The 72,089-nt window shown below is 39.3% G+C and overlaps 1 protein-coding gene and 1 pseudogene across 2 annotated transcripts; both read left to right on the plus strand.

Moving 5' to 3' along the window:
- Positions 1 to 871: 871 nt before the first annotated feature.
- On the plus strand, positions 872 to 13,581 carry LOC308691345 (myosin heavy chain, fast skeletal muscle-like; the record flags this gene model as incomplete). The annotated part of the gene is made up of 41 exons (XM_081366422.1): positions 872 to 946; positions 1,077 to 1,116; positions 2,096 to 2,310; positions 2,405 to 2,548; positions 2,632 to 2,788; positions 2,895 to 2,922; positions 3,094 to 3,196; positions 3,357 to 3,449; positions 3,571 to 3,634; positions 3,728 to 3,826; positions 3,907 to 4,010; positions 4,093 to 4,231; positions 4,456 to 4,574; positions 4,671 to 4,820; positions 4,901 to 5,071; positions 5,164 to 5,464; positions 5,563 to 5,627; positions 5,726 to 5,813; positions 5,905 to 6,022; positions 6,114 to 6,237; positions 6,343 to 6,479; positions 6,568 to 6,823; positions 6,914 to 7,156; positions 7,263 to 7,439; positions 7,528 to 7,673; positions 7,762 to 7,852; positions 7,937 to 8,326; positions 9,388 to 9,514; positions 9,742 to 9,860; positions 9,953 to 10,149; positions 10,230 to 10,413; positions 10,519 to 10,684; positions 11,153 to 11,277; positions 11,393 to 11,701; positions 11,832 to 12,035; positions 12,118 to 12,243; positions 12,339 to 12,509; positions 12,594 to 12,698; positions 12,818 to 12,913; positions 13,120 to 13,251; positions 13,468 to 13,581. The coding sequence occupies 41 exons, from the start codon at positions 872 to 874 to the stop codon at positions 13,480 to 13,482; spliced, it is 5,913 nt and encodes a 1,970-aa protein (XP_081222548.1). The 3' UTR covers positions 13,483 to 13,581.
- A 19,121-nt stretch (positions 13,582 to 32,702) lies between these two features.
- LOC308691348 (myosin heavy chain, fast skeletal muscle-like) lies at positions 32,703 to 45,757 on the plus strand (annotated as a pseudogene). The gene is made up of 40 exons (XR_014032242.1): positions 32,703 to 32,739; positions 33,284 to 33,502; positions 33,605 to 33,748; positions 33,833 to 33,989; positions 34,093 to 34,120; positions 34,909 to 35,023; positions 35,178 to 35,270; positions 35,384 to 35,447; positions 35,542 to 35,640; positions 35,722 to 35,825; positions 35,915 to 36,053; positions 36,205 to 36,323; positions 36,420 to 36,569; positions 36,654 to 36,824; positions 36,916 to 37,216; positions 37,316 to 37,380; positions 37,471 to 37,558; positions 37,649 to 37,766; positions 37,861 to 37,984; positions 38,089 to 38,225; positions 38,331 to 38,586; positions 39,570 to 39,812; positions 39,918 to 40,094; positions 40,186 to 40,331; positions 40,417 to 40,507; positions 40,591 to 40,980; positions 41,056 to 41,182; positions 41,385 to 41,503; positions 41,717 to 41,913; positions 42,000 to 42,183; positions 42,277 to 42,442; positions 42,526 to 42,650; positions 42,755 to 43,063; positions 43,184 to 43,387; positions 44,460 to 44,585; positions 44,674 to 44,844; positions 44,956 to 45,060; positions 45,150 to 45,245; positions 45,362 to 45,493; positions 45,635 to 45,757. The product of XR_014032242.1 is annotated as a myosin heavy chain, fast skeletal muscle-like (transcript).
- Positions 45,758 to 72,089: the final 26,332 nt, after the last annotated feature.

Consider the following 72,089-nt stretch of genomic DNA (forward strand, 5'->3'; position numbering starts at 1 on the left):
AATTCTGTTCTGTACACACACAGTTTAGTAATTTAAGGTAGTGACAACTGCATTTACAAAATTTTTACAAAAACTGAACATCTAGTGACGTACAACAAGAGATATAAGAGACAACAGACAAGATATTCTATTTACAGGTAATTAGCATTGTTTGCTGGCTTTGACCACTCAAGGGTGAACGTGGTTTTGAATCATTTTAGTCTCCATGTGGCTGAGGCTTAAACTGTAGCTGTTGAAGACCAATAAATGTCTACAATCTTTGGATATTTGCAGAAATTATAACAAAGGGATTTTTGCAGGATGGGAATGTGCCATTTTTATCACAGTACTGGCTTTCTTCTACAAAGAAAAACTGACACTTGTTGTGTGTTTTCACTGTATTAGACATATTTTACAGTGTTTTTCTATATTTTTGAACAATATGTCTTGTCAGGTCTGTAACATATTTTATTGTTTAGCCCAATTGCTGCCATATTAGCCTTCTTCAAGAACTTCCATGGGTGAAAGGGTGAAATGTTTTCTGATTCAAAAAATGGGCAGGGGGAGGGGAGGGGGACGGGTGGCTGAATGTGCCCTCGTCACAAAAAAGGATTTATTTACTCCAGTGTGTGTCATATGTCAAAGTAAGATATTAATAGACTAAAAATAAATAATTATAATACACATGCACTTTGAGATGGAAGCTGTGACCTATATATTTTGAAGCAATAAAGGTTTGACTTATAACTGATTTCATTAGGTAGGATGTCTGCTAGTCTGTCCATACATTTCTTGTGTCAAGAAAGCTCATGGGTCAAAAAAACGGGTCAAGAAAGCGCATCATATATCAAAATATATGAGGCTGCCCATGTATAGATTCTGCTTAGTGTGCATGATCAACTTCTATAAAAGCCAAGAGGGTAGACCAGAAGAGATGCAGAGAAGACCTCAGAAGTTCCATCAAGTGGTAAGAGCCTGTGCTGACTGTGACTGAAAGGAATTTAACATCATCACTTATGCGTCTGTACTCAAAGTAATTGTGTTTTTATTTATATTAATACATTGTAATAAATTGATTATTTTTTTTTAAATCCAAGGGTAGTGAACATTTCATCTGGTCTCAAGGACAAAAGGCAAGTGAGTTTATGATTCAGTGTGTGGATTAGGGTAGAGGAAAACAGTTGTTATAGTCTGTATTATAGACGAAAACTGGTGAAGCATGCTGTTTTTAAAAACCTGTAATTTATTTACAAAGAAATGTGTTTAAAATGTATTAGTAAGATGAATTTAAGGAAGGGGTCCCATTGACCCTTTATTTTTTGTCTCAAATATACCACCTATTGTATTCGCTTTTATTGTGTTGTATTGTATTCTGTTTTTCTTCTTCCACTTTTGAGTCTATGAGAGCCCATAGAACCCCTTGTGGGAAAGTTATACAAATTTGGCCCAAATGCAGAGGACATTTGACACATTTATGTGCAGACTCAGTCTGAGGAAACAGAACAGAAGCAGGAAAGGGCCAATTGATGATGCTATAATAGAGCAAAACATGATATTGGTTCAAACTACAGAACTGATGGTCTGATTAAATTCAAACTTGGGATGCAGTGTTGCTATCATAATCCATCATGAGATTTGCATAAATATAAATCATTAGAAAAGTTAATATAATGAAACCAAATCTGTGACTGAAATTTCTTAATATTTGTCAGGAAATATTTGTCTGTTTCATACATACTCGTAGCAGGAGGATGCACTCAGGCAGAGAGACCACAAGTGAGACTCATAGTCGGCAGTGAAAATCTCTGTATTGTCCTGAAACTTCATATATGCCACAAGTCATATTGTACTGTATGTGCCATCCCCTGACACCAGCATTTCAATTTCATCACCAGAAAGACATATTTAATCGATATATTTGCCATTAATGGGCCCCTTACCTGCTTCTTGCTTTCTATCTAAATGTAGTATTGTTTTATGTGTCTGTATTCATGTGTAAGCCTACATTTAGGAATATGCCTCTTTCCTAACACAATTCATGTTTTTGATATTTTTTGTGTCTTGCCTTTGTTGAATATTTATGAAATTTGTAATGGATAAGTCTCTCTTTAGTAAGCCGCCACCATGAGTACAGACGCGGAGATGGCCGCTTATGGCAAAGCTGCCATTTACCTTCGTAAGCCTGAGAGGGAGAGAATGGAGGCTCAGGCCAAACCGTTTGATGCCAAGGCTGCCTGCTATGTGGCTGATGTCAAAGAGTTGTACCTCAAGGGAACAATCAAGAGCAAAGAGGGTGGCAAAGTCACAGTTGTTTTGCTTGACACTAAGGAGGTAAATTTGAATTTCCATTTCATGTAGATGCTCATTAAATTACTTATTACATTGTTTTCTTTTATATCTAATATCTAATTTATCAAATTTATAGGAGAGAGTTGCTAAGGAAGAAGATGTCTACCCAATGAATCCTCCCAAGTATGACAAGATTGAGGACATGGCCATGATGACCCATCTCAATGAAGCCTCTGTGCTGTATAACCTCAAAGAGCGTTATGCTGCATGGATGATCTACGTAAGTTCTGAAATGACATATAAAGCATTTAACTTAATTTTTTCTGTGTTGTTGCAATCTGACCACGTCTCTGCTCATTTCAGACTTACTCTGGACTCTTCTGCGCAACTGTGAACCCTTACAAGTGGCTCCCAGTGTATGATGCAGAAGTGGTGTCTGCCTACAGAGGCAAAAAGCGTATGGAGGCCCCACCCCACATCTTCTCTGTCTCTGACAACGCATATCAGTTCATGCAGTGTGGTAAGACATTATGGAATTGAATGCTATAGAATTCATTAAGATGCAGTAGATGTTGCTGTTAATATAATAAATATTTATCGGATATTTTACAAATTTCAATCAACAGATAGAGAAAACCAGTCTGTCCTAATTACGTAAGTATTTTAATTTAATTTCAGACCATGACAAAAATGAAAAGTATAACATAGATGGAAAATTTATGGAGATATTTACAAAATAGAATTTAAGACTGAACAAAGATTGAATATACTTTGAAAAGTCTACATGTCTTTCAATCTTCTGTCTTCTAATCTCTTATAAACCAGTGGAGAATCTGGTGCTGGAAAGACTGTGAACACAAAACGTGTCATCCAGTACTTTGCCACAGTTGCAGTGTCAGGTGTCAAGAAAGAGGCCAGTAAAATAAAGGTACGAGATATAAAACTAGTCATATTATTTTAAAAGATGATGATTTACACTCATCTCACAAACTATACAATATGTGAATTTGTGAAATGCCTATAAATTGTGTTTAGTCATGAAATAGAAAAACAATTGAAAATAAATGAAAACCCTTCAAACATTACAGGGCTCTCTTGAGGACCAGATCATTGCTGCCAACCCTCTGCTTGAGTCTTATGGTAATGCCAAGACTGTGAGAAATGACAACTCCTCTCGTTTTGTAAGTTAACCACTGTTTATTTACAGTACAGATGGTCAGTTGTGTTCAATTTTACTGTACAGAGTTTTCTATAAAGAGATTATAATACTTATTATGTATTATGCTATTATGATTTAAACAGGGTAAATTCATCAGAATTCATTTCGGCACCACTGGAAAACTGGCTAGTGCTGACATTGAGACATGTAGGTGGACATGATTTCATTGATCCATCCTGAACAGTTGTCTTTGTCTGTCACTCTTCAGATGACTGTGACTCAAGTACATTCTCTCAACAGATCTGCTGGAGAAGTCTAGAGTGTCATTCCAGCTTCCAGATGAGAGAGGCTACCACATCTTCTTCCAGATGATGACCAACCATAAGCCTGAGATTGTTGGTAGGTGCACATATTTCATTCATTCAGTGTTTCAGATAATATTGTAAGATGCTCTTTCATTAATGCTGTGTATTTTACAGAAATGTCGCTCATCACCACCAACCCCTATGACTTCCCCATGTGCAGTCAGGGTCAGATCACAGTGGCCAGCATTGATGATAAAGTTGAGCTGGATGCTACTGATGTGAGTCATTGCTATTTGAATATTGACATATTCTATTTAAATATGGCAAATCATATATTTTATTATTCTCTGTAATTTACAGGACGCTATTGACATTCTTGGTTTCACAAGTGAGGAGAAAATGGGCATCTACAAGTTCACTGGAGCTGTGCTGCATCATGGCAACATGAAGTTCAAGCAGAAGCAGCGTGAGGAGCAGGCTGAGCCTGATGGCACAGAGGGTGAGACTTGTGTTATCCTGGGCTTTGAAATAGTAACCATTGCACTGACTTTGCTGATAACAGAAACTGTGTATACAATGTTTAGTGTAAATATAAACTAGAAGTTGCATGCATATAAATAAATCTAAAAATAAAAGGGAAAGTACCTAGTGCCTGATTTATTATAATTTTACACAAACGACTCTATAGAGCAAAGATAATTTATTTTAAAATGTATTTAACAGAGGCTGACAAAATCGCCTACCTTCTGGGTTTGAACTCTGCTGAAATGCTGAAGGGTTTGTGCTACCCCAGAGTCAAGGTCGGAAATGAGTATGTGACCAAAGGCCAGACCGTGCAACAGGTATAGTAACATTTCCAGCATGCCATGTGTTTAACCTAAAATTCTGGCTAATTACTGCAGAAGCAGAATAAAATATCCACTCTATTCTACTTACAGGTGTACAACTCTGTTAGCGCCTTGGCCAAATCTATCTATGAGAGGATGTTCTTGTGGATGGTCATTCGTATCAACCAGATGTTGGACACAAAACAACAAAGAAATTTCTACATTGGCGTGCTGGATATTGCTGGCTTTGAGATCTTTGATGTAAGAATGATTCTTTTATCTCTTTTTATGTCAAAATATTCAGAAGGTAGTAAATGTTTCTGTCATTTTTTGCCCTCCAGTACAACAGCATGGAGCAGCTGTGCATCAACTTCACCAATGAGAAACTGCAACAGTTTTTCAACCACACCATGTTTGTGCTGGAGCAAGAGGAGTACAAGAAGGAGGGCATTGTTTGGGAGTTCATTGACTTCGGCATGGACTTGGCTTCTTGCATTGAGCTCATTGAGAAGGTTATCAATGGTTTATGAATTTATTAATTTCCATTGATCCTATTCTCCAAATCTCAAATTTTTGATAATAAACAACATTCTTTTATAAACAGCCCATGGGTATCTTCTCCATCCTTGAAGAGGAGTGCATGTTCCCCAAGGCTTCAGATGCTTCCTTCAAGAACAAGCTATATGATCAGCATCTTGGCAAGAACAAAGCTTTCGAGAAACCAAAGCCTGCCAAAGGCAAGGCTGAAGCCCACTTCTCCCTGGTTCACTACGCTGGAACTGTGGACTACAATGTCACTGGCTGGCTGGACAAGAACAAGGATCCACTGAATGATTCTGTTCTGCTGCTGTACCAGAAGTCTTCTGTCAAACTGCTGGCTACTCTCTACCCACCTGTTGTTGAGGGTAAAGAAAAATCTATTTAACAAAACTTTGATTCAGTTTTTAACTAACTTTCTTGTTTTTGCATTTATACATGTTCCTTTGCATTTTTATCTCAATAGATACTACTAAAAAGGGAGGCAAGAAGAAGGGTGGCTCCATGCAGACTGTGTCCTCCCAGTTCAGGGTATGTATAGAGATGACATCACAGCAATATTGCTTTATTTTAGAAAAAAAGAAAATAAAGAAATACAAAGCATGCCAAACTTTTTCTATTCTCCACAGGAGAACTTGGGCAAACTCATGACCAACTTGAGGGCCACCCACCCTCACTTTGTGCGTTGCCTGATTCCCAATGAGTCCAAGACTCCAGGTAAAGTATATATATATAAAAAAAAAAACGTACAGATATTTTGGTTCTAAATATATATGATGAAGTTCATGGTGTAAACTGTTCGTTTTAGGTCTCATGGAGAACTTCTTGGTTATCCACCAGCTGAGGTGTAACGGTGTTCTGGAGGGCATCAGAATCTGCACAAAGGGCTTCCCCAGCAGAATCCAATATGGTGACTTTAAGCAGAGGTAAATGGGACCACATGTAAACAACATTTCCTAGGAGGCTCCTAATTAAAAGATATGAAGTAATGATCATATTTTGATATATTTTCCACAGATACAAGGTGCTGAATGCCGCTGTTATCCCAGATGGACAGTTTATGGATAACAAGAAGGCCAGTGAGAAACTCCTTGGATCCATCGACATTAATCATGACGACTACAGATTTGGACATACAAAGGTTCATTATTTAGCTTTACAAATTTCAAAGATTCAGTGATCATGGTCATTTAGCTTATACAGTTTAAACCAATATATTTTGATTTACTGTTTTACATAAATTCAGGTGTTCTTCAAAGCTGGTCTTTTGGGTGTTCTTGAGGAGATGCGTGATGAGAAACTGGCTGCTTTGGTCACAATGACTCAGGCTCTCTGCCGTGGCTACGTGATGAGGAGGGAGTATGTGAAAATGACGGAGAGGAGGTGATTATTGTCATGAGTAAATATGACATCAATGATAACTGTGCAAACTTAATAATGATTATGCCATTTAATGATGAATTATTCACAGGGAGTCGATTTACACCATCCAATACAACATCCGTTCATTCATGAATGTCAAACACTGGCCATGGATGAAGGTTTATTACAAGATTAAGCCTCTGCTTCAGAGTGCAGAGACTGAGAAGGAGCTGGCAAACATGAAAGAGGACTATACAAAATGCAAAGAGGCTTTGGTTAAGGCTGAAGCCAAAAAGAAGGAGCTTGAAGAGAAGATGGTAGCACTGTTGCAAGAGAAAAATGATCTGCAGCTGCAAGTAGCATCTGTGAGTATATTTTATAATTAACTGAATTTTGGCTATATTAAAAATGAGCAAGGTTGTTTCCAATGAAATAGCAATCTATTTTACTAACAGGAATCTGAGGGTCTCTCAGATGCTGAGGAGAGGTGTGAGGGTCTGATTAAAAGCAAAATCCAGCTTGAAGCTAAACTCAAGGAGACAACTGAGAGACTGGAGGATGAGGAAGAAATCAATGCTGAACTGACAGCCAAGAAGAGGAAACTGGAGGATGAGTGCTCTGAGCTGAAGAAAGACATTGATGACCTGGAGCTCACCTTGGCTAAAGTGGAGAAGGAGAAACATGCCACTGAGAATAAGGTTAGAGATTGAGTTGGTTTAAGATTAGATTTAATCTCTATTTTATATATTGATATAGAATATGAATTGTAATATTTAAGTTTACTTGGAACAAAAAATCCTACAGGTCAAGAACTTGACTGAGGAAATGGCAGCTCAGGATGAGAGCATTGCTAAGGTTACGAAGGAGAAGAAAGCCCTCCAAGAGTCACATCAGCAGACACTGGATGATCTTCAGGCTGAGGAGGACAAAGTCAACACCCTGACCAAATCCAAGACAAAGCTTGAGCAGCAAGTTGATGATGTGAGTTGATTATGTAAATGAATTATATTAATTCATCAAATCAGCTGTTTTCTGCTGTGAACATATTTTATATATCATTGTCCTGTAGCTTGAGGGTTCCCTTGAACAAGAGAAGAAGCTCCGCATGGACCTGGAGAGAACCAAGAGAAAGCTTGAAGGAGACCTGAAATTATCCCAAGAGTCCGTCATGGACCTGGAGAATGACAAGCAACAATCTGATGAGAAAATAAAAAAGTAATTAAAGCAGGAAATCTTTGAAAACATTGAACATTTTTATTGTTGTGTTATGTTTTTTTTTTTACATCTACTTATTGTTGAACAGGAAAGACTTTGAAACAGGTCAGCTGCTCAGCAAGATTGAAGATGAACAATCTCTAGGTGCTCAACTCCAAAAGAAAATCAAGGAGCTTCAGGTATTTTGAGATTTTTTTCAAACATTACATCATTACGATCAAATACAGATAACCAAAAATCGAATTAACTACTTACCACCATAGGCCCGCATTGAGGAACTTGAGGAAGAGATCGAGGCTGAGCGCGCTGCTCGTGCCAAGGTTGAGAAGCAGAGAGCTGATCTCTCCAGGGAACTTGAGGAGATCAGTGAGAGGCTTGAGGAGGCTGGAGGAGCCACTTCTGCTCAGATCGAGATGAATAAGAAGCGTGAAGCTGAATTCCAGAAGCTGCGTCGTGATCTTGAAGAGTCCACCCTCCAGCATGAAGCTACTGCTGCTGCCCTCCGCAAGAAGCAGGCAGACAGTGTGGCCGAGCTGGGAGAGCAAATCGACAACCTGCAGCGTGTTAAACAGAAGCTTGAGAAAGAGAAGAGCGAATTCAAAATGGAGATTGATGATCTTTCCAGCAACATGGAGGCTGTTGCCAAAGCAAAGGTTGGGAAATATTCTAAAGAATATATGTGACCCATGCTAGCAAAATGTGTCGGAATACGCATGTGCTAATTATGAGCTACAGGCAAATGTAAATTTTGGTCGAATTTCATTTTCATTCACAAAAATTGGTTCATTAAGCCCTCTTCTAGCGATCACAATGCTCCAAATTGTAATTAAACATCTAAAATGATCTTTATTTTTACGTTTTCTGAGAGGTGTACCTTCCTAAATCTTTTCTTTGTTCTAATAATTGCTAATAATTTAAAAAATTGCCATTTTTCTTTACTCGCTTCTCAACAACTGGTGCTTCCCCTCAGCACAAGTTTTAATATTCATAGCGAATTCTCGATGGCTTAAGTCTGAACCAATGAAATATGATTTTTAAACTCATGCTGATGTAAACAAAATGATCTTACTTGCACTGACTGACAGATAAACACAAAGCACAAAGACGCCTCTCAGACAGCACGCAATCCCAATATACACATGTCCACAGAATTGCAGTATTTCAAAAGATCTGTCTTGGCGAATATTCACGCAAACCTTATCTGTTATGCCTTAAGTGAACTTTTGGTTAACTGTTGGGGAAAAACATCTGCTATGTAACATTATATTAGATACGTACACTACGGTAGGTCTCAATATACAGGCTGCTGTCTCATTAATGTTAATCAAACAATTGTGGTATTGTGGAATTTTTTTTTATATATATTTTTCCTATAGATATTTGGTTTTGATTTGGTGTGTGCCAAATCTGGTGGTATTACCAGGGATTTTAAGGTATGGTTGCAAGGTGATTTTGTTTTGGATCCTTCAGAAAACTTTAACTAGATTTTTCTCAAAATATACTTCGCTGACTCTATTGACTTCAAATAGGTGTAGCGCAGTCCTTTTTTGTCTGATTCCAGCAAATCATACATCATCATACATGAAGGTTTTTTGATAAGAATAAAAGTAAATAACAATAACTCATTTTTGAAAATGTGCTCATTTGCCAGCACGGGTCACATACAACAAGTCTCGAAGGTCTTTCAAATATCTAATGACTTTTGTATTTGCAGGGCAATCTTGAGAAGATGTGCCGCACACTTGAGGACCAACTTAGTGAAATTAAGTCCAAGAATGACGAGAACATTCGTCAGTTAAATGATCTCAGTACTCAAACTGCAAGATTTCAAACTGAAAATGGTAACTCATGAACAAATTAATATTATATCAAAAGTAATTAATGTCAATAATTAACAATAATTAACAATAATTATCAATAATACTTAATCAAAAATAATAGTGTATTAAGATTGTTCAGCTGTAAATTGCTGACTGTAACACTGATACAATCTTACATCTATTTGTTTTTAAATAAACTGAGAGAGACATAAAAAAAAGTCTGACACAGTGAATCTAAATCTATACAGGTGAGTTTGGCCGTCAGCTGGAGGAGAAGGAGGCTCTGGTTTCTCAGCTCACCAGAGGCAAACAAGCTTCCACTCAGCAAATTGAGGAGCTTAAGAGGCATATTGAAGAGGAGGTTAAGGTAATACAGCATAATCAATTCATGCACATACTTGTAAATTACTTTACTGTAGAGACAATAATACAATAATATTATGCGACTTTGTCCCTTAGGCTAAGAATGCACTGGCCCATGCTGTGCAATCAGCCCGTCATGACTGTGACCTGCTCCGTGAGCAGTTTGAGGAAGAGCAGGAGGCAAAGGCTGAGCTGCAGCGGGGAATGTCAAAGGCCAACAGTGAGGTTGCACAGTGGAGAACCAAATATGAAACTGATGCCATCCAGCGCACTGAGGAGCTTGAAGAGTCCAAGTATGTATATTACTGTATAATATTCCTAACTCTCACAGCTATTTTATAGATTAGAATTAAAAATGTGTATTACTTAACAGGAAGAAGCTGGCTCAGCGTCTGCAAGAGGCAGAGGAACAAGTTGAGGCCGTAAACTCCAAATGTGCATCTCTGGAGAAGACCAAACAGAGACTCCAGGGTGAGGTGGAGGACCTCATGATCGATGTGGAGAGAGCCAATGGTTTGGCTGCCAACCTTGACAAGAAGCAGAAGAACTTCGACAAGGTAAACAGTTTTAGTCATATTATATTCTCTTTGTAAAGTATTGCTGGAATGGGCTTTGTTCAACATTTTTTAAACAAACTCTATCCTAAAATATCTCCACCAAAGGTCCTGGCAGAATGGAAGCAGAAATATGAGGAAGGTCAGGCCGAGCTGGAAGGTGCCCAGAAAGAGGCTCGTTCACTCAGCACTGAACTGTTCAAGATGAAGAACTCCTATGAGGAGAGTCTGGATCAGCTGGAGACCCTCAAGAGAGAGAACAAGAATCTGCAGCGTAAGAATATAACCGTTAAATTAGAAAAAAAAAACTTAAAGGGATTGTTCACCCAAAATGAAAATTCTTTTACTAATTACTGACCCTAATGTCGTTCCAAACTCGTGAGACTTTTGTTCATCTTCGGAACACAAATTAAGATCTTTTTTATGAAATCTGAGAGCTCAATTCACATGTATTAGTTTTATGATCTCTTTATAACCTTTTTGAAGTGTCAAAGAATCAGTTATGTAGCTGTCTATGGAGGGACAGAAAACTTTCAAATTTCATCAAAAAGATCTTCATTTGCGTTCCAAAGATGAACGAAAGTCTTATGGTTTTGTAATTATAATTAATTAATGATAACATTTTCATTTTTGGGTGAACTATCCCTTTAAATGTTCTAATTCTCAGTGAACATTAAAAAGTAAGCACATATGATTAATGCGTGTGCATTATGATAAATATTATATGTTTTACTCTCTATAGAGGAAATTTCAGATCTGACAGAGCAGTTAGGTGAGACTGGTAAGAGCATCCATGAGCTGGAAAAGGCCAAGAAGACAGTGGAGACTGAGAAGTCAGAGATTCAGACCGCCCTGGAAGAGGCTGAAGTGAGTATCTGGAGATCAATATGGAATTCTTGCTAGAACCATCATACAGTGTTGTATTCATCAACACTGTGTGTATTTTCATTCTTATATTTAAATGTTGTTTTATTTTTCATAGGGTACACTGGAGCATGAGGAGTCCAAGATTCTTCGTGTCCAGCTTGAGCTAAACCAGATCAAGGGAGAGATTGACAGGAAGCTTGCAGAGAAGGATGAGGAGATGGAGCAGATCAAGAGGAACAGCCAGAGAGTCATTGAATCCATGCAGGGCACTCTGGACTCTGAAGTCAGGAGCAGGAATGATGCCCTGAGAATCAAGAAGAAGATGGAGGGAGACCTTAATGAGATGGAGATTCAGCTGAGCCACTCCAATCGCCAGGCTGCTGAAGCCCAGAAACAGCTCAGGAACGTTCAGGGACAACTCAAGGTATGCATTGGAATTCTTCTTTTTGACTTTGGGATGCATTCATATTTTTTAAAAATAATCTAACATATGGTAAGTACAGCCAAGCAGAAATCACATCGAAAGCTCATTCTACAGCTATTGTTATGTTCAGGATGCCCAACTGCACCTTGATGATGCCCAGAGAGGACAGGAAGACATGAAGGAGCAGGTGGCCATGGTGGAGCGCAGAAACACTCTGATGCAGTCTGAGATTGAGGAGCTGAGAGCTGCTCTGGAGCAGACAGAGAGAGGCCGCAAAGTGGCTGAACAAGAGCTGGTGGATATCAGTGAGCGTGTTGGGCTGCTCCACTCTCAGGTAAGGGCATATTGTTTCCCTGAAATGAAGGAAATTGAGAGCATCATTCAAAATGTTCAAACTGTTGCTTTCCATTTTGTAGAACACAAGTCTCCTGAACACCAAGAAGAAGCTTGAGGCTGACCTTGTTCAGGTCCAGAGTGAAGTTGATGACACTGTACAGGAAGCCAGAAATGCAGAGGAGAAGGCCAAGAAGGCCATCACTGATGTGAGAAACAGTAGCTGCCAAATGTTTCATAAGACGCTTACATACATTTTACGTAATAAATGTGTATCTAATGATTTTCTGTATTAATACAAAAGGCTGCAATGATGGCAGAAGAGCTGAAGAAGGAGCAGGACACCAGTTCTCACCTTGAGAGGATGAAGAAGAATCTGGAGGTCACAGTGAAGGACCTGCAGCACCGTCTGGATGAGGCTGAGAATCTGGCCATGAAAGGAGGAAAGAAACAACTCCAGAAGTTGGAGTCCAGAGTAAGCCTCTTTATAGTTATGATATGGGCAAGGTAAAGTATGTTATATTATGATTTGTTTGAATAAAAATAATATGTTCTTTAGGTCCGTGAGCTTGAGGCTGAAGTTGAAGCTGAGCAGAGACGTGGAGCTGATGCTGTTAAAGGTGTCCGCAAATATGAGAGGAGAGTGAAAGAGCTCACTTATCAGGTATGACCATATTCCTCACAAGTTTGTTCGGACAAAAGAGTCTGTATAATAGTGTACTGACAATGCCTATTTTTAGTAAAGGATCAATGCTTAATTTTGTAAATGTGTATTTTCTGAAGACTGACGAGGACAAGAAGAACATCACCAGACTCCAGGATTTGGTTGACAAACTGCAGCTGAAGGTCAAAGTCTACAAGAGGCAGTCTGAAGAGGCGGTATGTAAAATCTAATAGAACATTTTGACACTGTAATTATTTATATTGGAATGCTAATTTGATGAAACGTGATACATGAACCATATATATATATATATATATATATATATATATATATATATATATATATATATATATATATATATATATATATATATATATATATATATATATATATATATATATATATATAAAATAACTTTTAGGAGGAGCAAGGCAATGTTCACCTGTCCAAGTTGAGGAAGGTGCAGCATGAGCTTGAGGAGGCTGAGGAGCGTGCTGACATTTCTGAGTCTCAGGTCAACAAACTCAGAGTAAAGAGCCGTGATTCTGGAAAGGTTAGACTAAGTAGATGAGTTTTTTTGCATTATTTATTCAACTTGTTTATCCAAATATATGAACTACCTCTTAGAAGTAGTAGTGGAACTAATAATTGCATTTTGCTGATGTTACATATCCTGTATGACATTTGCACATCCGTGTTCTCTTCATTATGTAAAGTGAAGAACATTTTTGTTAATAAGACTAATGTTTAACTCTTCCTTCTTTCCCAGGTCAAAGAAGAATGAATCTTTAACACTTGAAAGGAGCATTTACTGAAGTCATATAATATGAATGTTTAATGTAAAAGTACCTTTCTTAATAAACCTGTTTATTTCAGCAAATAATTAGCCTTTGTGTGATTTTTCAACAAGATACAATAGTACAACACTAATATCTGATCTGTATGATTACATTAAACCTTATTATTCGCATCACAAGAGTGCTGAGTATCAAGAGTGTCTTGAATCCAAATTTGAACTTTTAAAAGTTCCATAAAAGTTAAAAAGGTTTCATAAAATGTAATTCTTATGTTTAAGCATTCGCTCAAACATTTCTGCTATAAAGTTTTCACCCTGGACTGATGTTATTGACTATTGTAATATTCTGTGAACTAGCCTTCCAGTTAGCACAGTTAAGCCTCTACAGATGATCCAGAGATCTAAAAAGTATATAATACCTGGAAAAAGCTATCTGTAACCTATCACATTTATCATTTATCATTTTCATTATATTATATTATATTATATTATATTATATTATATTATATTATATTATATTATATTATATTATATTATATCGTCGCTGCCCGATGAAAATCACGTATGTCCAAAACGGTTACTTTTCAGGAAGTGAAAAAAACACCGTAATTTAAAAGCATATGAGCATAGCGTTGTCATACTTGGTATGGCATCTTTAAATGTAGCCATATTCTTGCCAGTGTAATGATAAAATCCACATTTGACCAAAATCGAGTTTAAATGGACATACGTGCATATTTTACAGTAACGTTGGTCGATACGCGTTCTTCCGATCATTAATTAGAATGGCCAAGTCGCGTTTCATATTGACAGATGAATACGCTCAGTTTATCAAATAGCCTATCGCAGGGGCGGAGTGGCAATCGGGAGAGTCGGGACTTTTCCCGGTGGGCCGGTAGTGTTTTGAGGCCGCGGAGGGCCGGTCTGATAATAGTTATACATTGCGAGTTATTTTAGCAACACCCGTCTGGCGGCCTGATGTGCGGCCGCTTCTCGCTGGTCAAACTGTGCAGCCTCTCTGCTCAACACAGTATATAAAAGTGCTCAACCCGTTCGGCAGGTCCAACCATGTCTATAGGATTTTCAAAAACATAGGGGGATCAGTGAGCGGCCCCTCCCAAAATCGGGTCGGCCTTTGATGTAAAAAGCCGCCGAACACCTCTTTTTCCTCGTCACGTCTTGGAAGTCTAACGTCCGTAAGAGTGAGTTAAATGATGGAAAGGCAAAAAAGAAAACTGAAAGGTGGCGCTGAGCATGGGCGGCTCTAGGGAGGGGCTAGCAGGTGCTTCAGCACCCCCAAGAAAGACCAAAGCACCCCCAAAAATAATTTCTGGAAGCAATTAGGCTATATTCAGGCTGTAGGCTATTCTATGGAAGCCCTGAACCACATTTTGAAGCAAAAAGAACACATTTTGAAGCAAAAATTTCTTGTTATTTCGAGGTATTAAGACGTTATTTCAACATAATATCTCGTTATTTCGACATAATAAGTCGTTATTTCGACATAATAAGGGGGCATTCTAATCTGCATTAAGCTAGCCTACATTAAGCGTTCTTAGGCCTAATGGTTTTCTATGGGAGGAAATTGCTTAACGTGTAATTAAACGTTGCGTTTATATTCTGGGCTCATCTGATTTTTAGTACATAGCATTTTTATGATTTTAGTATCATAATGATTAATAAATGCACGCACAATTATCCGTGAACTTGATTTGAACAAACGCCTTTCAACTTGTGCAAAATTCAGAATTAAATGAATGTGCAGCAATTTGCACAAATAGAGAGTCTGTAGGCCTACTGTTGTAGCCATTAAATAAGCGCATTTAGTTTCATATTTGTTAAAATATTATAATGTCATTTCTTTTCCATTTATGTTTATTTATGAAAAGTGAACAGCACGAATAAGATATGATGCCTATATATCAAGAGACTTGGAGTGGGTGGGTCAGACAGACATTTTGACCATTTCATTCAGTTTTGTTTTGTAGAAAACCTTTCATTAAAGTGAATTTCGTTTTGTATAAATTGTATCTTAATTTTAATAATTTTTTAATAATAATAAGCAAATATAACAAACAGACAATATAGCCTAATCATGGAGGCGCCCGCGCGGTCAATTGCATTGCACGTTAACTGAGCGCATCTCATCCGAACTAAGTTAACGAAACCCAGTGTATGCCTCACACAGACATGCGAAACACATCAAATACACAAAGCTTGAAATAACTTTAAACGAAATAATTCAAAACGAAAAGAAAAAGGCTTGCCTACTCTCTGATTACGTAATCATGCATTTCTCTAGGCGCGTTCACTATATATGGCGATCGTCAACTTCATCTTTGCAGCCGACACCCGACACTGTCAGAAAACACTAATTTATTACTAAAAATCAATGCACGCGTTACCGGATTTACAAATGCACATCTTGCTTATTGCACGCACATAAATGTTGAAATAACGAAATATTATGTTGAAATAACTTTATTAGTAGGCTAATAATAGCCTACATCTTTTAGAATATTTGATTGAATGCTGAATGTTGCGCTTGTTCAATTTAATAAAATTAAAACTTTAATTGTGATCATTAAAATAATTGAATATTAAATATTTAGTGGCCAAGTTTTGCTCAATTATTATTTGTATAACTGCGCAGCTCCCCCGTCAATGATCTAGCACCCCTCAGCACAAGCGTTAAAAAATCTGGCGCTGAGAAGGTCAGACTCAAAAGGAAAAAAATTATGGAGGAGGAGGCAGTGAAATGCTCCAAAATAACAGACATGTTCCGGGCATCAACAAGCAAAGATACTACAGGTGAAATAAACTGAAGCAGATGTTGTCAAAGCTAGGCACAGATGGGAATTAGCACCAGCTATGCAGCCAGCCAGCCAAAAGCTTGTGTAATTTGAAAGTAGCTGTGGTAAATATGAGACAAATAAAAAGTTTACTATTGAGTGACTATCTAGGCTACTAGTGGCAGATTTCCTAGTTTTAAAACGAGTAACCTCCCTTGGCTGCTGCTGCTATGTTAAGTGTATACAGATTATGTTAACACTAGCAGAAGCTAACGAGCAAGGTGTCGTGTCACCGTGAAAATGCCATGGACCCTTTTCAACAGGGTGATGATGACACGTTTTAACGGTCATCATCCGCATAAATCCTGGAAAGTTTTTTTAATATTTTCAATTTAAAAAAATATGTATTTACATTTATAACACTATTTTATATTATATTACCTTTAATAAAATTACAAAAAAACTAGTTAATGCTGCTGTGAGGGTTTCTAATGCTGCGTCTGTGGGAGTGATGACAAAGTGACATATATTTCTCTCTTCTGAGTTCTTCTGACTGCCGTTATCCATCTCTCGCAATTTTTTTACTCTTTTAGAAAGTTGTGAAAAAACTATAGAGGAACAAAAAAAAATCTATTTAATATTCTCTCATTCACCGCTATATTTTTTAGCAAAGGTTTTTTTTTTATTTTTCTTATTTTTTTTTTTTTTTACCACCGAGGGCCGGTGGTCTACGAAATTTCCCGGTAGATTTTTTGGTCCCACTCCGCCCCTGGCCTATCGTCTCAGTTTATTAAATACGCTCAGTTTATTAAATGTCTCTTGCAAACTATGAAGGGACAATGAATCAATTCACTCATTGCTGACCCCAGGGCCGGCGCGTCCATATAATGGGCGCCTCATGATTATATTGTCTGCTATATACCGGTATTTGCTTATTTATTAAATCCATGGTTGATGAAAAATTGATTAAAATTAAGATACAATTTATACAAAACGAAATTCACTTTAAAGAAAGGTTTTATACAAAACAAAACTTAATGAAGTGGTCAAAATCATGTCTGACCCGTCTCAAATTGTGCATCCTATTACTCGTGCTGTTCACTTTTCATACTTTCAACAGCATTGTAGACCTACAGACTCTATTTGTACAAACTGCTGCACATTCATTTAATTCAGAATTTTGCACACACAAGTTGAAAGGCTTCAAATCAAGTTCACGGATAATTGTGCGTGCATTTATTAATCATTATGATACTAAAATCATAACAAAGTAGGCTATGCTATGTACAAAAAAATACAGCCATTTCTGTTTTTTTCTTTTAAACAAAAAAAAAGAGAAAAAAGCTGCACCTTTTTTTTTTTACATTTCATCTTTCATTCCGAAATAGAATAATGAATGGACGAAAAAGTACACGGACCCAACATGTAGGCTATTAGCCTTTTTACCCGTTATCAATCTAAATTAATTTCGTTTTTAATTTAACTTAATTTCGTTTTTCTTTATTTAAATTTCGTTGTTCTTTATTTAAATTTCGTTTTTTTCTTTATTTAATTTTCGTTTTTTCTTTATTTAAATGTCATTTTTCTTTATTTAAATTTAGTTTTTTCTTTATTTAAATTAAATTTTTCTTTTTTTAAATTTAGTTTTTTCTTTATTTAAATTTTGTTTTTCTTTATTTAAAATGAGTTATACTTTATTTAAATCTACCCTTTACCGTGTCAGTAATTTATTAGTCAGAAAAATATTAGACTACCTTAAAAGTATTGCTTAAGTTAACAGACCCGTGCGTTAACATCTCCACAATAAACAGTGACAATTACTTCGTCTAGACCATTTACTGGTAAATGACAGTTGTGAATATATTGCGAATATATAATAAACTTGAACAGTTGTCAAAAACAAACGTTTGCTGATACTTTACCTCAGAGTTATTCGGCTATCCAATGCTGAGCTTCCAGAGACGCTTAGACCGCGAGATGCCTCCACAGGGCGGGAGATACGCGGCGTGATTGACAGCATTGACACCAAATGGATATACGTGAAAATCAGATGACATGATTTCACAACTTTTCATAGGTCATTTAGATATGTGAAGCATACTGTATACGGAAATGAACCTGGACATTCTATCCGTCGAAAAGTTTAAGCAGTGCGAGCAGTTTAAGCATATTTCCCAGGCGGAAGTGCCGCGTATATATATCCTTCCGGTCTAATAGGAGAACGGTAGTGGTTGGAGCAATTTGACAGCTGACCGCGTCAGCTGATCGCAGCCTATGCCTACGTGGCCTGTCTGAACTAACCTGTGCTCGATTAGAATTTAATTTAATTAATTTATAATATAATGCATGCATATATTGATATAATGAGCAAGCAACAATGTGTTTTTCTGAAATACAAAAATATGAGTGAATGACACATGTGGAGTACTATGATGTACACAACGCTCCCACACCAAGCACTGAATGAGCCAGAGATGGCTCAGTCACATCCAGTCTATAATATCTTGCAAATGCTTGCGGTGATGCCCAGCTCCAAATGTCCTATATAGAAACACCCCTGAACAGTGCCCAAGAGGTAACCATTCCTGGAGTGAGCTCGAAGCCCTGATAAACATTGTAAATTTTTGCGTCTTTGTAACACATTACAATCGCGTTTACCACTCAGTGAGATTATACCCCTTATAATTGTCAGCACAAGAGATAAAGAGCGGACTGCTCTTTCGTAACAAACTCATCCTCTGCACGTAAGTGCGGGCACAGATAGTTTAACCGCTGCTAGAAAAAGGTGTGCTTCTGATGTCTCATTGACTTTAGGAACAAACTCCGGATTAGTTTTCAGTGTAACTTTCGATCCACCCACTGAAAACCGCATACAGTGAGAATGTACAGACAAAGCGTGTAATTCACTCACCCGCTTTGATGTAGTGAGAGCAAGCAGTAAAGCTGTCTTTAAAGAAAGACACTGTAAATCAATACTCTTTAATGGTTCAATAGGGGGCTGGAAGAACACGTCCAGAACCACAGATAAATCCCAGGATGGGATCAGAAACTTAGTGACCGGAAGTAACCGTCTCACCCCTTCATAAATCGTCTTACTGTATTAAGGGGTGCTGGCTTATTGTTTCTGAATCCAGCCCCACATGACAAGCTGAGATGCACTTTTACTGTTGAAAAGGCTCTACCTTTATCTAATAGTTCCTGCAGAAAGCAGAGAACATCTGATACAGAGCATAAGAACGAAAGGATTCGTCTCTCTGTGCACCATCGTTCAAAAACGTCTCGGGTTACGACTGTAACTCTTGTTCCCTGAGAACAGGGAACAAGACACTGAGTCCTGAGACACTTTGGGGAACGCCTCAGCGTGACTGATGACTGAAGTTTAATCACTCTAATCGGCGGCGACAGCCATGACGTCACTACTAGTGTTACCAGGAAGTTTAAAAGGGTGCTTAGAGAACATGTCATCCATTTCTTCGTCTGAAGGGACTGTGCAGGCAGCCAGGAGGCATGGCGACGAGACGCACTGTGTTTTCAGATCATCTGCGCTTTTTCAGCAGTGTAGAGAGAGTGTGCGCGCATGGTTGCCAGATACTATTGAAAAGACCAGGAAAAAAACGTGTTCTTTTAACAGAAAAGCTCTGACTGGGGGTTTAAACGATTGAAATCTGGCAACCGTAAGCATGAAGCTCGTAAAAACAGTCAATGTGTTGTTGTCTCATTTATATGACAAAAACAAGTAGTTTTGGTCAAGTTTTTATTTTTTAAACACATTTCAGTCTTGTCTTTTTTGTGTCATCGATATTGCATGTGTTGATATAGTCACAATTATCGTTTAATGACGTGGGTGTCGTCTCTCATCGTCTTGTCTTAAGGCCCGTTCACATCAAGGACGATAACTATAAAGATAACGATAAAGATATAATTCTAAAAACCGTTCTCCATATTAAAGAATAACAGAGTTCACACCACAACTATAATGATAACGATATGACGAACGATATTGTTGGGATCACTTTCAGAACGATTTTTTTCCAGCTGTCAAATGATAAAACACTGACAGCCAATCAGAATCCATTCTAGCAGGTCATCCATTTTTGCTACTTTGAAACCGCAGCGCGGGCGCGCGCGTACTTAGAATAAAAAGACCGTTATCGGTCGATTGTGTGGACGCATATAGTTATCTTTATCGTTATCTTTATAGTTATCGTGCTTGGTGTGAACGGGCCTTAAGTCAGGGAAAAACAGGTCGTCAATGAACAATTTCCGTCATAGTTTTCGTTAACTATGCTCTCAGTGATATGTGTTGGGTCCCCGCTATGATAACAGTAACTCAGTATCTCAGATGTTTACAGAACAAGCGGGAACCCAGTGTGCCTTTATCTTTCTCTATTGCTGTTCTATTACAAGATAGAAAGTCTAAGGCCTTTAATAGCCGTACAGCAAACCCAAATAATCTGGTGCCTATTACACGTCAAACTAAGATTGATGTGGGGACAAAAAGTAAGACTGTTAAGTTGGCACTTTTAAACATCCGCTCACTTAAAAATAATTCACTTCTAGTCAACAACTTAACCACAAACAACCTGGATTTTATGCTTCTAAAGGAAACCTGGCTAGAAGACAGCTGCAGTGCAACAGTCCTCAATGAAACATCCCCTCCTAACTTTACTTGAGTGTCTGCAGAGCGGGTAGGAGAGGTGGGGGTCTAGCTGCTCTTTTTAAAGATATCTATCAATGTAAGCAAATATTATTTGGGAATTACCCATCTTTCGAATATCTGGGTATTATGTTAAAAGGTGCTCCACGCATTTTACTTATCATTATTTAGAGGCCTCCAAAATACTCTCCAGCCTTTGCTGACGATTTTACAGAACTGTTATCAACAATTACCTCAGAGTTTGACTGTTTTGCCATTGCTGGAGATTTTAACATTCACATAGATAATGCAGAAACCAATATGGCAAAAGAAATCAAAACAGTTTTAAAAACTTTTGATCTGACTCAGCATGTACATGGACCCACACACAATCGTGGACACACTCTAGACTTACTTATCAGTAAGGGTCTAAACATTTCATTGATTGTTATTAAGGATGTAGCACTGTCCAATCATTTCTGTATTTTCTTTGATATATTGATCTCTCCTGCCATTGAAGCTAGATCAGTGTCTGTCAAGAAGAGATGCTTAAATGAGAGCACTAGTGTACTATTTATGAAGGCTATATCTTTACCACCAAGCATATCTGCTGACACTGTTGACTTTCTCCTTGATTCTTTTTTTTTTTTTTTTTCAAAAGTTAAAAGTGTAACTGATGATATTGCTCCTGTGAAAGTCAGGAAGAAGAGTGGCAGACAAAAAGCACCTCGGAGAAACTCAACAGCAGTGCAAAATATGAGAAGACAATGCAGAAAAGCAGAGCACATGTGGCGGAAGACAAAACTTGTAGTCCATTATAACATCTACAAAGACAGCATCCATGCTTTCAATATGGAACTAGCCAAAGCTAGACAGACTTTCTTCTCAAATATTATAAACAGCAATTTAAACAACACACACACTCTTTTTGCTTCTGTAGAGAGACTGACAACCCCCCCCCCAAGCCAGATTCCCAGTGAAATGCTCTCAGACAGCAAGTGCAGTGAGTTTGCTTCTTTCTTCTCTGAGAAAATCAATAATATCAGAAAGGTGATCAGCACATCCTTGAGTTGCTCTGGGGTCAGACAGATCAGACCACCTGAGAAAGTAGTTACTATGTCTGATTTCAAAGAAATTGATGGCAAAATTTTGGGAAGAAAAGCCGTTTGGGAACATCAACCTGTGCTCTTGACACACTTCCCAATTTTTTTTTTTTTTAAATGTTCCCAAATTTTTTGGGGAACATCAACCTGTGCTCTTGACACACTTCCCAAATTTTTTTTTTTTAAAATGTTCCCAAAATTTTTGGGGAACAACAACCAGTGCTCTTGACACACTTCCCAAATTTTTTTTTTAAAGTCAACCTGTGCTCTTGACACACTTCCCACATCCTTTTTCAAAAGTGTGTTAAACAGTTTAGAAGCAGATCTTCTAAAAGTGGTAAATGCCTCACTTCTCTCTGGGAGTTTTCCAAACTCCCTTAAAACTGCAGTTGTCAAGCCCCTCCTGAAAAAGAGCAATCTGGATAAGACCATATTAAGCAACCATAGACCGATCTCAAATCTTCCTTTCATAGGCAAGATCATTGAAAAAGTTGTCTTCAATCAGCTGAACAAATTCTGACAATTTTCAATCTGGTTTCCGACCACACCACAGCACAGAGACAGCGCTCATAAAGATAATAAATGATATTAGCTTAAATACTGATACAGGCAAATTATCAGTGCTGGTACTCGGCCTCAGTGCTGCATTTGACACTGTCAATCACAACATACTTCTTGAAAGGCTGGACATATGGTTGGTTTAGGTTTAGGTCATACTTAGGAGGGAGAGGTTATTGAGTATAGGAGACCATAAGTCTGAGTGGATATCCATGACATGTGGAGTCCCTCAAGGCTCAATTCTTGCGCCACTCCTGTTCAACCTGTATATGCTCCCAATGAGCCAAATAATGAAAAAGAACCAAATTGCTTACCACAGCTATGCAGACGACACTCAGATCTACTTAGCCCTATCGCCTAACGATTTCAGCCCCATTGACTCCCTGTGCCAATGCACTGATGATGTCAACAGTTGGATGTGCCAAAACTTTCTTCAGTTAACCCCTTAAACCCTGAGCCATTTTTGGAGTTTTTTTGTCTGAGTGACACACAAAAAAGTAAAGACTCATAACTTCAAAACTATAACAAGGAGAGTCAAAAGGTAGGTATCGTTTGATAGAACTCTTTTCAAATTTTTTGAAAATATAAATTACATTACATTTGGATATTCTCCTGCCGAGAAACTGCTGATAAATACAAAAAAAAAACATAATTTTTATTATGATTTTGCATATCTCTCTTGTTTGACATGCAATAACTCGGGGAGGAAATATGGTAGCACAAATTTTCTTTTTTGGGGAAGTACCCCTAAATGTGAGCTGCATCTGAATCAAATTTTGTGGTGATCGCATAAAGTACTCAAAAGTTACAGCATTTGGAACAAAGGTAGCCTTTTTGTTTAGTCCTCACACATTTGGAAAGCAATAAAAAAAAAGAGTTTTCTGAGTGACATACACAAAACTAAAGACTCATAACTTCAAAACTATAGCAAGGAGAGTCAAAAGGTAGGTATCGTTTGAAAGAACACTTTTCACATTTTTTGAAAATATAAATTAAATTACATTTGGACATTCTTCTGCCGAGAAACTGCTGATAAAAGACAAAAAATAAATATAATTTTTATAATGATAATGCATATCTTTCTTATTTGACATGGAATAACTCAGGAAGGAAATAAGGTAGGAGGAAAATTCTTTTTTGGGGAAGTCCCTCTACATATGAGCTGCATCTGGATAAAATTTTGTGGTGATTGGATAAAGTAATCAAACGTTACAGCCTTTGGAACCAAGATAGCATTTTTGTTGAGACCTTGACGCCCCCTCATGGGCATTTTTTATAGTGTTTCACCATGAAGAATATCTTGTCATAAAAGCAATAGATAAAGTTAATTTTGGGCTCATTTTAATTGTATGAATATGCTGTAAAAAATGAAGTGCCATTTTCAACGATTTTTGAATGTTTCGTGAGATGTTTTGACACATTGCAGTACATAGTACAAAAAAGTATTTTATAGATTATGATTTTTTTTTTATATCTTTATCAGCAAATAACTCAGCAATACTTTGGAGTTTTTCAAATAGGCTACATTCACTGTAAAGTTCAGACTCTAAGGTTTCAAATGACACCAATTTTGTTTGAATCAAGGCAATATTTGTGAAAAATATGATAATGAATATTTTCGCAGCTAGGGGGCGCCATGGGTGGCGCACACGGGCGGTACACTCCGGTTTAGAGAGACTAGTCAGCACTCGTTCAGAGTTGATCGAAGTGGTTAGATTCTTTAAAAAGCTGAGATTCTAAGCTTTAAAATGATACATATTTTGTGTTATTCCACGTTTGAAAAAGAGCACGGACGGTTCCGGGAAAATTGGAAAACACTTTGCACCCAGGAAGGATGAGAGATGTGATACATCTGATCGAGCACTCGGTGCTCGACTGTTTATGACTGCAGCACATCATGTGCGCAGCCTCAGATTAGCCTTCCCTGTGTTATTGTTGGAGTGAAAAGTCTCCGGCCATTAAAAAGAGCACGAGTCACCACAGTCCTGTCTCCGTGTGTATCATTCAGTAACTTAATGTAGAGACCCACGGTCCGAACCTGGTCAGACAATAAGACCACAACATGGTGTCAGAAGACGGAGTTACGGAGTAAACAAAGGGCTGTGTGTAAAAAAAAAAAAAAAAAAAGAGCGGAAAAGGATTAGCATTCTGCTAACACCGGACAGCTAACAGTGCAAGGATGGAGCAGTTTAAGCCGCCGTCGCAGCTGATACTCACCGGCAATATCGCTGAGAACTGGCGCAGATGGGAACAACGCTTTCGCCTGTACATGACTGCTTCAGGTGCGTCTGAGAAAGAGGAGGAGGTTAAAGTAGCCATCCTGCTTCATACTATAGGTGAAGAAGCATTAGAAGTGTATAACACGCTTCATATTGTTCCATCTGATGACGACAAGGAATCGATGGAAGATGTTCTCACGGCATTCAAAGAGTACTGTAGCCCACAGAAGAATGTTGTGTTTGAAAGACATCTGTTCTGGTCCCATGCGATGTCATCAGGAACCGCAGTGGACAGATTTATTACAGAACTGCGTCAGAAAAGTAAAGACTGTGAGTTTGGCCGAAGTGAAGATGATATGCTGAGGGATAAATTAGTGTTCAGCATTAATGATTCTCGTCTGAAAGAAAGACTGCTCCGTGAAAACGGTTTAACCCTTCAAAGAGCCATTGACATATGCAGATCAACAGAACTCGCCAAGACACAAATACAGGCAATGCAGATGACCCCTATCACGCGTGATACTCAAGTCGACGCTGTGGAAAAATCGAGGGGGCACAAGCGAACAAGCAGCAGGTTCAATAATGCAAGAAAACAAACAACAATAAGCTGCCTGAAATGTGGGAGACAGCATGAGCCTCGTCAGTGCCCAGCTTATGGAGTGGTGTGTCACAAGTGTGGAAAAAATAATCACTTCTCCAAAGTATGTCGCACAGTGAGTATTAAACGTGACAACTTTAAGAGTAAGGCAGTAAACAACATAGAGAGTGAAGTGGACTCCTTGTATATTGGCATGATAAATAGTAATGATCAAAAGACAGCAAGCCACACAAATGACAGCAAATGGGTCGAAACAGCCAGCATTAGAGGCGTAGCAATAAAATTCAAACTTGATACAGGCGCAGATGCCAGTGTGCTGCCCATGTCCATTTTCAAGCAACTGCCAGGTCCCATTCAACTACAACCCACAAAGACTGTGTTAATCGCTTTTGGTGGAGCCCGCCTGACCTCATGCGGTGTTGCTTCCCTGCAGTGTAAAACCTCCAGACACAGTGCCACTGTAAAGTTCCATGTAACAACACAGGCAGACAAAGCGATTCTGGGAGGTGAAGCGTGTGCAAGGTTGGAGCTGGTGAAGAGGGTTGAAGAACTTACAACAAAGCCCCCACAGCCTCCATCCACCAAAGAGGAGCTGATTAAAAGATATGCAGTGGTCTTCACAGGACTGGGTGAGTTTCCTGGAGTACATCACATACATGTTGACTCATCTGTTCCTCCTGTGATTCATGGTTGTAGAAACATACCTCTTTCGATCATGGACACACTGAAACAAACGCTGCATGATCTGGAGAAGAGGGAGGTGATAAAGCCTGTCAAAGAGCCGACTGAATGGGTGAACAGTCTCGTTGCCACGAAAAAAAAAGAATGGTTCACTAAGGGTGTGTTTGGATCCTTGTAACCTGAATGAAGCTGTCAGACGCCAGCATTTCTCCATCCCTACACCTGAAGATGTGCGCAGCAAACTTGCAGGTAAAACCATCTTCACCATCCTGGACGAAAAGGATGGATACTGGCAAATTAAGCTGGACGAGCCATCGTCAAAACTGTGCACCTTTAATACACCGTGGGGCCGATACCGCTTCCTCAGGCTTCCCTTCGGGATTAAGTCAGCCAGCGAAGTGTTCCAGCAGAAGAACTGTGAGACCTTTGGTGACATTCCAGGTGTGCATATTGTCGCTGATGACATGATAATAGCAGCAGCTTCAGAACATGAACACGACAAAATCCTTCATGAAGTGATGGAGAGAGCAATGGCAGCAAATGTGAAGTTTAACAAAGACAAAATACAATACAAGGTTGACACTGTGAAATATATGGGACACATAATCACCTCAGCAGGACAGAGGGCTGATGATGACAAGATCAAGGCAATCATTGACATGCCGCCCCCTGAGGATAAACAAAGCCTCCAACGCCTGTTGGGCATGACCAAGTTCTTGGCGCAGTATGTTCCAAATGAGGCCTCACTGACAGCACCGCTCAGACAGCTGCTTAAGAAGGACACATTGTGGCAGTGGTGTCCACATTACACTGCAGCTTTGGAGGCCCTGAAAGCTGCTCTGACACAGGCACCGGTGTTGAGGTATTACGACCACAGGAAACCACTTACACTACAGGCAGACTCATCAAAGGACGGACTTGGAGCATGTCTGCTACAGGAAGGACAACCTCTCTGCTATGCCTCACGATCGCTCACGGATACTGAAAAGAGGTATGCACAAATAGAGAAGGAGCTGCTGGCCATAGTCTTTGCAGCCAAGAGATTCCACCAGTACGTCTTTGGCAGAGCAGTGACCGTGCAGTCAGATCACAAGCCTCTGGAGGCCATAGTAAGAAAACCGCTGAACAAAGCACCAGCACGACTACAAGGTATGTTGCTGCAACTGCAAAAATATGATCTGAACATAACTTACACTCCAGGCAAGAATATGTATATTGCAGACACTCTGTCACGAGCTACGATGAGCAGAGACGGTCACAACGTGGACGAAAATCCCTGCGATGAGAAAGTTGTGTACGCCATGGAGGCCACAGACTCATTGAGCGAGGAGACGCTTAACCAGTTGAAAACAGCCACCACTGCAGACAGTGTATTGCAAGCTGTGTGTGAGAAACATCTGAACGGCTGGCCTGCGAGGAGATGCGGCCTGGATAAACGTCTTCACAGCTACTGGCCAATGCGACACAACATCAGCATCCAGAACGACATCATCATGGTAGGAGACAAAATTGTCATACCACAAGGCTTCAGGAGAGAGATCTTAGAGAAACTTCATCTGGCTCACCAGGGTGTCCAGCGCACAAAAGCAAAAGCAAGGAAAGTCCTCTATTGGCCAGGCATGTCGCGTGACATAGAGATGACAGTGGAGAAATGTAGGCAGTGCCAACAATTTCAGCCACAACAGCAGAAGGAGCCTCTCATCAACCATGAAGTCCCTGAGCTCCCGTGGATGAAAGTTGGAGCCGACATCTTTCAAATGAACGGTCAGTCTTACTTGTTATTAGTAGACTATTTGACCAAGTATCCAGAAGTGCTGAATATACCTGACTCAACAGCTCTCACAGTAATCCAGAAAATGAAGTCTGTGTTTGCTAGACATGGAATTCCCAGAGAGCTGGTGAGTGATCACGTTCCTTTTGCTAGCTACGAGATGAAGTCATTCGCAGCCTCTTGGGACTTCAAGCTAACACACTCAAGCCCTGGTTATCCACAGTCCAACGGACTCGCGGAACGGACCATAAAGACAGTAAAGCATGCTCTGAAGAAAGCGATCCATACCGGCACAGATCCACATCTGGTACTGTTGTCACTAAGGAACACACCAGTGACAGGGCTGAACATGACACCTGCACAGCTGTTGATGGGAAGGGCTCTGCGCAGCACACTTCCATGTTCCAGCGCTTCGCTAAAGCCATCCACTCCACCAGACATACAAAGACGGATTCAGGATCTGCAGACTCGCCAGCGCCTATATCATGACCGTGATGCCAGGCCGTTGCCTGCCTTAGATCCGGGTAACACCGTACACATGCAGACACGACGTGGTTGGGAACCAGCCATAGTGACAGGCCAGAGACTGGAGCCATGCTCGTATAACGTGCTGACTCCAGCAGGAAAGACTTTAAGGAGGAATAGGAGACATTTGAGAAAGATACATCCATGTCTGTTTAGAGACACTGACTCTGATGAAGATACAGATGTAACCCACTCTGAGACACATGAGTCTACTACCCTGCTACCCCAAGATCCACCACCACAGGTCTTGTCTCCTTTGGGTGTGAACTGTTCACCAGAGTATATCACCAGAAGAGGCAGAGTAGTGAGACGTCCTGTCAGGTTCAGAGACTAGTTCGTGGTCTGCGACTGATTGCTTAGTCTGTAAAAAAAAAAAAAGGAATACAGACATGTGTTGGCAATCTATTGTATTATTGTGGTTAGAGTTAAAGTTAAACCTAAGAAACTTGTTTATCTGATGCGTTCTCATAAAGATTGTAAAGTGATTTGTGAATGCTAAGTAAGTTCTAGTCTTCAAGAATATATATATATATATTATTTAGTATTGGACACAGTAGTTTCATGTTAATGAAGTTGGTGTGATTAAGTGTACGTTACACATCACGTTCTCGGAAAAGGGGGATGTGATACATCTGATCGAGCACTCGGTGCTCGACTGTTTATGACTGCAGCACATCATGTGCGCAGCCTCAGATTAGCCTTCCCTGTGTTATTGTTGGAGTGAAAAGTCTCCGGCCATTAAAAAGAGCACGAGTCACCACAGTCCTGTCTCTGTGTGTATCATTCAGTAACTTAATGTAGAGACCCACGGTCCGAACCTGGTCAGACAATAAGACCACAACAAGAGACTTGTTTTTTATCCAAGTATGCATTACTTCGTGAGGAATATCTCGTGATCAAAGCAATGGATTCTGTTGTGTGTGGGCTCTTTGTAATCGTGAGAATCTGTTGTCAATAAAGATGTTCGATTTTTCACAATCTATGCATGTTTCATTGAGTTATGAGCTGAAACGTCACATCAAAACAACATAGCATCACTGCTATTGCTACTTCATAGGTGCGCCTCTGGTATTTTTTTGTGTCAGAACGCTATAAGGAATATCTTTAGACCTGAGTGATGGATTATGGTGTGTTTGGGGTCTTTATAATTTAATTAATTAGTTCCAAACACTGTCATTTGGGCGTTGGACACCATTCACTTACATTGCTGCGCGTCGAGTTGTTCCAGAGTTAAGTTGCTGAAATATCGACCTCTTTTGAATTGTCAACTGTCTATATTGTATCAGAGGCCCTTTGCGATGCTTATACTGGTCTTCATTTGTACATGCACAGCGTAATTATTTATATTTTATGTTGGTTGTTTCAACCAATTTTCAAGCACTGCCTGCTAGCTAGTGCGACTTCGTCAGCTGTGACAGTAAGAGTTCGGTAATTAATCGCTACCACCTTTATAGCAACTTTTATTTAAAGGTGCATTATGCAACTTTTCATGTTAAAAATACCCGTTTTTCTAACCCATACATGCTTAAACAATTGCCTGATGGGCTGAATGAGCCCTTCTCTGATCACTGCGATTGCCTCTATAATCCTGTACAGTAAAATAAATAAGAGGGATTCGGGCCGAATTTGAGACTGGGCATGACGTCATGCGCGTTCAGTTGCAGTGTTGCAGTTTTATTTGTCGCCAGAGGGGGGCATAGTTCTGCAAAAACTCAGAGACTTGCGTTATGCACCTTTAATTAAATATATTATATACTAACTTTTCATTATGTTTTATTGTCTTGAGTGAAGCGGCTTGTGAGAACAATGCTGGACCTCTAGGATTGTTATGGATCACCAGTCCTGTCTGTTTCATGAATCACCTGCCCCTGGTTTTTGTTTTTCTTGTTCACACACACCCACACAAGCACACATTTTTGTTGTCTGTCATTGTTTAATAAAAAATATTTATGCGAACTCTGAACGGACCGCCACGGCAGACCTCTTTGCGTGATCACGAAGGTAGGCTAATGGCTGAATCAAAATTTATAAGCAAAATCACAGGAATCAATAGCCTAATACAGCCCAGTTGTGCTAAAATAAATATCATGAGACGTCCATCATCAGATGAATGATATGGAAAAGTTAAGTTAGAGCCGCTAAAGCCAGTGCTACTACCCATGCGAACATGAACACTAAGCTTTTCCCTCCAAAAATATAGCCTAAAACTTATCTCCAAATGCAAAACTGACATTAACAAAATGCAATAATGCAATAACAGCTGAAAAAGTACTTGGGTGTGTGTTTTATTTTATATTTACCGTTCAATAATGCAATCGCTGCTGTCTGTCCCATAGAAGAACATGACAGCCAGCGTATGTTTTGGAACTATTGGGGCTTACATGAACCACGTGACAGCCATAGCGGCGACATCAAAGAGTGTCGCAACTCTTTCTCTCTATGGCTCTGGGTTTAGGTACCTATGATCACGCGCGTGAACTCAGCAATTGACTACTTTGGACTTCAACCGAAAACAGGATGTAAACACAGGTATGTGCGCTGGCTTAAATAACATCATTTTTATACATATCTTTCACATCTACTGCAGTCAGATTCACTCGTGTTCACTCTGAAGGAATAACTCACATTTTCTGTGCACTTGTAATGACACATCAAGGATGTTAAGAGGCTAAAAGCAGGTTTAAAACTTGCCCCATTGAAGTCAACAGGGTGCAAATTTTAAAAATAGAATAACTCGGTGTAGGCAACACCGATTTTTGTCGTTGTTCTCTGTATTGACAGCACTCCAAATGTACAAAAAATTAGCTCAATGTTAAAATTGACCGGAGTTCTCCTTTAAGCAGGCATACATTGATTTTGGTGGTGTTGTCGTGCCGTGGTAACGTGATTGTGTAGGCCTCATATACACTGCATATCTGGTGATCGGCCCCCTCTCGGTATTTCAGACGCCCCCTCATCAGCGCGTGGCTGGTGCCAGATCTGAATGCATGCCTTACTTTAAAAAAATATATAATAATTATACAGTGATATAATCACTGTCTGTCTGCCTGTTCATGTTATTATCCTGATTGTATATTTGTCACTGTCAATATTATGTAAAGCTCTGGGCCCCTTGTACTCATTCACAACTTTCACCCTACAAGCAATGCCTCTGGCTGTGATGCTGGAAATGTAAGATTGAATAGATTAATTCAGTGTTTTTAATCAAATACAAGTGAGTCTTTAAAACCTTAAAATGAGCAATGATTTTAAAAAAATCCTTTAGTTCCTTTTATTCATACATGACAATATCTTTGGCATTTGAGGTTAGACGTTCTTTACTGTTGTGATGACTAATTGCTACAATACTTTGTCATTTGTTCCATGTTAACTTAAAATTCATGTTAAAGTATAAACTTTGAATGAGTCCAAATTATTGTACCACTTCTAATTAAGTTTAAAGATGTCTAACATTAAAATATGGAAACATTGCAATAAACAGAAATAAAATGGAAACACAGCAGTGTTCACGACAAAGCAAATGGAAAAATCACTGAATCTTTCCCCTCATCGAGTAATACAGTCTACCCATCCCAATCATAAAAAGCATTAGGTATAAATAGAAACTAGACTCATACACTGGGAGTGAACTATTATGGTATTCTTTTATGAGCCAGCTTGGATGGCAATCTTCCATGCAGTCAATCACTTTCTGTTATACGTGCTTGTCTTTGTGAAAAATATTAGATATCAAATGTGTCTTTATATGTTTGTTTTAATATTATTCCAATTTAATCTGCAACTGAAAATAATTCCTCACAAATTAAAATCAATAGATTTTTTTTCTTGTCAGTCAATTAAAAAATGAAATATTTATGAAGTATAAATGTAAAAAGATATTTAAAAATATGTAAATTAAAAGAAAATATGATTATGACTATGAATATCATGTAATTTATTCAAAATATGGACACATTATCAAACTATTGCATTGTCAAATGTATGTGATACCTATAACTGATGTGTAAAATGATGTTATATCTGTTGATGACTGAGAATAGGTGTAGCTTCTTACCATAAATTAGGACTCTAAAGCTTATCCATTTATAGCCTCTGCTTAGTGTGCAAATTGACCTCAATATAAGTTTTGAGGAGAGCACAGCCAGTCTCATAGGAGCCTAGAGGAGTTCCTGCTTGTGGTAAGAAGCTGAAATACTTTGCATTTGATGTTGGTATTAGTATGAGATTATACTAAGTGAATTGATATGACAGAAGAAGTCTTTAAAAATATATTATTACCATATATGCCTAAATGTAGTTTTTTTTTTAACTCAATTCCTTTACAGGGTGTTAAAATTTCATCTGGTCTTCAAAAGGAGGAAGGTAGGTGGTAGCAACACACTGCATTACTGCATTAAAAAGACGTGGTTGAATATTTGCATGTTTTCAGATGCACGTAGACTCTAGTTTATCGTAGATGTGCTGTTTTTTGTTTGTTTTTTTGTGATAAATTACTTAAGAATTTTATACTTGTCTATTGGCAGATTTTAAGTGGGACTCTTGACACTTCTTATAAATATGGACACTGTGGTATATAACTGATATAACATGTGGTACATAACTGAAACAAAAAACAAGTTGTTGAAAAAGTTTAGTTTCATTTGTTAATGCAGTTTTTTTATGTATTATAATGTATCAACAAAATGCATATTGTGACAGATGATTTAATTAGAGACGCCATAAATTAAGGATTATTAAGGATTATTGTATTCACACTTTTTACATTTGAATAGGCCTTTTCACTTTAATATTCTATAAAGACCTTAACTACATGAGACCCTCTACTGTTTGTGGACTGTATGTTTGATTATCAATACTTATTTTATTGATTAAAAAAGCATGTCAATGTTTCTTATCCAAATTTTAGTAAGCCGCCACCATGAGTACGGACGCTGAGATGGCCGTTTATGGCAAGGCTGCCATTTACCTTCGTAAGCCTGAGAAAGAGAGAATCGAGGCTCAGAGCAAACCATTTGATGCCAAGACTGCCTGCTATGTGGCTGATGACAAAGAATTGTACCTCAAGGGAACAATCAAGAGCAAAGAGGGTGGCAAAGCCACAGTTATTTTGCTTGACACTAAGGAGGCGAGTTTTTAATTTTTAATTTCTACTTAATGTAGATGCTCATTAAATTACTTATTACATTGTTTTCTTTTTTATCTAATATCTAATTTATCAAATTTAAAGGAGAGAACAGTAAAGGAGGATGACGTCTACCCAATGAATCCTCCCAAGTATGACAAGATTGAGGACATGGCCATGATGACCCATCTCAATGAAGCCTCTGTGCTGTATAACCTCAAAGAGCGTTATGCTGCATGGATGATCTACGTAAATTCTGAAACAACATAAAAAAGCATTTAAGTTATTTTTGTCTGTGTTATTGCAATCTGACCACGTCTCTGCTCATTTCAGACCTACTCTGGACTCTTCTGCGCAACTGTGAACCCTTACAAGTGGCTCCCAGTGTATGATGCAGAAGTGGTGTCTGCCTACAGAGGCAAAAAGCGTATGGAGGCCCCACCCCACATCTTCTCTGTCTCTGACAACGCATATCAGTTCATGCTGACTGGTAAGACATTATGGAATTGAATTCTATAGAATTCATTAAGGTGAATTTGATAATGTTAATATATGAAATATTTATCGGATATTTTACACATTACAATCAACAGATAGAGAAAACCAGTCCGTCCTGATTACGTAAGTATTTTCATTTAATCTCAGACCATGACAAAAATTAAAGTATAATGTAAATGGCAAATCTATTTGGAGATATTTACAAAACAGAATTTAAGAATAGAATAGAATAGAATGAGGCATTTATATAGCGCTTTCATATGTACTACTGTACACCCAAAGCGCTTTACAATCATATCAGGGGTCTCTCCTCAACCACCACCAGTGTGCAGCATCCACTTGGATGATGCGACGGCAGCCATAGTACAACGGCGCCAGTGCGCTCACCACACACCAGCTATAGGTGGAGAGAGGAGAGAGAGTGATAGAGCCAATTCAATGTAAGGGGATTATTAGGAGGCCATGATTGGTAAGGGCCAATGTGTGGAATGTGGCCAGGACACCGGAGTTACACCCCTACTCTTTACGAGAAATGCCATGGGATTTTTAATGACCACAGAGAGTCAGGACCTCGGTTTTACGTCACATCCGAAGGACGGTGCTCTTTGACAGTATAGTGTCCCCGTCACTACACTGGGGCATTAGGACCCACACAGACCACAGGGTGAGCACCCCCTGCTGGCCTCACTAACACCTCCTCCAGCAGCAACCTGGTTTTTCTCAGGAGGTCTCCCATCCAGGAACTAACCAGGCTCAGCCCTGCTTAGCTTCAGTGGGCAACCAGTCTTGGGCTACAGGGTGATATGGCTGCTGGCTGAGTGAACTTAAGAATGAGAATGAACTTCTGAATACACTTTGAAAAGTTTACATGTCTTTTAAACTTCTGTTTTCTATAATCTCTCATAAACTAGTGGAGAATCTGGTGCTGGAAAGACTGTGAACACCAAACGTGTCATCCAGTACTTTGCCACAGTTGCAGTGGCAGGTAGTGAAAAGAAGAAAGAACCTACTCCTGGCAAAATGCAGGTATGATATATAAAACTACATACATTTTATTTTGAATGGTGGTGATTTACACTCATCTCACATGATATGTGAATTTGTGAAATGCCTATAAATTGTGTTTAGTCATTAAATAGAAAATAAATGAAAAAAACTGAAAACCCTTCAAACATCACAGGGCTCTCTTGAGGACCAGATCATTGCTGCCAACCCTTTGCTTGAGGCTTATGGTAATGCCAAGACTGTGAGAAATGACAACTCCTCTCGTTTTGTAAGTAAACCACTTTTTATTTACAATATAGTTAGTCAGTTGTGTTGGATTTTTCTATACAGAGTTTTATATAAAGAGATTATTTATCTATTGTGCCATTTTGTTTCAAACAGGGTAAATTTATCAGAATTCACTTCGGCACCACTGGAAAACTGGCTAGTGCTGACATTGAGACATGTAGGTGGACACGATTTCATTGATCCATCCTGAACATTTGTCTTGATTCTGTCACTCTTCAGATGATTGTGACTCAAGTACATTGTCTCAACAGATCTGCTGGAGAAGTCTAGAGTGACATTCCAGCTTCCAGATGAGAGAGGCTACCACATCTTCTACCAGATGATGACCAACCATAAGCCTGAGCTGCTTGGTAGGTGCACACATTACATTCAGTGTTAAATGCCAGATAATATTGTAAGACACTGTTTCAAAAAATCTGTGTATTTTACAGAAATGACGCTAATCACCACCAACCCCTATGACTACCCTATGTGCAGTATGGGTCAGATCACAGTGGCCAGCATTGATGATAAAGAGGAGCTGGTTGCTACTGATGTGAGTCATTGCTATTTGAATATTGACATACTGTATGTTTATATATGACAGAAAAGATCCTAGAGTGCATTCTTCTCTGTATTTTTCAGACTGCTATTGACATTCTGGGCTTTACTAATGAGGAGAAAATGGGGATCTACAAGTTCACTGGAGCTGTGCTGCATCATGGCAACATGAAGTTCAAGCAGAAGCAGCGTGAGGAGCAGGCTGAGCCTGATGGCACAGAGGGTGAGACTAAATTGTACTAATATGTGTCATAACATGCGGTGCTTTGAATGGAAATATCCTTATTTCTATTTTCACAAAGAAAAGGGTGGTTTTCATTTAGTTTTCAAGGCAAGAGAAGAGATGGATTTTTGTGCAACTTTTTTAATTGCAGAGGCTGACAAAGTTGCCTATCTTCTGGGTTTGAACTCTGCTGATATGCTGAAGGCTTTGTGCTACCCCAGAGTCAAGGTCGGAAATGAGTTTGTGACCAAAGGCCAGACCGTGCCACAGGTATAGTAACATTCCCAGCATGCCATGTGTTTAAACTAAAATTCTGGCTAATTATTGCAGAAGCAGAATAAATTATCCACTGTATTCTACTTACAGGTGTACAACTCTGTTAGCGCCTTGGCCAAATCTATCTATGAGAGGATGTTCTTGTGGATGGTCGTTCGTATCAACCAGATGTTGGACACAAAACAACAAAGAAACTTCTTCATTGGTGTGCTGGATATTGCTGGCTTTGAGATCTTTGATGTAAGAATGATTCTTTTATCTCTTTTTTAACAGAACATTGAGTGATATTCAGAAGTCAGTAAATGGTTCTGTTTCTTCATCCAGTTCAACAGCATGGAGCAGCTGTGTATCAACTTCACCAATGAGAAACTGCAACAGTTTTTCAACCACCACATGTTTGTGCTGGAGCAAGAGGAGTACAAGAAGGAGGGCATTGTTTGGGAGTTCATTGACTTCGGCATGGACTTGGCTGCTTGCATTGAGCTCATTGAGAAGGTTTTTACTGGTTTATGAACTTATTCATTTCCAATTTCTATGCTTGAAATCTTAAAATTGTAATACTTAAACAACATTCTTTTATAAACAGCCCATGGGTATCTTCTCCATCCTTGAAGAGGAGTGCATGTTCCCCAAGGCTTCAGACACTTCCTTCAAGAACAAGTTATATGATCAGCATCTTGGCAAGAACAATGCTTTCCAGAAACCAAAGCCTGTCAAAGGCAAGGCTGAAGCCCACTTCTCCCTGGTTCACTACGCTGGAACTGTGGACTACAACATTTCTGGCTGGCTGGACAAGAACAAGGATCCACTGAATGAGTCTGCTGTGCAGCTGTACCAGAAGTCTTCTGTTAAACTGCTGGCTACTCTCTACCCACCTGTTGTTGAGGGTAAAGAAAAAATCTATTTAACCAAACTTTGATTTAGCTTTGCACTTTCTTTCTTGTTTTTGCATTTATACATGTTCTTTTGTATATTTATCTCAATAGAGACTGGTAAAAAAGGAGGCAAGAAGAAGGGTGGTTCCATGCAGACTGTTTCCTCCCAGTTCAGGGTATGTATAGAGATGACATCACAGCAATATTTCTGTATTTGAAGAAAAAAAGAAATACAAAGCATGGCAACCCCTTTCTATTCTTCACAGGAGAACTTGGGCAAACTCATGACCAACTTGAGGAGCACTCACCCTCACTTTGTGCGTTGCCTGATTCCCAATGAGTCCAAGACTCCAGGTAAAGTATTAACAAGTTTACAGATATTCTGCCACTCAATTTATATGATGAAATTAATTTACCAAGTTAATGGTGTAAACTTCGTTAAAGGTCTTATGGAGAACTTCCTGGTTATCCACCAGCTGAGATGTAACGGTGTATTGGAGGGTATCAGAATCTGCAGAAAGGGTTTTCCTAGCAGAATCCTCTATGGTGACTTCAAACAGAGGTATAAATGACACCACATGAAAATACAATTTCCTGTTGGAGACTCTTTATTAGAAGATATAAATCATTTTGATAAATCTTCCCATCTTCCATAGATACAAGGTGCTGAATGCCAGTGTTATCCCAGAGGGACAGTTTATGGATAACAAGAAGGCCAGTGAGAAACTCCTGGGATCCATCGACGTGAATCATGACGAGTACAGATTTGGAACCACAAAGGTTCATATTTAGCTTTACAAATTTCAAAGATTCGGTGATCATGGTCATTTAGCTTATACAGGTTAAATCAATATTTTTTGATTTACTGTTTTACATAAATTCAGGTGTTTTTCAAAGCTGGTCTTCTGGGTGTTCTTGAGGAGATGCGTGATGAGAAATTGGCTGCTCTGGTCACAATGACTCAGGCTCTCTGCCGTGGCTACGTGATGAGGAGGGAATTTGTGAAGATGATGGAAAGGAGGTGAGTATTGTCATTAGTAAAGATGACATCAACAATAACTGCCAAAACTAATTATAATTTATATAATTATAATGATTATGGCATTTAATGCTGAATATTTCACAGGGAGTCCATTTACACCATCCAATACAACATCCGTTCATTCATGAATGTCAAACACTGGCCATGGATGAAGGTTTACTACAAGGTTAAGCCTCTACTGAAGAGTGCCGAAACTGAGAAAGAGCTGGCAACCATGAAAGAGGACTTTGTAAAATGCAAAGAAGATCTTGCCAAGGCTGAAGCCAAAAAGAAGGAACTTGAAGAGAAGATGGTAGCACTGCTGCAAGAGAAAAATGATCTACAGCTACAAGTAGCATCTGTGAGTATTTTTTGAGATGCACCGATACAAAATTTCTCTGCTGATACCGATAGCTGATTATTCAGAATGATACTGGCCAATGCCAATACTGATACCAATAATTAGATTTTTATTAAGGAAAAAAAAATCTCTCCCAAATAATGCTGCAAACAATTCAGGGAACCTTCTCATTTGTTACACTATAATATTATAATTTTAAATGAACAACAGAGCTATTATATTCAGCTACTATTTATATCCAGATATAATAGGCTATTTACACTCAAATAAAAGCTGAAATGTTTGTACAACTCAGTTATAAGGTAGTTTTCATAAACACTTTATGGCGAATTTATTCAAACATACATATATAATTAACAGTAAAAAAGCTCTTCTCTTGTGTTTTCATAGCTAACTAACAAACAGTGAGGGACAACTTGATAACTTTCCTGAGGTAAATGTAACATTAAGTGATATTGTTCACAAGCTGTTTTATTGACGTCTTTCCGCGGTTGAAACACAGATTGAGTGATTATGAGTCATGATACGGATTTCGGTAAGTTGTATACTGTATCTTTCATATATATATATATATATATATATATATATATATATATATATATATATATATATATATATATATATATATGAAATCAGAATACCTTCTGCGATTCATGCATGTTTTTCGAGATATATTAAAGTGAAAGAATATACTTATTTGGTCTGTTATTGGACGGGAGGAGCTACAAATAATGTTTGATATAGGGAAAAACCGTAGATCTGGCAACCCTGGCTTGACCTACGGGTGATTCATTTCATAGCGTCAAATAAAGCCTACATTAACGTCACTATTTTTTTTTAACTGTTAAAGCGTTATTGTCGCGTTAACTTGCCCTAAATTTAACACAAGAGAGATTTTCTTCACACACAGTATGAGTTGCAGTCTGACACGTTAAAATGAGCAATGTGGTTTCCAATGATATAGCAACCTATTTTCTTAACAGGAAGCTGAGAATCTCTCAGATGCTGAGGAGAGGTGTGAGGGTCTGATCAAAAGCAAAATCCAGCTTGAAGCTAAACTCAAAGAGACAACTGAGAGACTGGAGGATGAGGAAGAAATCAATGCTGAACTGACAGCCAAGAAGAGGAAACTGGAGGATGAGTGCTCTGAGCTGAAGAAAGACATTGATGACTTGGAGCTCACCTTGGCTAAAGTGGAGAAGGAGAAACATGCCACTGAGAATAAGGTTGGAGATTGAGTTGGTTTAAGATTAGATTTAATCTCTTTTTTATGTGTTGATATAGTAAATGAAGTGTAAAATATAAGCTTATTTGGAACAAAAATCACACAGGTGAAGAACTTGACAGAGGAAATGGCAGCTCAGGATGAGAGCATTGCCAAGCTTACGAAGGAGAAGAAAGCCCTCCAAGAGTCACATCAGCAGACACTGGATGATCTTCAGGCTGAGGAGGACAAAGTCAACACCCTGACCAAATCCAAGACAAAGCTTGAGCAGCAAGTTGATGATGTGAGTTGATAATGTAAACATGTTATTAATTCATCAAATTAGCTTTGGGTTTTTTAGCTGTGAACATATTTTATTTATCATTGTCCTGTAGCTTGAGGGTTCCCTTGAACAAGAGAAGAAGCTCCGCATGGACCTGGAGAGAGCCAAGAGAAAGCTTGAAGGAGACCTGAAATTAGCCCAAGAGTCCATCATGGACCTGGAGAATGACAAGCAGCAATCAGAGGAGAAAATAAAAAAGTAATTAAAGCATAACATTTTTGAAAACATTATTGTTAAGTTTTGTTTTTGTTTTGCCAAACCACTTATTGTTGAACACCCACAGGAAAGACTTTGAAACAAGCCAGCTGCTTAGCAAGATAGAAGATGAACAATCTCTGGGTGCTCAACTCCAAAAGAAGATCAAGGAGCTTCAGGTATTTTGAGATCTTCTCAACATTACGATTAATATAATTAAATGCTGAACAATAAAAATCAAATTAACTACTTTCCACTACAGGCTCGCATTGAGGAACTTGAGGAAGAGATCGAGGCTGAGCGTGCTGCTCGTGCCAAGGTTGAGAAGCAGAGAGCTGATCTCTCCAGGGAACTTGAGGAGATCAGTGAGAGGCTTGAGGAGGCTGGAGGAGCCACTGCTGCTCAGATCGAGATGAATAAGAAGCGTGAAGCTGAATTCCAGAAGCTGCGTCGTGATCTTGAAGAGTCCACCCTCCAGCATGAAGCTACTGCTGCTGCCCTCCGCAAGAAGCAGGCAGACAGTGTGGCCGAGCTGGGAGAGCAAATAGACAACCTGCAGCGTGTTAAGCAGAAGCTTGAGAAAGAGAAGAGCGAATTCAAAATGGAGATTGACGATCTTTCCAGCAACATGGAAGCTGTTGCCAAAGGAAAAGTAGGAAATTTTATGTTTAAAGAATACATAACATGTTGAAGTTTTTCAATTATCTAATGACTTTTGTATTTGCAGGCTAATCTTGAGAAGATGTGCCGCACACTTGAGGACCAACTTAGTGAAATAAAATCCAAGAATGATGAGAATATTCGCCAGTTAAATGACCTCAGTGCTCAAAGAGCAAGACTTCAAACTGAAAATGGTAACTAATGACAATCATGAATAAATTAATAGTATTCCAACAGTAACTGAGTGTGGTGTATTAAGATTATATATAGCACTGAATTTCTGACAGTCTTATCAGAAGAAAACACACTTATTTACATTTTGCTTTCAAAGAGTTTGTTTTGATAGTAACTGATAGAGACAGCACAATCTGACACAGTGAATCTAAATCTATACAGGTGAGTTTGGCCGTCAGCTGGAGGAGAAGGAGGCTCTGGTTTCTCAGCTCACCAGAGGCAAACAAGCTTTCACTCAGCAAATCGAGGAGCTTAAGAGGCATATTGAAGAGGAGGTTAAGGTAATATAGTATAATAAAAACAATCACATAATTTCCACTTACTACACAACAAAGCTAATATAATGCAGAAAACTTAATACAACACTATACAACAAAGCTAATGTAATACAATAAAGCTAATATCACATTTTGTATTGCTAATTAGTAAGTCACTTTGGATAAAAGTGTCTGCTAAATTAATTAATGTAAATATTATGTGACTTTGTCCTTTAGGCTAAGAACGCACTGGCCCATGCTGTGCAATCTGCCCGCCATGACTGCGACCTGCTCCGTGAGCAGTTTGAGGAAGAGCAGGAGGCAAAGGCTGAGCTGCAGCGGGGAATGTCAAAGGCCAACAGTGAGGTTGCTCAGTGGAGAACCAAATATGAAACTGATGCCATCCAGCGCACTGAGGAGCTTGAAGAGTCCAAGTATGAACATCAAAAGAAGTGATATGTGTTAATAATTTGTGCAATTGCATGCATCTTCTGACTAAATGTTACAAAAAATATAACAGAAAGAAGCTGGCTCAGCGTCTGCAAGAGGCAGAGGAACAAGTTGAGGCAGTAAACTCTAAATGTGCATCTCTGGAGAAGACCAAACAGAGACTCCATGGTGAGGTGGAGGACCTCATGATTGATGTGGAGAGAGCCAATGGTTTGGCTGCTAACCTTGACAAGAAGCAGAGAAACTTTGACAAGGTACAATCAATTTCTCTTTGAAAAGCATGGCCAGAATGGGCTTTGTTCAACATGTTACATATGAAACCTGACCCTGAAATATCTGGACCAAAGGTCCTGGCAGAATGGAAGCAGAAATATGAGGAAGGTCAGGCAGAGCTGGAAGGTGCCCAGAAAGAGGCTCGTTCACTCAGCACTGAACTGTTCAAGATGAAGAACTCCTATGAGGAGAGTCTGGATCAGCTGGAGACCCTCAAGAGAGAGAACAAGAATCTGCAGCGTAAGATTCAATGTCTTATGGTGTTAAATCTGTAATGATTCACAATATATTTATGTTGATAATATTTTCTTTATAACTTGTAGAGGAGATTTCAGATCTGACAGAGCAGTTAGGTGAGACTGGTAAGAGCATCCATGAACTGGAAAAGGCCAAGAAGACAGTGGAGACTGAGAAGTCAGAGATTCAGACCGCCCTGGAAGAGGCCTAAGTGAGTATCTGGAGATTAATATGGCATTCTTGCTCAAACCATTTTACTGTGTTGTTAAATATTATTTTAATTCTGAAATTACATGTTGTTTTTATATTTCATAGGGTACACTGGAGCATGAGGAGTCCAAGATTCTTCGTGTCCAGCTTGAACTAAATCAGGTCAAAAGTGAGATTGACAGGAAGCTTGCAGAGAAGGATGAGGAGATGGAGCAGATCAAGAGGAACAGCCAGAGAGTCATTGAATCCATGCAGGGCACTCTGGACTCTGAAGTCAGGAGCAGGAATGATGCCCTGAGAATCAAGAAGAAGATGGAGGGAGACCTTAATGAGATGGAGATTCAGCTGAGTCACGCCAATCGCCAGGCTGCTGAGGCCCAGAAACAGCTCAGGAACGTTCAGGGACAACTCAAGGTATTTGACTTCTGTTCGACTTTGGAATGTAGTAATATGTTTGTGTAATCTAACTTTTGTCAGGTTAAGGTCACCAGAAAGCAAATTGAAAGCTTATTCTAAAGCTATTGTTATGTTCAGGATGCCCAACTGCACCTTGATGATGCCCAGAGAGGACAGGAAGACATGAAGGAGCAGGTGGCCATGGTGGAGCGCAGAAACACTCTGATGCAGTCTGAGATTGAGGAGCTGAGAGCTGCTCTGGAGCAGACAGAGAGAGGCCGCAAAGTGGCTGAACAAGAGCTGGTGGACGCCAGTGAGCGTGTTGGGCTGCTGCACTCTCAGGTAAGGGCATTTTGTTTCTTATAATTAGGGATGCATTGATCGATCAGCTGCAGATCGCTATCGGCCGATAGTCTATTGGTAGTCACTAAATTTGGCCGATTTCACAAACCAATCACAATTTATTGACATAATAAAAATGATAAACAGTAATGTTGTAAACATGTAAACAGTATACAGATGAGGCTTTTGTGCCACGCTTTGTTTTGCAACTTCGCGAAACATCAGTAAAACATAGTAAATCACACATATTTATTGAGAACAGGCTATCTCGATTCAAATGAGCCCACACAACATAACATGATGCGTAGCTCTTAAGAAAATCCTAATGGAGTAACATGACATGCTGCTTGGCTAAAGCTATAGGACTTCCAGGATCTGATCATGTCGCGATAATGACGCAGTTTTTCCAATGTCATTTGAAAGTTCAAAAAATGGAAACTGGTTCTTGGGTGGTAGGTAGAGATGATGTGGAGCACACTTTGTTTGGTTTGATCGCTCAGATTGACAGGAGATTTACTGTGTGCCATAGAATTGGAGCGCACAGCTGAAACAGCGCTGAAAGATCATCAGTCATCATTCGGGATCTTATTGCTTGTTACTTATTCTATGTTATTGTAAATATTTTTATGCTTTGTGGCATTTACACAATGTAAGTAGTTCTTATGTTCAGTAAAACACTCCGATCACTTGTTTGGAGAGGTTTTTGGACTTTTGATAAAAGGCTACCATGGTTCTAAATGCCATAACTTTTGATTGCTTTGGAGATTTCAACACAGAATTTGGATCAGATGCAGTTGACATGATTGTGAATAAGCTCAAACTTGATTTCATGACATGTCATGTATACTTTCTAATAATCATCATGTCAAGCATGAAAAAGTATGTCACTTAGATGTGAAATCATTAAAAATGCCTTTCAGGGTGTAAGGAGTCAACAGAGAGCTTACATTCTATGTAAAGCCTGAATGATCAGGATCGGCTACAAAAATCCTGATTGGAGAATCCCTACTTACAATGAAGGAAATTGAGAGCATCTTTCAAAATGGTTAAACTATTGCTTTTAATTTTGTAGAACACAAGTCTCCTGAACACCAAGAAGAAGCTTGAGGCTGACCTTGTTCAGGTCCAGAGTGAAGTTGATGACACTGTACAGGAAGCCAGAAATGCAGAGGAGAAGGCCAAGAAGGCCATCACTGATGTGAGCAACAGTAGCTGCCAAATGTTTCAAAAGATGTTTCCATACTTGAAAAATGTGGATCTAATGACTTTCTGTATTAATACAAAAGGCTGCAATGATGGCAGAAGAGCTGAAGAAGGAGCAGGACACCAGTTCTCACCTTGAGAGGATGAAGAAGAATCTGGAGGTCACAGTGAAGGACCTGCAGCACCGTCTGGATGAGGCTGAGAGCCTGGCCATGAAAGGAGGAAAGAAACAACTCCAGAAGTTGGAGAGCAGGGTGAGAACTTTTAAGGGATCACAACAAACATCATTTTAAAATTAAAGCAGTATCTCAGGTTCCCAATAACTACACTAGTACTTGTCTGAGAATTTTTATGTGCTATCAAAGGTCCGTGAGCTTGAGGCTGAAGTTGAAGCAGAGCAGAGACGTGGAGCTGATGCTGTTAAGGGTGTCCGCAAATATGAGAGGAGAGTGAAAGAGCTCTCTTATCAGGTATGACCATGTCTGACTAAATCCATTGAGTCATTCATACATGCATTTATAGTCAAATATTTAGAATAAATCTATGAAATTGTTTTTAGACTGAGGAGGACAAGAAGAACATCAACAGACTTCAGGATCTGGTTGATAAGCTGCAGCTGAAGGTCAAAGTCTACAAGAGGCAGTCTGAGGAGGCGGTATGTATATTTTTTTGGACATTGATTATTAATTAATTAGTAATTTATTTACTGGTGACATATCACTGCTGCACCACAGCTTAGTTAACAAGCATGGTAAAAATGTTACTCTTTAGGAGGAGCAAGCCAACACTCACCTGTCCAAGTTGAGGAAGGTGCAGCATGAGCTTGAGGAGGCTGAGGAGCGTGCTGACATTTCTGAGTCTCAGGTCAACAAGCTCAGAGCCAAGAGCCGTGATGCTGGAAAGGTCAGTTGCATAATTTCAGAGTCTGTACTCAGTAGATTCGTTTTCACATTTACAGAGTAGAAACATATGTAGTATTCAGCTTATTCTTGAAAACGTACTGATTATTTACATGACTTATGAATGTGCTTCATTTTGTTTTAGGCCAAAGAAGAGTGAAACCCCCAAACCCAAAGGGAGCCTCTACTGAAGTCATATAATATGATTGTTCTGTAGAATTACTTTTAAAATTCTTTTTGAAATAAATCTGTCCTTACCATGTGCAAACATTTGTTTTGGAGGGATCTTTAGAGGAATGTTACTCACAAATAAATAAAAAATAATGAATTGATCAAAATAATGACATTATCACTTAAGTACTGAAATATTTATTTTTTATATTTAATTTTACTGAAGTTATAAAAGTATATAATAGCTTTATCAGGAATAACACGATATCTTCTGAACATTCATTTTACTTAATATTGAAAGAAATATAGAACACTGTGCCTTTTTCATTTATCATTTAAAAAAAAAGATTTTGGCTTGATATTTAGTTTTTACGTTCTGGGGTTGAAAACAATCAGCTTGAATATTCATCTCTACATCTGAGCGGGAATGAAACGGCCATTTTTCCGCTGATTGGTCAACCAGACATCAAACCGTGCCGTCAGCTGTTCATCAGTTCCTCTCTATGGTTCCTCTCAACAGAATAATAGTCCTCCTCCGCTGCAACAGCTGTTCGGATTCTTAAAGGGGTCATATAATGCCATTTTTGTACAAGCTAATATGATTCTTTAGGGTCTAAATTAAAAGTTTGTAATATACTTTAAAGGGGTCATATAATGCCATTTTTGTACAAGCTAATATGATTCTTTAGGGTCTAAATTAAATGTTTGTAATATACTTTAATTAAAAATTCTCATTAGTATTGTAAGAAAACACTCATTTACCTGGTCAAAAACAGCTCTGTTTTCAGAACGCCGTTTAAGTGCATGTGTCTTTAAATGATAATGAACTTTGCTCACCCCGCCCCTCTGTTCTGTGCGTACACTGTTTGTAACACAATAACACAATAACCATAACGCGTTGTTCATTATAAACGTGGGATTATGAATTATATTGAGAACGTCGTATATAGAAAACATGCCGTAATGTACCTGATTGTAAAAATAGCTGCATTCATCGTGAAGCGTGCAAGCGATTTGCAAAGATTAATATAAAGCTTAATAAAATGTTACACTCACTTCAGTTCTTCTGGAGGTGCAGCAGGAACACGAAGTTGGTACCGATTCTTTTTTCAGGAACATCTTTTAGCAAAACCAGCTTTATACTGACCTCGTTTGTAAAGCAGTCTGGTGAAATGATTGACACAAACATGAAAGCATTGACGTTGATCGTGGGGAATATTCCCTTCGAAAACAAACTCAGCCACTGCGTCTTTAGCGGTTCGGATTTAGGAAAATCAATATGACTGCTGTGTTCCTTATTACGCCCAAGAACAGAACACCACAATCGCTTAGATGCCATTCTGCTCAGTGCTCCAGCTATCAACAATGACGCGCCGGTCCACGGGGCTATGATTGACAGCTCGCTCACGAGCAAGGGCGGGGCTGTGTTGAAACGCTCCTGTCAATCAACAATCGTGGGAGGGGCGTCGGTTTTGTGACGTCACAAAATCGAACAGCTTGATTTGAGTTGGGGGGAAACATAAAAGAAGATTAAAAAAAAAACACTGGATGGATTTTTATCATTTTATGATGGTTGTGTACAGGCACTGCCAACACACATTTCAGTACAATCAACTTGTAAAAGTGCATGTACCATTATATGACCCCTTTAATTAAAAATTCTCATTAGTATTGTAAGAAAACACTCATTTTACCTGGTCAAAAACAGCTCTGTTTTCAGCACGCCGTTTAAGTGCATGTGTCTTTAAATGATAATGAGCTTTGCTCACCCCGCCCCTCTGTTCTGTGCGTACACCATTTGAAATAATAACACAATAACCATAACGCGTTGTTCATTATAAACGTGGGATTATGAATTATATTGAGAACGTCGTACATAGAAAACATGCCGTAATGTACCCTGAGTGTAAACCTTAGCCGCATTCATCATGAAGCGTGCAAGCGATTTGCAAAGATTAATTAAATATTAATATAAAGGTTAATAAAACGTTACACTCACTTCAGTTATTCTGGAGGTTCAGCAGGAACACGAATAGTTGGTACCGATCCTTTTTTCAGGAGCAGCTTCTTAGCAAAACCAGCTTTACTAACCTTTTCTTATACTGTCTACTATGGTATCAACAATGACCGCGCCATAGACAGTGGACCGCGCCGGTCCGCGCGGAGTATGATTGACAGCTCGCTCATGAGCGAGGGCAGGTCTGATTTGAAACGCTGCTGTCAATCAACAATCGTGGGAGGGGCGTCCGACCGTGTGACGTCACAGGGTCAAACGGCTTGATTAGAGACAGGGGAAAACATATAAGAAGATTAAAGAAAAACCACTGGATGGATTTTTATCATTTTATGATGGTTGTGTACAGGCACTGCCAACACACATTTCAGTACAATCAAGTTGTAAAAGTGCATGTACCATTATATGACCCCTTTCGCCAGACTTGCGATGGCTTAACACAAACTGTACTGGGGCAGAGTCAGGGCTTCACAGAAGTGTAGACATAAATTCACCTTCATGTGAAATCACAGCTCCACCCACAACTACCCCCAGCCTACAACTTTGGCACACCACCTGTTTTATTTTCTGTGTTATTTTTTATTGATTATAAACACAAATAAGAGTATAAACAGTGACAAAAAGTATAGATAAACACAGTGTGTACCAATATTAATAAACAAAACAAAAACAGAAAAAAACAAAAAACACAGTCAGAATAAAAAGTCAGTTTTTCAAGCTGTTTATGACGTAATACAACCATCAGAAACCAAATCTTACTTCTTACCCATCAGGCCCAAATGTCCTAATTAGGACTGGTTAAGAAAGTAGACTTTTTTAGATTCGAATTTTCACGAATCACCAGCACGCCAAACTTCGACGCTCGTTTTTGGGGGGTCTTTTAGTCTGGCAGCTGTCTTTTTGCGGTTTACATACTGTAGTATCCTGGAGTAACCACTAGGTGTCATTTGTGTATCAAAGTTGTTGTGTTCTATCTTGGAAAAGTTAGTTGAAGAAGATGTGCCATGTGCATGTGCTGCGTTCCAGTCCACTTTTAGACACGCACTTGCGAACTTCCCTAAGCACTTCCCCTTGGGGGAATCCCTGCCGCCATTTTGAAGTGCGTTCCACTTCGTGAAGTGAATGAGGGAAGTTTAAATGGACAGACCCTCGTTCCCTCGATTTTGACAGAGGGAGCAAGTCTACTTCAAATGTACACTTCAGGCACCTATATGTCCCACAATGCAGTACGATTGTGACGTCAACACATATCTTGTCTAATCACCACCACAACAGACAACTCTATGATATATTAATTATATATTTTTTTTAATTTAAAACAACCCAGACACACCTATACACATTTGGATGCTGCATTAAACAAATTCTTAAAGGAGAAAAAATAAATAAATAATACATCAACTCCATAGCTGATTCCAAGTGATCAAGGGCTTAGGACGTTCCAATTCAGCCCATTGCAGTTTCCGCCAGTAGTGGGCACTCGTGCAACGTAAGCAATGACGTACATCCGAGTGAACGAGACGGAGGGAAGTTAGCGAGTGAAGGGCATGACAATTTTGGACTGGAACGCAGCACCGGAGTGTTTATGTCTGTTGCTGTAACTGTTGCAAACAGAAAGTAAAGTATTAACTTTAACTCAATCCATGTGGTAGTATGATTTATATGGAAGATATAACATTTTTGGCGACAAGGATGAAGCGTAAAGCCTGTGATGACAACAGATTGAAATTATGAAAAGGAGCAAAGTGCTGATAACTGGTTGTGGGGGAAACAGAAGATTCTAAAGGATAAAGAGAAGAAGATTAACCATGGCTACAGGAACTATTGGCTCACTATGTCACGGTTCATGGGTTTGCTTGCTCATTCTGTGTGTACTGCGCTGATCTGATTGCCTATCAGCACCAGCTGTGCTGACGAGCGATCAGATCAGTCGCAGGTGCGTCTCGTTTAATTGTCCTATATGTAGTGCTGTCTTACTCATGTTCTGTGTCAGATCGTTTTGGTTGCTGGTTCTTGTGCTGACATCTGTTCTGTGCAGTTCTGGTCCTGCTCTCGGCTTGCACAGATCTCCTGTTTGTCGTTCTGCCTGTGCTGAGGAGATTCACGACGCGTCACTTCTCTTCGACCCTGCTTGGATTCTATTCTACTGTTCTCGTGTTTCCTAGGACCTGCTGAGAGCTTGTTGTTTGCCAGCCAACCTGTTTGTTCTACTGATTGTTTACAATAAACCTTATTTCGACTCGCTACTGGATCCGTTGTATGCTTCCTGACACACTAGCAGCATTTGATGCAAAAGCTAAAACATGGGAAGAGTATTCTGAAATACTGGAGTAATTTTTCGTGGCTAATGGAATCGAAGATGAGGGTAAGCAAAGAGCTATTCTCATAAGTGTTGTGGGACCACAAACTTACAGTGTGATGCGAAATCTTCTTAGGCCTACAAAACCAAGTGAAAGGACTTATCAGCAACTGGTAACGATGTTAAAAAATCATTTCAATCCCCAGCCAAGTGAGATTGTACAGAGATTTAAAATTTGATTCGAGAACGAAGAAGCTGACAGAGACTGTGACAGAGTATGTAGCAGAGTTGCGTCGCTTAGCACAAGATTGTAATTACAAAGCAACTTTAGACCAAATGCTGAGGGATCGGCTTGTTTGTGGCATAGATGATGATCAGATTCAGAGACGGTTGCTTTCAGAAGCAAATCTGACATTTGAGACTGCTTTTAAAATTGCAGTAGCCACTGAAGCCGCAAGCAAAAATGTGCTCAATTTACAATATAAATCCGGGGTACAGGCATGTCACAGCATCATGTTTAAAGCGAGGAAACCGGATCACTGGAAAAAAGGAGAATCTGGTGAACAAAAAGAAATCAGAGAATGTCACAGATGCAGTGGGAAAAAGCCAACGAATGTAGATTTAAGAAGGACAAATAGGCCATATCGCCAGGGCCTGTCGCAACAAAAGCAAACAGAGTGGACACGCAATAACTGGAAGAGTTGGAAAAGGAGTGCATCCGCATCGAGCATTCAATGTAAGTGAAAATAATGAGAGTGATGAATCTGAAGAAACATTCACTTTGGCATGTGTAAAAACTGATGCATTGAAGAAAGTGAAACCCCTCACTGTTGAGTTACATGTTAATGGCATACTTGTAAACTTTGAGATTGATACAGGATGTAGTGTCATTCTTATGAATGAGGGAATGTACAAGGACATCTGGAAAGACTCAGAAGCTCCCAAACTGAGACTCACAAAAATCAAGTTGAGAACTTATACAGGAGAGCCATTAGAGATAGTGGGTGTGGATGATGTACAAGTAAAATACCAGCAGCAGGAAAATAAAATGCCACTTGTCATAGTGAAAAGAACAGGACCATGCTTACTAGGCAGAGCCTGGCTTGAAGAAATTCAACTACAATGGAGTGAGATAAAGCTGATACAGTCGGAGGTGATGACATTGCAACAGGTGCTATCCAAGCATGAGGAAGTATTCAAAGAGGAGCTTGGGACATTAAGGGGTACTACTGCTTCTCTTCATGTGCTGACTGATGCCACACCAAGGTTTTTCAGACCTAGATCTGTGCCGTATGCCCTGAAAACAAAGGTGGAGGAAGAGATTAATCGACTGCTACGGGACAAGATCATCTCACATGTTAAGTATTCAGAGTGGGCAGCTCCTGTTGTTCCTATCTTGAAACCAGATGCAGTATAAGATTATGCGGTGACTACAAACTCACAGTCAATAGAATGTCAACATTGGAACAGTATCCGATACCAAGGGTGGAAGATCTTTTTGCTCTATTGGATGGAGGAAAGCAGTTCACAAAATTGGACATGAGTCACGCATACCAACAAATCATCATGGATGAAAGCTCCAAGAAATACTTGACGGTGAATACACAAAAAGGGTTATTCACATATAATCGTCTGCCCTTCGGAGTGGCTTCAGCTCCTGCTATCTTCCAGAGAACAATGGAGGGATTGTTGCAAGGTATTCCTGGAGTAGTTGTTTATCTGGATGATATATTGGTGACTGGCGTAAACCAAGAAAGTCATTTGAAGACACTGGATGAAGTGCTGTCGAGACTGAAAGAAGCTGGTTTGCGACTGAAACGAGTAAAATGCATGTTCCTGGCAGATGAGGTGGAATATTTGCCACAGAATAGATGCACAGGGTCTACATCCTCTGGGAATTAAAGTGAAAGCCATTGAAGAAGCACCAGAACCAAGGAATGTCACAGAGCTTAAAGCATACCTGGGACTGCTGAACTATTATAATAAGTTCCTTCCAAACCTGGCAACGCTGCTAGCCCCCCTACATCTGCTGCTGAGAAAAGATGTTCAGTGGATGTGGAAAAAGCCACAAGAAGAAGCTTTTAAGGAATCTAAAGCTCTACTAAAATCGGCAGAGGTGCTAGCGCATTACTCATCAGATTCAGAACTGGTTTTGGCTTGTGACGCCTCACCCTACGGGGTTGGTGCAGTGCTCTTGCAGCGTGTAAAAGGAGAGAGTGTGGAGAAACCCCTTGGGTTCATGTCTAGGACATTAACGTCTGCGGAGAAGCGTTATTCACAACTGGACAAAGAAGGCGTGGCTGTGATTTTTGGCATCCATAGATTTCACAAGTATTTGTATGGTTGTGCATTCACAATTTGCACTGATCATAAGCCCTTGATCCATTTGTTTAATGAAACAAAGGCAGTTCCTCAAATGGGATCACCCAGAGTGCAAAGGTGGGCTGTGATGTTAAAAGCATATCAGTACAACATTGTGTACAAACCAGGAAAGTACCACCAAAATGCTGATGCGCTGAGTAGACTTCCAGTGCCAGGTGAGGGAGAACCTGATGACACTAATGATCAAGTGCTGATGATGGACTTAATGGACGATTCGCCTGTAAGCACAGCACAAATTCAGAAGTGGACATCACACGACATAACACTCTCCACGGTACATGAGTACATCTTAAAGGGTTGGCCTGAGAAAGTAGAGCCACATGTGTTACCGTACCATCACAGGAGAGATGCTCTGAGTGTCAATGAATCGTCATACCATCGCAAGGTCGAGCGGTTGTATTGAAACAGTTACATCAGACTCATTCCGGCATGTCCAGAATGAAGGGATTGGCCCGATCATACATGTGGTGGCCTGGTATGGATCAGGATGTAGAGAGAGTGGTTCAGAAATGTGAGGTGTGTCAAAGTTTCAGAAAAGCACCTGCTCAAGCTCCTTTGCACCCGTGGGAGTGGCCAGGCTCACCCTGGGAAAAATTTCATGTAGACTACGCAGGGCCCTTCTTAGGAAGAATGTTCCTAATTCTGGTAGATTCTCATTCCAAGTGGATGGAAGTTTATCCTGTCACGCAGGCCATTTCCCAAATTACAATTGAGAAACTGAGAATGTGTTTCAATACACATGGATTACCTAAAATGTTAGTGTCAGACAACAACGGAACATGTTTTACCAGTAACGAGTTTGAAACTTTCATGGAGAGAAATGGCATTCAAAATGTAACCTCAGCTCCTTATCATCCTTCTTCAAACGGCCTAGCTGAATGTGCTGTTCAAACTTTCAAGGAGGGGATGAAAACAAGACAAGAGTAGCAAGATTCTTGTTTAATTATAGAATCACTCCTCATGCAACAACTGGGTTATCACCTGCTCAAATGCTAATGTCACAGAAGTTGAGATCCACATTTGACTTACTCATTCCTGATGTGAAGTTAAAAGTTCTGAAAAAACAGCAGAAACAAAAAGAAGGCCATGACAAAAGTTGCAAACTCAGAAGTTTTGAAGTTGGAGATTCAGTGTACGTGAGGAATTATGCTGGTGGACCCAAATGGATTCCTGCAGTAGTGGAATGTTTTACAGGACCTCTTTCATACAAGACTGCTCTGGGGCATGGACAAACTGTGAAAAGACATCTGGACCAAATAAGAAATCGCAGTACAGACGAGATGCTTGAGACTGTACTACCCACAGAGAATGAACAGGATGGTGACACTCCTGCAGTGCCTAGTGTGGATGTTGTCAATGCACCTGCAGACAAGGAGATGTCTGCCCTTGAGAAAGGACTGCCCTTGAGATTCGCTAGAATTGACTGTTGTAGAAAAAGAGACTAAACAACCTACAAATCTGAGAAGGTCTGCAAGAGAGAGACGTTCTCCAGCTCACTTGAAAGACTATGTTGCATAAGTCAAGTCAGTAAAAGACAATCAATGCAATATAACTGATAGTTGTTGACGAGTTTCTAAAAAAAAAAAAAAAATGCTAATCAATAAGATATTAAGAATGTGGTTGTTATACAGTGTTATATTCTGTAAGTAATGTTATTGGTATTTAGTCGGTGATATTGGTTATGTAATAGTAAAAAAAAAAAGAAAAAAAAGAAGGCAAACCAATTGATAGCTTAAGGAGGAGGGGATGTAGTATCCTGGAGTAACCACTAGGTGTCATTTGTGTATCAAAGTTGTTGTGTTCTTTCTTGGAAAAGTTGAAGAAGATGTGCCATGCGGGAGGCATGGGCTGCGTTCGAAACCGCATACTCAATGAGTAGGTACTTAATTTCAATAAGTACTTACTTAACGAGCGCTAAAAGAGTAGGTACTTTATAGCCAGATCTCGTTGAGTATGAATGCGAACCGGACATCTGCCATGTTGACGTTATCATGTGACCTACGACGCGTTATCACACGCGCAACAACTTAAAAGATTTGAACGACACGTTTAATTCATCTATCTGTAAATGTATTGACTGAACTCTTTACACAGACTGCCATTCTCAAGAGTGCTTTATTGCTCGACATCCGTTTACAAGCAACATAAAGCAACACCGCTAACCGGCGCCCTCTATTGGTTAACTGTTACAATAATCAGTATCAGTACATCTCCCTTTTTTTTTTTATATATATAGAACTTAACAAGGTCTGTCAACTTTAACAGCACTTACTCATATAAAAAACAACAAAAAAACAACAAAAAAAACAACAATCTTGCTGCGTGTTTCTAACATTAGCTGCACAAAACATTGTTGCATATTTTGCATAGAACTTTTGCAAACTTCTTTATTTATTTTTTTAACTTAACACTCTTCTATCAGTCTTTTAGGTTTCATTGCGTGACGACGTGGTCTTCCTCGACCAAGTTCTGTGGAAGGTGAGTTTTCTGTGACAGCTGTAGAGCTAGGTGAGTTCCTCTCTACTTGTGTTTGCTCATTTAGTCCATCAGATATAACTATGTCTGTACTTTCAATACAGGTGTTTGGCACTTTTAGCAGGTGACGGCGATTTCTTCGCAGTGTGTTACCATACTCAGTAAGTACCTCGTAGGATCTTGGTGTTGTCTCTTTGATGACCTCCGCTACAGGTCCCCATTTTCCATCACATCTGACACGTACCGTGTCCTTTTGTTCCAGTGGACATAACTGTTTGGCACTCCTGTCATAGGCTCTGCTCTGGCTGTTTATCTTTGTATAATCTCCATGTCTCTTTTGAAGCAGGTGTTCTGCTGAGGGTAGCCGTGTTCTCAGCTTCCTGTTCATGAGAATTTCTCCTGGAGACTGTCCACATTCTAGAGGGGATGCTCTGTAGTTCAACAGTGCTAAATAAGGATCCTCTCCAATCTCAGCAGCTTTCTTCAGTAGACGCTTTACAATCTGCACTCCTTTTTCAGCCTAGCCGTTTGACTGCGGGTACAATGGACTTGATGTTACATGTTCAAACCCGTAAGTCTCTGCAAAGTCTCTGTAGTCCTGACTGCTGAACTGTGGTCCGTTGTCACTCACCACAGTTACCGGAATTCCATGTCTTGCGAAGATGGCTTTAGTGTGTTTTATCACTTGCTGTGCTGTTGTATTAGTCAGCATCGCTAGCTCTGGATAGTTTGACTTGTAGTCTATGATGACAAGGTAGTCTCTCCCTGCTAGGTGAAATAAGTCTGTGCCGACCTTTCTCCATGGTTCCTCAGGTTTACTGTGAGCCATAAGGGGTTCCTTAGGTTGCTGGTACCTGTGCCGCTGACATGTCTCGCAGCGCTGCACCAGTGCTTCAATGTCCCTATTCATGTGTGGCCAATACATCAAAACTCTTGCACGTCTCTTGCATTTCTCAATGCCTAAGTGTCCCTCATGTGTGAGTTTTGCCATTTGTGAGCGCATGGAGGTAGGTATGACAATCCTTTCACCTCTCAGGAGAACACCATGCACAACTGACAGCTCATCTTTAAAGCTCTGATATGGATTTGTCAACCTCTGATCTCCTGGCAGGTGGATTTTGTCTATTACAGCTTGCAGCTCACAGTCGCCTGCCGTTGCTTCAGCAATCTGTCTCCATTTATCCTCAGACACTGGTAGGTGTTTTTGTATGCAGTCTACATGAACCTGTACATCATGTTCTGTGTTACTTGATCCTGTTTGGCTCAAAGATGCTCTGCTGAGTGCGTCTGACATTACCAGGTGCTTCCCTGGAGTGAACTCGAACGTCAGGCTGTATTTCTGGAGACGGAGCATTAACCGTTGGATGCGAGGAGGAGCATCTCCTAGTGCCTTCGTTGAGATCGCAATTAGTGGTTTATGATCAGTTTCTAATACCACTTCTCTTCCATAAATGTATTCATGGAACTTTTCACATCCGAAAACTGCTCCTAATGTCTCTTTCTCTATTTGTGCATAGTTTTTTTCAGCCTCTGTCATCGTTCGTGATGCATATGCCACTGGAAACCATGCCAAGTCATGTTTTTGAAGCAGAACTGCTCCCAGTCCATCCTTTGAAGCATCAGTAGATACTTTCACTGGAAGCTCAGGATCAAAGAATTTTAGCACTGGTTCTTTAACTAGGCTGTTCTTGAGCATGTCCCATTCAATCACATGTTCATGTTCCCATCGCCACTCAGTTCCGCTTTCCAGCAAACTGCGCAATGCCTTTGTGTTAGCCGACAGATTTGGAATAAATCTTCCCACATAGTTGACTAAGCCTAATGCACGTTGCAACTCAGTCTTTTCTTTGGGTTGTGGCATTTCTTTTATAGCTCTTACTTTTTCAGGATCTGGCTGTATCCCTGCAGCAGATAGTCTGTCTCCCAGGTAAGTAATGCATCTCACCCCAAACTGACACTTTTGTTTGTTCAGTTTCAGTCCTGTTTTTCGTGCTCGTGCCATCACTTTTCTCAGTCGCTCATCATGTTCTGCCCTTGTAGCGCCCCATACGACTACATCATCCAGGAAGACTCCCACACCATCCATGCCATCAAACATTTGTTGTACAGTCCTGTGGAAAACCTCTGGAGCTGAGGCAATTCCAAAAGGCATGCGTAGGAAGCAATGTCTACCAAAGGGAGTGTTAAATGTGCACAATGCTGCACTTTCCTCATCCAGTTTAACTTGGTAGAACCCTGATGATGCATCAAGCTTGGAAAAGAACTGTGCTCCCGCCATTGCACTTGTGATGTCTGATTTAGTTGGCAACCTATAGTGCTCTCTTTTGATCCATTTATTCAGATCCCTTGGATCGATACAAAGTCTCAGATCACCGTTCTTTTTTTCTACAATGACGAGAGAATTTACCCAGTCAGTAGGTTCTTCTACTTTTCTCACTATCCCTTTGTCTATCAAGGATGTCAGTTCTTTTCTCAGTCTTTCTTTCAGGGATAATGGCACTTTTCTTGCTGCATGGATAACTGGTTCTGCATTTTCTTTCAGCCGAATTTTGTACTGATTAGGTAAGCAACCTATACCCTGGAATACATCCTTGTACTCTCTCACTATCTCAGTGGTAGAATCTGCACATATGTCCATTCGTTTGCTATGTGCTGCGCCCCTAGTGGTCACTAGAGCGCTATCAATGACATGAACTCTCTTTATAAGCCCAAGTCCTTCACTTGCTTTCAGACCTAAAATCAGCTGTCTATCCTCCTCTACTAGAACAAACAGTGCACTTATGGTGCGTCCTTCTCCTGAAAGACTCGCTCTGAAAACACCCATATGTGGAATCGGCTGATCGTTAAAGGCCCTTAACCCTTTCACACGTAAGTTTAAAATATTCTGGCTGACCCCCCAGCGTGAGTTTTTCAAGGCGACCGTTATTTAGAACGTGTCACTTTATGGTTTCCATGGTGACGCGTCATTGCTTGTCACGTGACACACCGCAGCAACAACAGAGCTGAATGAATGATGATCTGCTTTTATGTCATTTTTCCTTTTTTATTCAAAATATTCACAAATTTGTTAGATATGTCATGAAATATCTGATATTCCGATTGTCAAATATATGCAAGTGGAAGTGTTTTGTTGTTTAAACACCTTTATAACGATCGCGTTAGTTGAGCTGTATGCGCGATGGGCGCCGCCATCTTAGTTTGTGCCGCAGACGCAGTTCAGAGAATCAGATCTGTTGGATTTACAAAACGTGAATTCATCCACTTCTCCCGAAGTACATGAAAGTAAGTGGCCGGTGAACTGGGAGATGAATAGAGTAAACTTTAAAGTTACTTACACAATGTGTATCTTATATGAATAAAACGAGTCTAATTATAATGGAAAGGATTATTATTGCCTCTTCCTTTGACATCAGTGTGTATTTTACAAACTCTAAATGTATTGGTTTTTTAGTACTTATATATCTGAAACCTAAAATAAACATTATGTGGTTGAAAACACTGAAAAGGTGTGATATATGACAGCTCTGAGCGCGCCTGTCTCTGGCTCAGCGCCAGCCAACGCGCGAAAGCATATTTGAATTTAGCAGTTGATCACGTGATGCACTGACCGTTCTAATCACACCGGTGTGATCGTACGCTCCAGGGACCAGCCTAGACTGATCACACCGGTGTGATCGTACGTGCGAAAGGGTTAAGTCCAGTTTCTTGGGTCTCACTTTTGGCTTAATGTTCATCATGTTATAGTATTTTCTCGGCAGGACATTTACTTGTGCACCTGTGTCGATTTTCATTGGGACTGTCACACCATCCACCATCAAAGGTGCTATCCACTCATCATCATTACCGTCCATATTAGTCAGAATTGCTGCTTCGACATACAGTGGTTCTCCGTCCTCACTGTCACTTTCCTCTTTTTTCTGTCCGACAACATGTACCCTTTTCTTAGTGAGACAAGACCTGGCAAAATGATTTTTTCCTCCACACTTTCTACATTCTTTGTCATAAGCTGGGCATTCTTTTGGAGCATGTTTATTTCCACATCTCTCACAGTCTCTTCCCTGTGGTTTCCATTTGGATTTCTGTGGCTGTCGCTTTTCAAATATCTTTTTGTGTTTTTGCACCGTATCAATAGCAGCAGTTTCACTTTCGTTTTCAAATGACTTCAATTGCATCTTCGTACTTTCTGCAGCTTGACAAATACCAACTGCTTTCTCAATGGTAAGTTCTGTTTCTTTTAATAACAGCATCCTTACTCTCTTGTCCTGCACTCCTATTACAATCTGATCCCTTATCATGGAGTCGCACAGTGTGCCGAAATTGCAGGATTGACTCTTAAGACGCAAGTCTGTCACATACTGTTCTATTGATTCAGTCTCTTTTTGCATTCTGTTCCTGAAGACATACCGTTCATATGTTTCATTCTTTCTCGGCGTGCAGTAATCCTCAAACTTGTTCAGTACCGCGGGCAGCGTATCTCTTTCCTCTTCCGAAAAGACAAACGTGTTGTATACATCCAGCGCAGCCCGTCCAGCTACAGTTAGCAACAGAGCTATCTTTCGTCGATCGTTTCTTTCGTTGAGTCCAATAGCTAACAAATAAAGCTCAAAACTTTGCCTAAAAGCTTTCCAGTTAGCGTGGACGTTACCCGTCAGCTTCAACTCGTCCGGTGGGCGTATATTATTCATTACACTCATGTTTTACGAGTTTACTCCTGGTACCATGTATTGACTGAACTCTTCACACAGACTGCCATTCTCAAGAGTGCTTTATTGCTCGACATCCGTTTACAAGCAACATAAAGCAACACCGCTAACCGGCGCCCTCTATTGGTTAACTGTTACAATAATCAGTATCAGTACAGTAAATATCTTGATATTGATTAAACTTGCTCATTTTTGTTGAGCAAGTTGTCTTTGTTGAAGAAACTGCTGCCCATTTATTTTGTGAATACATTTAGGGTTGATTTAAGTTCTTATATTTAACCCTACTAATGTGACCTACCGTTTTATCCTTAACTATATTATTTATTTTTATTACGAAATCCCAAAATTGTCATCTCTTGATTATGTTGTTAATTTCTTTATTTTATATACAAACATTTTCATCCACCATCAAAAGTGGCTAACTGCTTTATGTTTTCCTCTTTTTCTTGTTGAACTGAACTCTCGTTTCATCCCTCAGGCCTAATTACAAAAAATGAATTTTTTAAATGTATTATAATGAATTATTTAAGAAAATATATATTAAGATATTCAACCTTGTAGGTTCTTTTTTCCTGTGTAAAAAAATCTCATATTATGTGTATATATATATATATATATGTATATATATATATATATATATATATATATATATATATATATATATATATATATATATATATATATATATATCATAACATCAGTAACTCACAGCCCTACCTAGAATGGTTTTCCTCAGCGTTTGTAATGTCTGCACAAAGGGCAGCTTTTCGAAGATTCACCTTTGGAGAAAACTCTTGATTTTATACTCGAAAAATTTAAGTATCATTAATATTAAAAATTAATATTACCCCAGAATGAATTGCATTGCTATCCCACCCCAAAACATACAATAATAACAACGATAAATGCTGACCAATACTTAATTCTATTACTTTTTACTGAAAATGATAAAATTCAATAAAACAAACAAAATGTAATGTATGTCACATGACATAGCTATGCATGAATACACTCTAGATGTGTATATAGTGAACATATCTACATTTTCATTCAAACAATTAAAATAAGGCATTAATTAAATAATTATATTTTACTTACTGACAACAATGAGAAATATTAATAAATTAGTAAAAGAATGAATGAAAGTCACCATCACACAATAAACAAATGCATATACAAGTCAACGCATGAAACAAAGCTTTATTCAAACTACAATCATGTATGTAGGCTACAGGCGCTGAACCCCAAATCCTTCTGCCATCTCAACACAGCGGTTCCCATTCTGCGGCTTTATTCTGATGAATCAGCTGACCGCCAGAGGTGAGCCGTGCCTTCGTGCCTGAGGTTGTTGCGTGATGTGTTGTCGTGCTTAACAATCTGAGGCAATAAGGGCAGGTGGAGTGATGGAGGGTCTCGTAAGGGCTGGTGGAGGGATGGAGGGTCTCGTAAGCGCAGGTGGAGTGATGGAGGGTCTCGTAAGGGCTGGTGGAGGGATGGAGGGTCTCGTAAGCGCAGGTGGAGTGATGGAGGGTCTCGTCCATGGCACCATCTCCAGGATTCAGCTCTGGGCTCCTCATCCTCGGTGCTCATCACACCAGCCTGCTGACATTTCAGATCCTACAAAATGCACAAACATAACACAAAAGCAGTCATTTTAACCGCACAATGTCATTTGATTTCAGTATTATTTAGAAGACAAAATGCTTTTTTTCACAAATGCCGCCATCATCTTTCCTTGTAGGTCCTGCTCCACCACAAAAGCTGTGCAGCAAATGCACAGAAATCAAGAATCAGAAAAGTGCTGTAATAGCTCTGTTTGAAATTACAATATAATTAAAATGAACTACAACTTAATATTTAAATAGTTGTTGTTATTAATTTCTGTAGTGTCACTCAAAGCCTTTGATGGCAGCATTCAGCTTCATGAGCCACTCTCCACCGGATAAACACACATCTGTTCATCTGTCTTGTAGGCCTAATATCCAGACAAGATTCACATAACCTCTGTGATTTATGAGCTCAACACTACATTTACATGTTGAGGTTGTTTTAACTTTTTATCCAACATAAATGTTCCTCAATTTATCAACTACTAATGGACAAATAAAATAGATAACTTATGTTTAGTTACTTTATAGATTTGTTCTACATAATAGCACACATTCATCACTCAGATGTCTATTTCATGTTGTGATGTGCTCTTCTGCAATACTTACTAAAGATTTTCCTGTCAGATGTAAATAGACATTTAAAATAAGCGTCTTTAAGATGTATATGGTTTATGTAAATCCACTTTAGAGACGTAACTTACGTGTCCTTACTGGAGCTCCACTGTTAGCTAACGTTATACATAATAAAACGTGTTTTTACAGCAAAATCACAACTATACTATACTGTGTAACGTCTTTACACCTTCAACAATTCAACAGTTTACTCTACAGTAGTTCAACACATGCGATTTTAGCACAAGGAACCGTGTTTACTCACATTTGAAAGCACCCGCGTCGCCGATCTCTGCGATGTTTGATAATGACGTATCCCCTTGTTTGGCCTCATGGGATAGAAGAGTATCCATCGGTTGAGCACTCAAAAATCTGGCCGAAAGCAGTAAGCCATCCGGGAACTTCTCGCCTACTCTTTTATGAATACTGATGTTTCAAACGTAGGCTACTGCTTCCATCACGTACTGTTTTCGCCTACTATATAGTAGGAAAGTAGGCATATTCGAACACACTTAAGTCCGAATCTCGCGATAATTAGGTACAGGGACGGATTATGACTTGTAAAGGCCTTGGGGCCAGTTATCTCCAAAGGCCCCTCCAGCCCCCCCTCAGTTTGATAATAAAATCGTTTTTTCGATAAATATAATGCACAATGTTGTTGGTGAAGACAGGGCTGCCAAATCTCACGCATCGTGTTGACACTGTTCTCCGTTTTTTTCACGTAATGAAAAATCCCGAAGCAAAGAGGCCACTGACACCAACAGACAAGACCAGGCAGGTTACTTTTGATCAGACGCGGCGTCAGTCGATTTTGCCGGGGAAACCGGACAATAGCCTGCTATCTAAACCCCCGAAATCATAAGTTGTTATTTCATTGAGCTCAGGGCCGGATTAACAATGTCCTGTGCCCTGGGCAACAAGACTCAAGGCCCTGGCATAGTTAGGGGAGTTGGGGGGCATGCTCCCCCGAGAAAATTTGGATTTCTCTGATCTACATTTTAGGACTTTAGGACTTTTGAAGGCCAAAAAATGATAAGAAATTGCTAGCTTTAAAACCTTGTCATTAGATTATTTTTCAATACCTGCTCTCTCCTCATCTTCATCTTTCTTTTTCTCCCAGTCTTCTTATCCTGGCCTATTTCTTCCCCTCCTAAAGCTGAACTTAGTCTTTTCATTTTCGTCTGTGTCAGTGACGAAAGTAAACATAGGCTCAACTGATATTTATACGTTTTATGAATAATTTTCTTAGACAAGTTAATTCACTCAAGGCTACCAGGAAAGCTGTAACCTAAGTCGGTATTGCCATTAGGAACCTTCTGCAAGCTTTGGAATTTGAAAACGACTGTTTTTAAATGTTAAAAGTAATTTTAAATAATACAAATTATAGACTACGTTTACCGCAGTTGGTGGAATTGGCAGACGTTCCCTTAAGCATTGTGCGCTGTGGAAACTCGTCAAAGCATTCTCAGGTATAATTATGCAGCATTAATGCACAAATGATTTTGAATGAATATTTTCATCATGTCGATATGCAATGGTCACATAATGTTAAAACTAATCTTGCTATTGATATCTTTGTTAGACTACCAATCTGACTCATTTAACTTAGCCTACAATAGAGAGAACAGGACTGATACGAATCTCTTGCTGGAAACTTTGATTAACAGCTGATATCATCATCATAACCTTAAATGCTGAATTCAATGTGCTCTACCTAGTATTGTTCTAACTTAGTTATGTTATGTAAGGACATAAGATCAGCAGATCTTATACAGATTCTTAAATTTGTAACTCCACAGGGCCTTCATATTCACATAGGACCCAACAGTAAGTTCCAGGGAGCCCTCATAGTCCAAGTGCCTTGTTCAAGAGGCCTTGTGTAGGCTATGGTACACATATATTACAGAATTAATAAACATTTGTTTTCATTGTTAATGGGTTTTCTGAACCAAACTGGATTGCGTGGCCTTAAACCCCAGGCCCCCCCCCCCCCCGGGCTTCTGGTAGGCAAGGGCCCCTGGACACTGGCCCCATAGGCCCGGTCAGTAATCCATCCCTGCCTAGGTAATTCTCACCTACTCTTTTGGATTCATACATACTTTTTCGCTCGCCTACTCTTTTTCCCATACTAAATAGTAGGGAAGTATGCGGTTTCGAACGCAGCCATGGAGTGTTTATGTCTGTTGCTGTAACTGTTGCAAACAGAAAGTAAAGTATTAACTTCAACTCAATCCATATGGTAGTATGATTTATATGGAAGATCAGGGACGTGCACAGGGGGGTTGCTCAGGTTGCCCGGGCAACTGCCCATATGCCCTTCTCGACTCACGTTGCCCTTCCGAGGGGGAAAATAAATAAATAAATAAAAAGTACAATGGATGCAGAATTTCACGTAGGCCTAGATAAAAAAAAAAAAAAAAAAAAGCCTCATTCACTTCCATTCGGGCACTGAAAGTGAAAGTCAGTACGGGAAGGGAAAACTCTGTTTACGTGGCTGCAGCGATGCACGCGACCGGCACCTGAGCTGAGCCTGCATGAGCGGCCCTAGAAGGAGATTGTCGCGGTTGTCGGGTGAGACGACTCAACGTTGTCGGAAAAGGTGAGTTTATGCTGTATAACAAACGAACGATCATCATCAGGGTTCCAGAGTGCGACCACTTTTTGAGAATGTGCGAGTTAAAATTTTATGTGGTCGCATTTGTGCGAGTGCATGGTCATGTAGCCTACTACTCAGTTAAATTCACGCATGAATTTTCCTGCATTAATTGTTTTAGCGCCCGCCAAAGTGAATTTTTGTCCCGCCAAAGTCTTATTTGATCGGTGAGTAATGTAGATGAACTGCTACGCTTGTGACAGGGCGTGTGTTTAACTGAAAGAACGAGCAGAGAGAGAGAGAGCCCCGGTCGCGCGCACTCTCTCTTTTCGGAGCCAGGCGAAAGTGTAAACAAGACTTCACCCAGTGGCGGCTCCTGCAAAATCTCTCAGGGGGGGCAAATGTTTGAATGATTGATAAGGATAAGGTCCACCCATGCAATGGATAAATTAACAGCTTAAGCATGTAAAGGCAACTTCACTACTTTAATTGCAAGAGTCACTTTATTTTTCATTAATATTAATCTTTTTTTTTTTTTTTTCTATGAGTGTTGACAATTCGGCAGCAAGTCAAAATCAATTCAAACAAAGCCCAGCCAGGATGCGAATTTCCAAAAACGTTTACTCCAATTTCAATTTAATAAAAAAACAACTGAAATCCCATAACTCACTATTTACACTACTTTTAGCTATGCACTTTTCAAACCTTAAACACATCAAAATTCAAGCACTTTCAAGGATCAAGCACCCGTACGGACCCTGCACATTACTCACTATTTACAATACTACTCACTATTATTACACTGCTTACTTCACATTACTCGCTTATTACACTGCTTACTTATACTGAAATTTTGCTCTTCTCTCTTTTAAAGTAGCAAAGTGATCAATTACTCTCTCATTGAAAGCAGGCATGTTCCTGACTAGTTCCCTCTCCATGGAAAGCATAGCCAGTGCATTCAGACGTTCCTGTCCCATTACATTTCTCAGGAATGTCTTGATTCTCTTCAAGGTTGAGAAACACCTCTCAGCTTCAGCAGTTGTCATGGAGTGGTTATGAGGATGTTCAACAGAGCAACAGTCTCTGAAAAAGTATCCTGGAGGTTGTACTTCAGCAAAACCTGGTACAGCGCCAGTGCACCACGGCAGCCTTTGAATTCTGGACTCTCGTAAATGAGAGACAGTTCAGTCTTCAGCTTCGCCTTATTTAACATAGGGTATGCCCTGGCAGTGATGTTCAGAGCCTCAACAGGGAATGTATGGCCATGCTGTTGAAACATCTCTCCTTGTAGCAGCGTGGCACTTACAAGGTGGTCGGTAAAGGAGAACCTTTCTTTTGTGTGGACCAAGATTGTGTCGCAGACCTGACAAAATAAATACATTTATTTTAGTTATAAAATAAATTATTTATTATAATATAAATATGGAGATACAAGGTTTCCATCCCGACAGCAACAATGTATCAGGCAGAATCCATATTTTATATCTCCATATATTTTCAAACATTAATGCTATTATTGGTCACCCTTTACATCTGTCAATGTGTTTTACAAATATTTAAACAATGAAAAGCATTAAAAGAGCTTGGAAATTATTTTGGAGAAAAAAACAGGTTTTCTTTCGTTTCCTAAAAAGTAACAGTTTTGGACATACAAGGCTTCTGTCCAACAGCGATGATTTGTGTGTGTGTGTGTGTGTGTGTGTGTGTGTGTGTGTGTGTGTGTTTTATTACGTTAATTAACATTTTACCATAATTCAAGCTCAAATGGAGTTTGACAAGGGTTTTTGACCAGTAAATGTATTTTCAATCCACTCAGAGAGTTTATTTTATTAAAGATTCCACTAGGTGGCGACAAATAATATTGTTGACTGAATCGTAGGATAAAGATTGTGTTGGTGTTCGAATGGAATGTACAAATTTCAAAGTACAATGCTAGGAGTAAAAAAGACTGCTACCATCCTTTCCTAAACTGATTGTTAAAACAAAGTGAGATTTTCCAACACTATTTTGGAGTATTTAAATGGTCAGCAATAAATACCTCTTTAGACAGCCTCTGCTTTTCTTCTTCTCCCAAGGCCCTCCTAGATCTTGTTGTTCCTGTTGCTACTTGCTCCTGCTCCTGAAATGAGCTCTGGTCCCAGATCACAGATAGATCAACAGTGTTTTTATGAATAAAACATGTTTTATGAATAATCTCATGTCATTGACAATACTTATTCATGTCTTAGAAAAACAGAAGCAACACAAATAGTCTGTTTTAGATATATTTTCTCAGAATAGCTCAAAAGATATAAAAATTGCTAGCTAAACTTTGTTACAGACAAGGTAATTACAATTTCTAAAGATGCAGAGGATTAAATTAGTTCCCCACTTTTAAGTGTCTAAATCTTGTTACCATATAGCATACATTTTATGTAAATAAATAATATTTGAAAACATAATGTTAAATACATAAATGACATGGCCCTATATTGAGAAGGTATGAACAATATGATATGATCTTACCTGATGGACTGCACTTTCATTGTGAAGTTCTGGAGGGCTTGTTTGATAAAGACTGCATCAATGTTCTTCTTCTGCAGCTGCTGGTACATCATGTCAACGTGAGGCATGATTTGATGAAACAGATGCAGAAAAAACTGAATCTTCATCTTGCAGCATCCTCAAGAAGCCAGATGCCTCCCTCACCGTGTTGCTATCAAATGAGCTGTCAGTCGCAATAGATCTGAAACACTCTGTAAGGTCATCTAGGTTCTCGTATACAGTGTTCACGATTCTGCTATTGAAGTTCCATCTTGTGGATGAGGCTCTTGGCAGCCTTCGTGCAACAATCTCGTCGAGAATAGTAGTGCGTTTTGGTGACCGGGTAAAAAATCTGGTAATGCCACTCAGATCAGAAAAGAATACTCTAACTGCTGGAATTTGAGATGTAGCTTGCTGCATGATTAAATTCAGCTGGTGTGCATAGCAATGCACATAATGTGCATTTTCATAATGTTCACGCACCTTTTGCTGCACACCAGCCCGCTCTCCCCTCATCACACTTGCCCCGTCGTATGCTTGCGCGATGAGTTTAGGTTTGTCATCCTCAGTGAAAAGACTGTTCAGCCTCTCCAGAATCACACTGGCAATCGACTCGGCTGTTGTATTCAAGATAGGGATGAACTCATAGAAATGTTCTTGCACAGCATGGTCCCTGTCAATGTATCTGAACACAAGCACTAACTGGGTCTGTGTAGAAACGTCAGTAGTCTCATCTGCTTGAATTGCTACGAATCTAGCTGACTTCACCTCTTCCATTATATGCTCCCTGATGACTGATAGCATGCAATCCAACAGCTCATTTTGTACCGTCTTTGATGTACCTTTAAAGACTGTGGCAGTTTTCAAGTGCTCCTCAAACACCTCGTCTAGCGATGCTACCAAGTTGACCAGTCCACGAAAAATGCCAGCGTGGCTTGAGCCTTCGCTCTCATCTTTGCCCCTCAATGCTAATTCGAACAGGCCACAAAACTTCACGCAGTCGATAAGACGGCCTAGAATGTGGCGGTTCTTACTAACCTCGTCATTGTGACGACGTACAGCTATCCGGTAACTGTCGTCCAACTGTGTGGCAATATTGACCGTCCCGAAAGCCGCCAATTTTAGGCAACTGTCCATATGCATCTTCGCCGTTTCATGCTTTTTCACCTTCTCCGAGAGATGATGCATATCGGTGACACCTGTCGTTGTCCATGCGATGTCCGTCCCGTTCTCGGGATGGAAGAGAATGCAGGGGTAGCAGAATAAAGCATTAGCTGCTTCACAACCTGCTAGCCATTTTGTCCGCTCGTACCAGTTCCTCGAGAATCCTCTATTATATGATTTCCCGCCCTTTGTAGATACTTGTTTTATTTTTAAATTTGGTCTTGGTGGCCCTAACTCTTTAATTGACAATTTATCCTGATTACTACGACGGCTAAATGGTATTTCTTTTAATGACACGATAGAATTAATGTTAACTGCGTTCGCCATGACGTTCTTCAAGTTCAACTGGCCTCAACCGCCTCAACTCAGTCGCGAGATGTCCCAACAGTCTCTCTCGCTCTCGTTCTCGTTCTCTTTTTTATTTTTATTTTTTTTAATCACATTTGATAAAGATATTAAAGTAGTGTTTCATTTTTTCTTGTTGTTCAAATTTAAAATTGTTTTCAAATATTATTTATAAAGATTTTTAATAGTGTATGTTTGTTCCCACCAATCGCTGCACAAGTTAAGGATACGTATGATGACGTAAGCACGTTAGTGCGAGCCCTCCCGGAACCCATAGAGAATGCATTGCAGTGCCTGCAGTTCGAAAAAAAACATCTTTGAATGTAAGTCTATGGGAAGACTCTGGGCGATTCTCAGCCAGAGTGAAATCGCCCAAAAAGAGGCGGTACTCCACAGAACGTGACATGACGCTGATTGGACTATATCCAGACAGAGGCAGAACAGTGACGGCTAGCGTAACTCTGTGGTTGAATGAGATTATGAATGTGATTGAAAAAGTCCCTTCACTTTCACACTTTGGTGGTGCCTGGTGCGTCGCCCAATCGCCCTAATGAAGAAACCGCCCCTGACTTCACCATCTCCAAACTAAGCGCTGTCTTGCTTCCCTCGCACATATTAAAGGAGAACTCCGGTCAATTTTAACATTGAGCTAATTTTTTTGTAAATTTGGAGTGCTGTCAATACAGAGAACAACGACAAAAATAGGTGTTGCCTACACCGTGTTATCCTCTTTTTAAAATTTGCACCCTGTTGACTTCAATGGGGCAAGTTTTAAACCTGCTTTTAGCCTCTTAACATCCTTGATGTGTCATTACAAGTGCACAGCTAATGTGAGTGATTCCTTCGGAGTGATCACGGGTGAATCTGACTGCAGTAGATATGAAAGATATTAATAAAAATGATGTTATTTCAGCCAGCGCACATACCTGTATTTTCTTCCTGTTTTCGGTCGAAGTCCATAGTAATCGATTGTCGAGTTCACACGCATAGGTTTAGTTACCTATGATCACGCGCGTGAACTCGACAATCGACCGAAAACAGGAAGAAACGTCCCTGTGGAAGATATTACCAGAGCCCGTCTACGGAGAGCCTGCCCACTCCCTATTAAGTCCTATTGTACCGAATTTTGGTTGTAGTACCACCAGAGTTCCACTGGGGGCGATCGCCATGAGTGCAAAATGAATGGGAGTCAATGGGGCTAGACGGCTAAATTTGTCTCTTTCACCCGATTGCCGTTGATAAATCTCAAATCTGATTGTAGATTTTGCAAGTTCAACATGGGTTATAGGTCGAAAGTTGAATGAACGAGTACTTATGTCCTTTCGATTTCTTACAGGTTGAGTTGTTGTTGCCCATAACACGCTAGCATTCTGCTAATTAACGCTGATTGGTCAGTGAAGGACTGATTACGACCAGAGATACCGCTTGATGGCATCGTGTCATCCGCAGCGGGACCAGAAACAAACAAAACAAAAACTTTTCTAGCACGTGTGTTTACCTGTGTCAGCTGTGTTGCCGATGCCTCGAGTGAAAAGAAAGTGCAGAGCGCGAACGCACCAAAGTGACTGAAGGATTGCCGTGAAGCAGTATCTCTGGTCGTACATGTATATGACGTCATTGACACTTTAAAAGACGTTTTAAAGCAAATAAGTGACTCAAAAAAATCTAACACCCAGCAATGTGTAATTTATTTGCATCTCCTTTCGAATACAACATTCAAATTACTAGACAAAAAATTATATCCTGAGAAAAGTGGATTTTTATTGGTATAGCGCCATAGACCTCCATTCATTCTGCACTCGTCCTGTGAGCGCCCTCATATGGAATCAGAGAGGAACTGCAACCAGTTCAGAAGCCGGAAGTGTACTGAGAGTGAAACTTCTCGCCATATTAGACATTCTCTGATATTACACATATCGTGATTAGAGCAAAGCACTTAAGAATAAATTACTATTCACAATCCTCAGCTGGATCCGTTGCTCCTCGAAATGAAACCGAAACCAGCACTTCTGAGGTAAATTTTTTCCAGGATTATATTACTATTGCGCTATTATTATTCCTTACAGTGTCGCAAGACGACGTAAAGTACATTAATCTGATAAAACTTGATGTGTTTTATCGAGCTGATGTGGGCGTTAACAGGTTTGCATGGATTGCCTCAGATCATTTGCGTTTCAATAGCGTGCGCTCTCCGTAGGCGTGTTCACATTAGCAGTTAATGAGTTGCCATCAGAATGACTGACATCTCTCTCTTTTCATACAGATTACATAAACAGAATATTTGTTTTTGTTTTGAAATAGATAATTTAATAGCATAAACTTAAATGCTCACAAATATGGGGCGCCGTTTGTAAAGCGACTCACGCTGAAAATAACAGCAACATTTTGTCACATTTAGCTTCAAACAATGTTTAAAAAACTGAATTTTTTACATCACTTTTTACCACATTTACAACAATATTTGTCAACTTAAATAGTATTTTAAATAGTTAAATCTAAATATTAAATGTTACACCTAAATGTTAAATGTTAAATCTAAATGCTAAATATAAATATAAATCTAAATGCTAAATATAAATCTAAATGTTAAATATAAATATTAAATCTAAATCTAAATGTTAAATCTAAATGTTAAATGTTAAATCTAAATCTAAATCTAAATGTTAAATCTAAATGTTAAATCTAAATGTTAAATCTAAATCTAAATCTAAATGTTGAATTTAAATCTAAATGTTAAATCTAAATCTAAATGTTGAATCTAAATGTTTCGGGTGAAACTAAATATTTAACTAATATGCAAATTCAAAATGCCGGTAACAGGAAGTGCCAAAATAAAAGCTAAAATAAAACCATGCTATAAACACACACTGACCACCTCAAGCTTTTATTTTGGCACTTCCGCTTACCGGCATTTTGAATTTGCATATTAGTTAAATATTTAGTTTCACCCGAAACATTTAGATTCAACATTTAGATTTAGATTTAGATTTAACATTTAGATTTAGATTTAACATTTAGATTTAACATTTAGATTTAGATTTAACATTTAGATTTAGATTTAATATTTAGATTTAACATTTAGATTTAACATTTAGATTTAACATTTAGATTTAGATTTAACATTTAGATTTAACATTTAGATTTAGATTTAATATTTAGATTTAACATTTAGATTTAACATTTATATTTAACATTTAGATTTAGATTTAATATTTAGATTTAACATTTAGATTTAGATTTAGATTTAACATTTAGATTTATATTTAGCATTTAGATTTAATATTTAACATTTAGGTGTAACATTTAATATTTAGATTTAACTATTTAAAATATCTCTAAGTTGACAAATATTGTTGTAAATGTGGTAAAAAGTGACCGTCAAAAATTCATACCAGTTTTTTTAAACATTGTTTGAAGCTAAATGTGACAAAATGTTGCTGTTATTTTCAGCGTGAGCCGCTTTACAAACGGCGCCCCATACACAAAGATATATTGCTCATGTCTGTGTGACTAGTGTGAGTATTAGCTGAGTTTTGTTTAAGTTTAGAGATGTGCTCCAGAAAAAAAGTTCACGAGACCGAGAGGCAGAAAGCATACCCTGTTTATTCTCTTTATTTTACAAAAACACAATGTTTTGTTTCGGTACAAAAGTAGACATATTACAGTTTATTTTTTTCATATTTATTAAGTCTGTATGACCATAAATGAC

This window comes from Scardinius erythrophthalmus (assembly GCF_964197995.2).
Source record: "Scardinius erythrophthalmus genome assembly, chromosome: 5".
In the NCBI taxonomy this organism is placed as follows: domain Eukaryota; kingdom Metazoa; phylum Chordata; class Actinopteri; order Cypriniformes; family Leuciscidae; genus Scardinius; species Scardinius erythrophthalmus.